At 43.3% G+C, this 71,475-nt stretch overlaps 2 protein-coding genes across 5 annotated transcripts in view; both read left to right on the top strand.

Moving 5' to 3' along the window:
• Positions 1–10,133, top strand: part of RAE1 (ribonucleic acid export 1) — a 13,126-nt gene extending 2,993 nt beyond the window's left edge. The window contains exons 4-12 of the mRNA XM_048820520.2: positions 205–297; positions 3,087–3,173; positions 3,991–4,077; positions 4,396–4,467; positions 4,996–5,103; positions 6,099–6,205; positions 6,288–6,363; positions 6,951–7,145; positions 8,856–10,133. Of these exons, the coding sequence (XP_048676477.2) occupies positions 205–297; positions 3,087–3,173; positions 3,991–4,077; positions 4,396–4,467; positions 4,996–5,103; positions 6,099–6,205; positions 6,288–6,363; positions 6,951–7,145; positions 8,856–8,942 (912 nt within the window). The 3' untranslated portion in view covers positions 8,943–10,133. The remainder of the gene's footprint in view (positions 1–204; positions 298–3,086; positions 3,174–3,990; positions 4,078–4,395; positions 4,468–4,995; positions 5,104–6,098; positions 6,206–6,287; positions 6,364–6,950; positions 7,146–8,855) is intronic.
• Positions 10,134–35,230: 25,097 nt separating this feature from the next.
• RBM38 (RNA binding motif protein 38) lies at positions 35,231–60,053 on the top strand. Of its 4 annotated transcripts, none has more exons than XR_007352726.2 (5): positions 35,231–35,761; positions 36,881–37,004; positions 37,530–37,584; positions 53,517–54,000; positions 58,674–60,053. XR_007352726.2 is itself a non-coding variant. In XM_048820521.2 (4 exons), the coding sequence occupies exons 1-4, from the start codon at positions 35,594–35,596 to the stop codon at positions 53,815–53,817; spliced, it is 648 nt and encodes a 215-aa protein (XP_048676478.2). In that variant the 5' UTR covers positions 35,231–35,593; the 3' UTR covers positions 53,818–55,641. The 4 variants fall into 4 exon arrangements, 1 of the variants encoding a protein (XP_048676478.2); XR_007352725.2 differs by lacking the exon at positions 58,674–60,053 and adding an exon at positions 54,920–55,641; XR_007352724.2 differs by lacking the exon at positions 58,674–60,053 and adding an exon at positions 54,920–55,641 and having other exon boundaries at positions 53,517–54,379.
• Positions 60,054–71,475: the final 11,422 nt, after the last annotated feature.

The following is a 71,475-nucleotide window of genomic DNA, read 5'->3' as shown; positions in this document are numbered from 1 at the left end:
AGGGTTATGATTGGCAATTGTATGATTGTAACTGTTGCCTTTCCTCTTCCCTTCTTCCCCTCCATCTAAATTCAGTGTGTTAAGTAAGGGTAAGTTCTTCAGGACAGAGGCATTGCCTTGTTTTTGAGAGACATCTAGCACATTCCTGGGTACGTAAACAATAGTACTATATTACTAAATTGATATGTGCATCTTTTCTCATAGGTTCGCTGTTGGGAAGTTCAAGATAATGGACAGACAATTCCGAAAGCTCAGCAGATGCACACAGGGCCTGTGCTAGATGTGTGTTGGAGTGATGTATGTTCCTTTGTTTCAAAAAGTATTTTCAAAGAAATTGATAACTTTATCCAGAAAACAAATATCTTTACTTCTAGTTTCAAAACACACACAGACTTAAAATGTAGATAATCCTAAAATTGTAGCATAGATTTTTGTCGTCTAAATTCATGGTTCGTTTGTTTTAATAAATTAGACTACTACTTGGGTGTGCAGATGCAATGGTAGGAGGTTGTTTTAAGCTGTTAATAGCTAGTACAGTTTTCAATAATTTGTGGTAGTACAAAAGGCCTTCCATAAGTCTTATGTACTGGAGTGAATTTCACCCTAGAATATTACTACTTTAAGCATAATGACAGGTTTCAGAGTAGCAGCCGTGTTAGTCTGTATCCGCAAAAAGAAAAGGAGGACTGGTGGCACCTTAGAGACTAACAAATTTATTTGAGCATAAGCTTTCGTGAGCTACATGAATGCATCCTATGAAGTGAGCTGTAGCTCACGAAAGCTTATGCTCAAATAAATTTGTTAGTCTCTAAGGTGCCACAAGTCCTCCTTTTCTTTTTACTATTTTAAGCATAATTGCAGAATGTTTTGTTTCATTCCCGTTCATAGTTTGAATTTTGTGCTCTTTCAGTTTTGATCAACACTTTTTTGTTCTTTGTTTTTTCTCTCACAGTTTGGTCTATGAATGTAAATTATTTTTAGGGTTTTGTTTAAATTAATATGTGAGACTTCCTTACATGAGTAGACTATTATGACAGTTTGAAACTGCATGGTTATGATTTGACCAATTAAAACACTTGTCAAAAGTTAGTAAATACTAGTATCAGTATATTCTTCTGTGCAGTATTTTGTAAGTATTGGAAAAAGGAAAACAGTGGAATATTGGCATGTTGTTCGCTATCCTCTTTTAAAAAAAATAAAATGCCATTCCTTTGAGATCTAAGATGCTTCTCAGTTTTTTGGGGCATCTTATCTTGTGTGTCCACTCTTTGATTAGAAAAAGCATTGCATATTTATAAGACTAGAAAACAATTAGGAGAAAGGTATGAAGTAGAATTTTGGACTGCTGTTAAGCAGTAGAACAGGACAGTATCAGTCTATTCAACTGGATAGCAATCTCAACGTGTTTGTCAATTCAGATAAATGTAGTGACAAACAGTACATAACGTTTGAGAGAGTGATTCAGATAATGAACATTAGGCAAAATGCTGTTTTGTATGATTGTTTTTTGGACAATTGGCCTGATTCTCCATTATCTTTACTCCTGAGGGCATTCTGCGCCAAATAATTCAAAATTGTGCACACAATATTTTAAAATTCTGCAATATTCTCCAAGTTTAATTTGTCAATAAATAAATGCAGAGTCTCCAGCATGGCAGTGGGGAGCACAGGCCACTGGCTGCACGAAGGTGAGAGATCACCCTGCAGCCTCCCCACCCCCCACCTTTGGGACATGGACTCAGTGGTGACGCTGCACCTGACTCTGACACAGCACAAGGCCTGGGCCTGCCCCAGAAACACTCTGGAGCCAGGTGCACCAGGTATGGGGCAGGCAGGTTTAACCAGGCAGGATCCAAATGTGGAGGGGCTCAGCGTGGGGGGGGATCCAGATGTGGGGTAAGAGGATTCTGTGTGAGACAATCTGGGTGCAGGCAGCTTGGGGGTCTAGTGTGTGTGGGGGGGGGAATCTGGATGCACAGAGGCTCGTTGGGTGGGGTGGGGCAGGTGCAGGGGCAATGGGACTCTGCAGGGTTTCCAGGTAAAAGTGGTTGGGGCTTAGCGGAGAGGTCTGGGTGTGGGAGTCTCAGCAGTGGGGTCTGGGGGAGTAGGGCATGGTGGGGTGGGGGTCTGGATGCAACTAGTTTGGGATCAATGGTATGGGGGTCTCGATGGGGGGGCGCAGGTGGTGCAGAGGGGTGGGGCTCACCAGGGTGGGGGTTTGAGTGCAAGGAGTTCAGTGGGGGTGGTCTGGGTGCATGGTTGGGGCTCCGGAGGTGGGGGGCCTTGGTGCAGGGGTTCCAGATGCAGGGTTTGAGGTTCAGTGGGGTGGGGTTCAGTTGTGGAGGGCTAGGGGGGTTCTCAGTGTACAGGGTGAAACTTGGTAGGGGTGTCTGGGTATGAGAGGTCCAGATACATGGGGATTGGGCAGATGGGGGAGCAGCTCCCTTTACGGTGACCCCTCCCCCCACTGCTGAGGAGCAATGGGGGCAGGAAATGGGGAGGATGCTGAGCTTCCTGCAGCTGGGGGAAGTTTCTGGGGGTGGGTCTGACATGGCTCCAGCCACTCCATGCAGGGAAAGAAGTCTCATCCTCTCCTGCCTCCAGCCCAGCCAGGACTATCAGCTGATCCCAACTCGGAGTAGTAGCCACTCGCTGGGGTGTCCCCAACCTGCGATCGTTTACCTCTCTGCCAGCTGCTCCAGGTGCCTGAAATGATGTATCTGTGCAGCTAGGGAGTGCTGCGTGACTGCTCTTGCAGCTTCCTTTTGCTTCCCTGTCAGAAAGTCATTTTTATGCGGGGGACATGAATTCTGTACACGCGCAGTGAGTGGCACAGAATTCCCCCAGGAGTAGGTCACCTTGCACCGAATATAGTCGCTTACTCCTATGCAAATACTCTCAGAATAGTATTATTATACATACCCATTTTATTAAATGACTACACAAGTACTAGGCAGTGAAGAATCAGGCCCAGCAATTCTTTAATGGGTATTGGATATTACAAACATAAAATTACATGTACTGTGGTGCAGTTAATATTTAATCTTTTAAAATTATGAAACTGAATTATTTTTCTCTCATTTTAGGATGGGAGTAAAGTATTTACTGCCTCTTGTGATAAAACCGCTAAAATGTGGGATCTCAACAGTAACCAGGCCATACAAATTGCACAGGTAAGTAACTCCCAAGTTCTTTCCCTCAAGAGAGATGCTAAAGCATCACTTCTTTTAAATAAATCTTTAAAAAAAGGAATCTTTACTAGTCAATTTAAAATAACACTCAACATTTTCCAATTAGATGAGGAAGGTGCCTGTCAAATTGCTAGCTAAATTTTAAGGTGGCCGTAACTGATGATTACTGGGATCCAGTTAAATCAAATCTTAGGCAAAAGTCCTGTGTGCCCCCAAGAGATTTCCCATCCCTTATGGCCTCACTGTAGCACCCAGCTGCAGACTGATTCCTCCTTTGATTACCCATTGTTGCTTCTCCACCTCATTTTGGCTCCACTTCGCTTTCTTTGTTTCAGTTACCCAGTCCTCTGTGCTGCTTTCTTGCTCTGTTTCACTGATAGTTTGTTCTGCTCTCCAGTCTTTTTTACATAGATTTTGGATGAACTCTAAGATTGTAGGAAAACAGAGCTTATATGTAATTGTTGAGTTCTCTTTCATGAGGGTATTGACTTCATAAGTGCACTGTTAATAGAATCTGATATCTACATTCAACTTCAGTGCATATTTTTACTCTAATATGAAACACTTATTTCTGTTAATGTAAAGTCTCTATGGTATGTGAAATTAAATAAGTGAAAATGTTCACTCTTTTCTTATAGTTTAGTTGTGGTGAAGCATACAAATTTTGGTTGTAGTGGTGATTTAATAAACATTTATATCCTGCCTTTGTACCATTCTTTTGCTGTACACAACCAAAAAGTGATACAGGCTGTTATTTTAAAAGAACGTATGTGCATTGTTCTTGGTTGTTTTCCTTCAGCATGAAGCCCCCGTTAAGACTGTCCATTGGATTAAAGCACCAAACTATAGCTGTGTGATGACAGGAAGTTGGGATAAAACTTTGAAGGTATGAAAATTGTACCTGATAAATGGGTTTTATACTATGCTAATATACATAAAACTGGAAGCGTTTACTATAAATTTTGCTGAAATATACTAATTTAAAAAATCAAGAGGTCACTTTTATTGGTGATAATTTCTAGCCCTAAGAAAATGTGTTTTATCCCCCTCTGGCCAGTTGTAAACAACTTAAAATGAAAATGTGGCCAGGCCCATTGTGCTAAAGTAATCAGTTCCAATATTTCTAACTGCTTATATGGTATATTTGATGGCAAAAGAAATTCTTCAAGTCTTTTAAATCCATTGATTTTCTTTTTTTCCTTAGTTCTGGGATACACGATCACCAACTCCTATGATGACATTACAGCTGCCTGAAAGATGCTACTGTGCTGATGTGGTAAGCCAATCAATAAACTCCTGTTTCATAAAAATGAAATTTGTGGGAACTAGTTTGCTCAGAGGATTAATGGCTTCAAAGTCCATGATATCTAGGTCATATGAAACCAGCCCAGGTTACTATTAAATAAAAGTTACTCTTTGACAGCTGTTTGGTCTCAGTCTAGTTCCAGGTGGATCGACATTCCCTTCCTATGAAGCACTAGTAGTGGCCTTCTTGGCATTAAGAGGAGAGGGGCCAAAAATAGAATTGACACTGAAACTGAACTGCCCTTGCTTCCTTGCCCATATCAGAATTTATGCTTCATGTTGGAAGAAGCCTGTGCTACTATTGCCCTTGCTGTACCTATTCTGCAGATAAAATTTTCAGCCTATGGGTCACCTTCTACCAGAACTAACAGTCTTGCTCCTTTGAGTTGACTTTTTGAGGGGTTTGGGTGAAATAAGTAACTTGAAGGAGATAAAATTCTCTGTTGTGAAATTAACGTAGCCTAGTCTCTTCCAACCAGTCCCTCTCCTCCTTGTTCAGGTGCATCCCATGGCAGTTGTCGCAACTGCAGAAAGGGGTTTGATAGTATACCAGTTGGAGAATCAGCCTTCTGAATTTAGAAGAATAGAATCTCCACTGAAACACCAGGTAAATCATTAATTATATTTATTACAAGTTTATTAATGCAGCATATAAAATGGTGGTTTAGATTCTTAAAAATAATAAAAAATTAAAACTACATTCTCTCCATTCCGTATAGTTTGTGCCCCTGAATACACTTAGACTTTCAATGTGGTGTATATTCTGCAACTCTGTTGTACATATCTCCTTCCAAGTGGATGACTTCAACTGAAAAAGGTTTCTTGAAAACACATGGCATTAAGAAATGTATTAAGATTTATTTCAAATGAAGTAATTTGACTGGCTTTCTTTATAGGAATAAGGAACAGTGAAAGACTATGCATTACAATATTTTAATGAAATATATCTGAATATTTACAACTAAAATCAGGAACTATTTTAGTTAAATACTAAAAACTTTACAGTTCAGCTTAATGGGACAGATCCTGCAAACCCATTGCAAGCACATTTTGGCACCTGTGGAGAGGAAGACTTGCAGGATCAGGCTCACAGTTCAATTTCATTATTGTTTTTAATTTTGGTCCAAAATGTCTGTCTCCCTTCTTCCTGTTTGTTCTTAACAAGACTAATACAGTGCTGTATTGTATAACAGGTAGTTCTTCCAGAGAAGCAGGATTGATGGTATCTTGCTAGAATATAGTAATTTTTCCTCACTATATTAATGTACAGTTTGGGACATGGAATTTTGAGAAATCTTTCAAATTCAGTCATGTCACCTAATATGCAAAAGATTTTTGTATGTGTAATTCCTTGGTGAAGGAGGAAAGCTGTTGTGTTCGTTTTGAGGGAATGTCTACTACTGATCCCCAAGTGAATTCAGAAATGTAGATATTCAGGTCCAAATTTTCAGAGGGGCTTTGACCCATTTTCTAATATTGTATGTGCTTTTCTCCGTGTGGTGTTAGTACATGCAGTGAGTTGTGCCCCCATAGAGAGGCAATGTTTAGAAAATCTGGCCTTAAGCTTCTGTCTAAAATGCTCTGTATCTTTCTCAAATTTAGCATCGCTGTGTTGCTATTTTTAAAGACAAAGTGAACAAACCTACTGGATTTGCCCTTGGAAGTATAGAAGGAAGGGTAGCGATTCACTATATCAACCCACCAAATCCGTAAGTGTGATTTTTAAAACACTCTGCATTATATTGTTCATTTTGAAATTAAGAAAATGTGAAGGAATATCTTTCTTTTCAGAGCCAAAGATAACTTCACTTTTAAATGTCATCGCTCCAATGGAACAAACACATCTGCACCTCAGGATATCTATGCTGTAAGTATTCAGCACATCATTGCATCATTTTTGTAGTGCAGTTAGAAGCTACATACACATAATAAACAATTTTGTATGAAATCTAGCATTAATGCTCTTTTCTTTGACCTTTTCTTGTACCTAAAGTGTTCTTTTGCTTATGCTTAGAGGAAAAATTATATGCAAATATTAAAATAGGAGTAGGCAAAGTATTCTGCCCTTTGTTATAAACAACCAAAAAACCCACAACTTGGCTGACTTTCTATTAAGACTTATTAGGACAACGCATTCAATATATTTTTCTGTACCCAAGTTTTTGTTTATGGGAAAACATAGTACTCATTAAGCCTCTGCTTAAGAATCTGTTCAACACCAAGGGAATTACTGTGTTCTCTAATGGGAATTTGTATTTAAAGTATACCTGGTCAGGAAGAACAAATGATTTTTGGCAAAAAATGCATTGTCAAGACTAAAATGCAACTAGTCTTAATTTAAATTAGGTAAATCTGCACATAATATATTTACACTCACTGACTACAGTATATGCAGTGTAAAACTCCATCTTGTCTATTGTTGGTTGTTTTATGTGATGGTTTGTATAACTGCAGGTAAATGGGATAGCATTTCATCCTGCCCATGGCACCCTTGCAACTGTAGGATCTGATGGTAGATTCAGCTTTTGGGATAAAGATGCACGAACAAAGCTAAAAACATCAGAACAGCTTGACCAGCCGATATCTGCTTGTTGTTTTAACCATAATGGGAATATTTTTGCATATGCTTCCAGTTACGACTGGTCCAAGGTAAGAAGGATTAATATTTAAAATTCGTATCAGTGGTTGTGAACTAAGAAGACAATATTTCAGTAGTCCTTTTCATCTGAGAGTCTCAAAGTTCTTTACAGGTATTAATAAAGTCTTCTAAATACACTCGGGAGATTAGGAATAGGTTGATATGGGATCACTTTAGCCACCTTTCAGATGAAACTTAGCACAGAATCAGTACATAGTTGTTTAAGCCAAGAAACAAAGAATACCTTACCCAACTGAATATAGGCTGAACATAGTTACCTGATTTAGGAATTTGTTCCAAATGTGAATGCTAATGGGAAGAATACCGTGGGATCATACCATAAGTAAAATTGATACTGCATCTTTTCCAAAGAGCACACCTAGAGCACTGCTAAAAAACATGCTGGGACATGGTTACTTTTATTAAACAAGTGGGTGAGTGTTATGTATTTAATTTCCAATACCTCTTTCTACAGCTCCTTTGTGATGGTTTAAGGTCGGTCTTCCCAGTATGCACTCGGTGCGAAGATATTGAGACCTGATAGAATCACAGAATGAGACAATACAATTAATAGTTTGAAAAAAGGAAGGTTGAAATCTAACCAATACTAATAGTTGTTTACAGTAGCATTATTCTTTCTATTATACCTTGTGTTGTACTTTAAATTTGATGAAGTATCTTTCATTTCCTGTTGTAAACTGTTGGAGATTTGCTGTTCATTCTTGAACAGTGGCATGTCACATCTCAGGAGTTCATTTGTAGATAAAGTGATATCTGTATGTAGTTAAATTTACTAATGTGCTTTATGGTCCTGCTGGATGAGAAACACTATAATTTTACTTTTATTGTTACAGTCAAAGACATAAGCCTTTTACTTGCATGAATGGGACACGTTGGCTTATATGAACTAACTGATCTTTCAGATCTGAAGATTATGAACTGATATTTAGTAGTGAAACTTGAGTTGGTAGGCAGTAAGTCTCCCTTCTAGATTCCATTTTTCTTTCAAGGAATGAAAGTCCATAACTTAACTATTACAACCCAATGCATAATTTTAATGTCAGTGTCTGAATAAAGAAAACCAAGGAAATCCAGATGCCAGAAAAGAGAGCCAGATTTTCAAAGAGACCTAAGATCTTACGTGCCTTTTAAGACATGAATTATTCATGATATTGCAATGGGTGTGTGCACTTTGCATTTGTATATGCAAATAAGTATTGACAGTTACTCATTTTCACATGCGGAATACTAGATTTATATTCACAATTGATAAATAAAAGTAATTGTATAATTGTGTGTGGACCCTGCGCTTCACTGTTTGAAAATTTGGCCCTCTTTTGTTTGGCTCAAAAGACAGAATGTACAGTAAGGCTGTAGTATCTTTATAATGTCCCCTCTTCATTCTTATCCCTGTCTAGAACAATCTTTTTACTTCTCTTGAATTTTGCATGTGAAGCAAAAGTTTAAGGAATGTTCCTTCACTCTAAGCTTAAAGACCTGTTTTGAAAGTTGCCTTGCTTAGTGAATTGTTTCTAATTATAGTGCACACCCACCAATATTTCCCCTGGGTTGCATAGTAAATCTGATCTTTAAAAGTCCATATTTTTAAATCATAAAGTCTCACTAAATCGAATTGACGGAATGTTCAGCTTCTTGTATTTCAAGATTAAGTTGATACTTTGAATAAGATAAATATAGCTAACTTTTTTTCTCTTTTTTAGGGCCACGAATTTTATAATCCACAAAAGAAAAACTACATTTTTCTGCGTAATGCAGCAGAAGAGTTAAAGCCCAGGAATAAGAAGTAATGTGTATAATTCTGACTGGTGTTACAGCAGTACTTTTCTGCCACTGGACTCCCTTGCAGTTGTCAATTTTGGATCGCTAACATTTAGCAGGAAAGCCTATAAATAATACCAAAGTGTATTCTGACTTGCTGGAGAACATCATTTGAATTATGTATTCTGATGTGTACAGGAGCGTCTGATATTTGCAGGATGACTTACCATACATCTGTTCCTCTGCAGTAATTGCTGTAAAATCTCTAAATTCAAGACTGGTATTACTCTACTGTTTAGAAATGCAAGTATGTCTATGCCAATATTTTACCGTTACTACAATAAAATATGTACATTTACAATAGTTCTGGAAAACTTGTACAGATACTGTTTCTTTTAACTATTTGGGGAATTATGAATAACTTGTCTCAAAGGGGGTTGGTCATTCTGATTTTAATATAGAAGCGTTAGCGACTGTATAGCAGAAAGAAAGGCATTGCAAATTTGGTTTTCCGCAGGGTTTGGATTAATTTGGTATTTATGTATGTGACCAATAATAGTGACGAAGATCCAACATAGAACAGAGGGGCCTTGTGCAAACTCTCCTTTTCTCTTTCCATGTACTCCAACAGTGTACTTCAGTCCTAACTTGCAGTGCCCTTCCTTATCCCAGTCCTAAGCAGAGACTGCCAGTTGCGTCAGGTGATATAGTTCAGTAACATGGACAGACAGCTAATGGTTAAGATGTGACCACCAAACTGATTTTTCACTTGTGGCCTAAACTGTTTGATCACCCAGATGTTTGTCTCCAGAGTTGAAAGGCTGTTCTTTTAACTCAGTGTGCCACCAATTTCCCCATAACATTTTTGTCAGGCTGAAATAAGGCTGATCACTTTAATACTGGATAGTTTATAGTGCAGGTGGGTTTCATCCCTGACTAAACAGTGCTGTGAAGTTAAGCAAAAATGATGTGGGTTTTTTCTGACTCAAATCTGCTACTGTTTATTTTTGTTAACTAAATGTTGTACACATGCCAAAGTTTTTTTCTTTTTGAAGCTGACTGCTTATTATTCCTTTTGAGTATTATTTTTGGGGAAAAAATGGGGCCCCCATGTATACAAAGACGTGTCTTATTGTAAAGATCTCTGTAAAAATATACATTGTAACACTTGTGATTACTGATTCATAGCTACATTTAAAATAAAATTTTTACTAAATGCTTTTGAGTATTCAGTAGTTCTAAATCTCCTTTAATAATATGAACAGAATGCAATGAAAGGCCAAGAAGCCACTTTTGGAAATGTAGCACAAACATGCTGGCCTGATGCAATTTCAGGTTTCTCTTCTAAAACTAAAGCAACAGCTAAATGTAGTTGCACAAAAAATGTCCTGAGTTGGAAATCTACCTCATTTGCCACTTGCCATTTCATTATAAATCATTCCTGTGGTTTTTGTCTCAACGCTACTCCTCTTAGTTCGTTAAATATAAAGGCCTTTTGTTTAATGGAATTAATCAAGTTCCTTGGTATCTCAACAGCCAACCACCTGGCAGCATGTTTTTGGTACAAATGAATCATGCTATCATCAAAATCTCTTGCTCAATGGTGCTCCTCTGTTTGCAGTGTTGATTTAACAGCTGTTAGCTGCATTTTTGAGGAATAATCATGCAATATGCCACTATTTCTCAGAGGTGCTCTTTATTATGTTTAATTATCCAAGATAGGTTTCTACCCTGTACTGCTATGTTTGTCTGGTTTTAGTTTTCAAGTGCACAGAATGGAGTAGTTTCCCATTCTTTTTGTAATAGAGATGAGAATTTCCAACTGTTTTAGCAGTGACTGGTTGTTTGCTTAAGCAGTTATTATTTTGTTGAATGTCATTTTTTAAGTTTGCATACGTTTTCTGAAAGAAAAATAGTATTGTAATCCGTGCTAAGCATATTTCTAGTTTCTACAGATGAATTAATGCTATGAATGCCAACAAGTACTGAGCAGGCTAAAGGTCAACTTAATCCAATGTTGAGAAAAAAGTTACATTAACTGTGTTGTGGAGGACTTTTGTCCCCCAAATGCATTCAGAAACTAACAACAACTCTTCAATGTTTTAGGCAAAAAAAAATTTAGCTATCAAATTGAAAGAACTAATAGGAGTCTTATTCAGTGTAAGCCTATATGCAGTTTTCACACATCAGCATCGATGTGGAGTGGTCAGCACATATAAATTAATTCCCCTCATTGCTTATGGCTCTTCTAGTCAGCTGACCTTGGACAAATGTGGCAGTGTCCACTGTCAAGTTTTCTAGGTGCTCCCGTGGTGGCTGTTTTTTTTTTGTGGGAGGCAAGGACGAGAGTGCTGCTTTGATGGGCATGGTGAGATGACAGGTATCAAGGATTCTTCTCTTTGTATCTACAAGTTGTTGTTCTCCTAGATTGACAAGAACAAGCACCTTTGTCTTGGGTAAGCGTGGTGCCTAGCAGGACTGTTGCAGACCCAAATGATGAAACTTGCAATATCAAGCATGTTAAAGAAAAGAACCATTGGCCACCTATTTATCTTGCACCTGAGGAGTACATTCTTGCAAGGTGATTCACGTTATCAACACCACTTTTAGTGTCATTGTAGTGGAGAATTAGATGGGGTTTCTTTTTGTCTCCTCCAACAGCCTTGTCTTGATACATTATTACTGACTTGCCCTTCTTTGGAGCTTCGGAAACCAGGGTGAGTAGCCCAGCAAACCCGAACACTGATGACAACGTTTCTCTGTTGCTATGTGGATACATCTCATTGGGTATATCTATCTTGTTTCATCGGATTGTTCCAGCATAGGTCAAATTTTTGTTAAGTAGATCTTCAGTAAGCTGAATACTGGTGAAGAAGGTATCCCACACTACATTTCATCCGATCTTGTACCAGGACTGAACACAAGATCCTAATTGGCTGAAGACTAACTTGATGAACAATCAACGGAAACATGGTCTTCCTTCTCAGAGCAACTGTCAACATAATCTCGCACAAAGGCACTATCACCTAATATGTTGTCATCTCATGACAACTTGCATTCAGAGTTGCAAATCATTTTTATATGGTCAGAATATTGTGCTTTTCATTTGCCATCTTGAATTGCGCAACACACACAAGTCCCCTCAAGAATCTCCTGAGTCTGCAGTATTTGGAGGGCCACGATACCTAGATAAAAACTCTCCGCAAGAATGTTAGGCAAAGAGAGCCAGCATCATTCTGCTTTGTGTTGGGGATACCCAACAAGCCTGAATTTGAAAGGACAAACCTCCCTGGAGTGCCTTCTGCTTTAGGGTAACTATATGCAGTACCGCTGTTAGCAAATGTTAATTATTATGCTGCAAGATACTCACTTGAAGCAAACATGTACATAAAACTACTAAAAAGACAGGATAACAGTGCAACACGTTTGGAGTACATTTGTACCCCACATTTTTAATATAGAAAAAATGTTTTTATGTTTTTTTTTTTTGCTCAGTTGTATACATGTGCGTAGGTGACAATGTCCTAAAACAGCATAGTTGGAGGGACACTTTATGAGTTATTGCAACATATGTGCTTCTGGGATACAACATTACTCCACGAATGTGGATGAAGGTTAAGTGTAATAATTGATGACAAAATATTTTATTCTGACCTGTGTGTGCAACTTCCGCTGGTACCATTGTGCAGGGGAAAAGGGAGAAGCTGAATGTACTGTCTTTTGTTAAGAGTTTAAAAATCTGATTCCTTGTTCAAATAGCCACATTTTAGTAAATATAGAAAAGAAATTAATTTGTCACTGGCTAAGCAGGTGCAACTCCACTAGCTTAAATGGAATTGTGACTGCTTATGTGAGTGGTGAATTTGGCCAAGTTATATTTTCATTATGGTGTGTGGAACCAACAGTGATACTCCCTTTGCTTGGCAGTTTAGCTGCATGTTAACGTGTCGAAAACTGATTCCTGTAGGAATTCATGTCTTCTGCCCATCAGCAAAGGTTCAAAAATATTTAGCCATCACACTTACAGTTGTTCAGGTTAAGTTTTAGGAAGAAATATTGTCAATTGCTTTCCTATGCACTTTGGTATATTGGATAGATCTAACTATGAGGACAAAGTCAGGATCCAAACTACCAAGGTTAGAAAAATGCCTTGGCAATATGTTACTACAGCTTGAGGTGCTGTGGGGTCGTCATCTAAAATACACACAGCTGGATCCGTACTCTATGCAAGTTCACACATGTAGGAAGACCTTATTCACATACAACTCAACATTACATATGGAAACTTACCCATTCACAGCATACTATGGTATTTATTTCTGGCCAATATATATGAGGGAAGTGGGCTGTATCTAAAGTTAAATAGATCAATACCTAATTTAAATTTCTGAGTTCACTTTTATATGACTATATTGTCTGTTTATATTGCTCAAATTCTAAGAACAGAAGAAATATATCTAGGAACATACAACAACCCTGTTAATCAGCAAGCAAAGGAAGTGATGAGTGTGTGGAGATTTCAGAGTAACAGCCATGTTAGTCTGTATTCGCAAAAAGAAAAGGAGTACTTGTGGCACCTTAGAGACTAACCAATTTATTTGAGCATGAGCTTTCGTGAGCTACAACTCACTTCATCGGATGCATACCGTGGAAACTGCAGCAGACTTTATATATACACAGAGAATATGAAACAATACCTCCTCCCACCCCACTGTCCTGCTGGTAATAGCTCACAAAAGCGACCGGACCAACTACCTAGGCTAGGGAATTGAACTTTTGCTATTTAAGGATGTTAATTAATAAAGTAGGTTTAGAAAACTAAAACAGTTGGCATAAGAACATGACCAGATTTGCTTACTGTTTTAATGGTGTGTTTATTTGTGTCTAATTACCATATGCAATGGCCATGTTTGTGCACACAAATCCGGTAATTAAGCACATGGAAGTTGAGAAGTTGCATATTTATATGTGAAATCATAGCATCTGTGTTCAAATTAGTCCATGTATTTTTCATGTGCAGTTGTGTGCCAAAAGTATTTTTAAAAAAAAAAATCTTACAAAGTTTGATTTTGGTGGGGGATGGCATGTACCCAATCCACTTGTAATAGTCTTGATATTTAAAGGACATCATGAGCCATCCTTAAAGATTAGACTTCAAGTATTGACACTCCTGTGTAATTATTGGGTCGAATCTTGCTTTTATAGTCTTGTTATACAGCATGCCCCTATGCAATCATGGGATTAGAATGGCAGGACTTAGAGTGGGAAAACAGAAGAAATATTCCTGTATGTCATACAGAGGCAAAGTTAATGGTAACAAACATGCAGACCTGATGCAACCAGACTGATATATTTATCTGACTCTCATTTGGATTTATGATTGTACTACATGACGACTCACTACCAGGAACAGTAACTGAAATAGTGTCTCTAAACTTTTTGCATTAGAGCTGATCTGAAAATGCTAATTAAATTTCTTATGAGAATTTCTGGTCTTTCAATCAAAAAAGGAAAACTTCACTGAGAACCAAACACTTCTAACAAGGAAAAAAAAAAATCTTCAAAATTTGTTACTGTTTTGACAACAAAACTGACTAGCTCTACTTTGCATAGAGTTGCCTGACAAGGAAAAATCACTAGGACTGAGCGATCTTGGGTCCCAAACCTGCCATTTCTTATGCTGAGTGTTCTTTTAAAAAGTTATCACTGTAAGACACTCTCTTGCGGAAATTTCACCCCATCGCCAGCATTGGTTCAGATCCAGGAGTGGCAGTGATGGGAAGAAACCGAGTGCAGACAATGTCCCAGGCAGTCACTGGCTTTTTTTTAAGGCTCTTTGTCAAACCCTGCTCAAAAGGTCTATGCTGTATGGTGCTTAAAATGACCACAGCCATTTGCACCTCATGTATTTTTGTTGTCCCAGTATTGGTATTGTTGGTAGAGCTGAATGAGTGCTAACGGTACGAAATCTTAGGGAAAATAGACTAGGGGGATAGAGAAGTTCTTTTTTTATTTTTATTTTATTTTATTTTTTTTGCTACTGACTTTGGTTGGATGTGAAGTAGAGCTGTAGATGTAAATGGCTACAAAGTCCATCTCCAATCACCCGTTTCCCCAGCTTTTTCTATTATAAGGTGTAAACATGAAATTTGCAAATTTCATAATTGTATTTGACTACACTATCATATTGAAAAAAGGTTAAGGTATTCTATAGCCTTACTATCAGTTTTGGAGAGTTGGCTAAGCAGTAAGTATTTTAGAATTTGCACCCCAGAGATCTGGTGCTTTGTGAAAGAGATTATCATTGTACTAATGATCCTAAATTGGGATATGGCATGCCCTTTTGAACTGCATCTAAATGATAACTAATTATCAAATGTAGTATTTTAGGTTGTTTGTTCTGAAAAGAAGCATAAAATACCTTAAATTAACTAGTAAAAATATCTTCCAAATTATAACAAATATACCTTGTTAATTATATGGTTAATTGTGTGATTATCATTAAGGTGATACTCTGTTTTTCTGTCTAATCTTTTTTTCTAAATGTGCTAGGATTGACACTAATCTTGACCTGGATTTATATTACATTCCTAGTAAAAATGATTGTTTTGCACTGATTTTTTGTATCACAAACGTAGTACTTTGAGGCTCTGATTCAGGAAACCATTTCAATTCAGGAAGAGCACTTAAGCATGTGCATTAGTCTCACTGAAGTTGATGAGACTTAAGCATATGTTTTTAAAGTTAATCATGTGCTCTCCTGAAGCCAGGTCTTAGATTGTGTTATTTTGAATTCATGGACTGAAAAGATGTAACCAGATGAAGATAACAAATCTGCTTGTTCTGTCTTCTAAGGCAATTTATATATTCTACTTGTCTGTTGTATTAGTCCTACTTCCAGATTATTCAAACGCAACATATTTGATACTTCCTTTGGATACATAACTGTTGGGATGGAAGGTGCTTGTAATGGCTGAGGATGAGGGAACCAATGGCTTTGTTTACTTAAGCCGTGGATGAAATTTCACTTGCATCATAAGATATACCTTCTCAAAACATACAAATTACAAATCCTTTCTTTTTTTATTTTAAAGGAGTGAACTGTTTTGGTGGAACTTCATTGTGCAATGTGTTTAACCAGGAAGCTAGCTAATCTTTCTATCCATTTGGGAACCCCCATTGTTAATGCTGCATCATAAAGTATTTACCCAATGGATATGAGCACATATTTTGCTAATTCTGCATGCTGGCTGACTGGTTATGTTGAATAAATGCTCTGCTCTTCAACTGAAGAGTTCCTTCAATTTAAACTTGCTGTTGTAAATCTCTGTTTATACCAGAAGATGGCACCATTGTTGGTGTCTTCCAGGAAATCTTTAAATAGAGTAATGGATGACTGTCATATACAAACCCCCACTGTACCTTAAAGCTTCTGTAGGAAATTAAAAATGTAAATATGTATCTGCTGTATTTCGAATGCAGAAGTGGATGAAGCTGAGGTCTTTGAAGAGTCCAGTTTTTTCTCTCTCAGATAAAGTAATCACTTAAATATTTAATAGGGTTTTTTGTCTGATCAACTCTATCCAATATGGAGCACCCAAAACTGCATTTGAGGCCTTCAAGATTTTTATTGTGTGTGAGGAGCTGAAGCAACCAAGCCAATATGCTTTTAAGTACTATATATGAACACTAAAAGTTTGACAACTCTTAGTAGCTATTGTACAAAGATCATTCTTGGTCTTTGCAAACTTATATGCTACATTCCATAAAAGCAGATATATTAATTCATAAACAACTAATTACAGTCTGCTGCTATACCACTTTAGGCTGGGAACTAACACATTTAAGCAGGAGAAGGAAAAGTCGGCTTTGCTAGGTTTGTAAGATAACTTGTGGGCCTGGTTGATGGTCTTGAAAATGTTCTTAAACCAGACTCCTGCAGCAAGTGGTGAATGTGAATCACCAAGTGATAAGTCATCCTTTTCAGTCCAAACAGAATCAGATCTGCAGCACAGTGTGACGGGACAGGGTGCTTTCCTTTCAAATGAAACATAAAGCTTATGTTTTTGGTCATTCAAGATCTGGAGGCAAGAAGAGAATGGGGGCATTGGTCCTGCAGTCTTGCCCAGATTTCAATTTGAGTAACTACATTCTTGCTGCTGTTTTAATTGGCTACAGTATTTATTGCCTGTCCCAGGCTTTTATGTAGTGTTTTACCCCAGAAATTAGGATCGCGTGGATATAGTTCCTTAAAATGTTGTGGGATTCTTCACTCTAAATAGCGCTTTGAGAGTACATTGATAACCCATGCTTTTTTAAAACCCAGGCCAAACTTGGTATATTTGGACTTAATATCGGGGGGGAAAGGGTTATTCAGGGGGATGTGATAGTGAATAGCCTCTGGAAGGTCACTTGCATCATAAAATTGGCCAGGACAAAGCACTGGAGAATATGCAATAAGGAACAATCCTCATAAAAAGGATTCTCAAGATTGGGTCTGGGGCACTTCCTATATATATTCCCCCAGTTGGGCTTTGTATGTGACTTTCCTGCTTTTGGGTTCTATATCTGTCTCCAACTACTGTTAAACCATCCCTGTCAGGGTTGGCTTTTAGCTCTTGATCTTGAATACATTTCTGGAGTGTAACTGAATTTTTATGCTTTTGGAGTGCACTAGGTTGCACCAGAGGAGAAGGTATATTTGTTTTAAATGCCCAGGGGAGGATGCCTTCTATTTTCTGTACAAAAGATTTATTTTCCCCTGTTGCAAATTAGTCAGTATCTTGGAGTGGAATGAGCTTAGTTGGGCTACTTCATGGCTGCTCAAAAAAGGCATTAGAGCCTGAATCCCTATATCCAGAAGAGCAAAACTGTGACTGTAATTAATTAGCAGATAAGAAAGGGCTCACAAAGCTTGGAGGGGGAAAATGATCCCTTGCCTTTAAGGAGTTTGACAAACACTGGACTAGATGAGAGCATCTTCTAACCCTACCAGAAAACTGATGTTCAATTAAAAGTGAAGGGTGTTTGAATTTTGAACAAAGCTGGTTTTCTCCCAAGTGTTTCTCAACTGGTTGTGTTAAATACGAATTTAAAATATTGTTCATGAAACCACTCTTTATTATCATGTTTCACTTATATGGCATCTCTGATGTCACTGTCCTACCATTTCCTCTCTCAATCACTCTCTTCCAATTAAAAATCTAATGCAAAAAAAAAAAAAGGCAGAATTTAAGAAGGAATTTCCAAGGTGTAAAACAAAACCCAAACACACACCCTTGCCAGGCTTTTGCATCATAAAGATGTAAAAAGAGAAACTCAAAAAATCCCCCCAACCCGATTATTTCTTCCTCTGCAGGCAACCTTCAGCATTTTCCTATTACTATAACTAGCAGAATCGTGGACCTTTACTCATATGTATACAAAGCAGCTGTAATCTCTCCCTATTTAGAGGTAACTCTAGTGATACCTTTTATCTGTTCTTCAGTGGTGTTTGATACAGGAGCTACACCAAAGCACTTCCTTGCATACACAAACCAGAGATTAGGTTTCACCTGATTTAAGAGACTGTCAGCCAGACAAAAGCTCCTAGGTTACCTGGCCCACTCCTACTAAATTATAGAAGTGTCTCTTCTAGCTGAATGTATACACTGAGTAATTAGTCAGTAGAAAGCTGACACTGATGAATATTGCATCTCTTTTCTGTTTTAAAGAAATCTGTTTGTACAACCAATACAGAGTAAACATTTGGAATTACTAAGGCCATCACCTAGGAAATATTCCAGGCTTATTTTGAATATGATCATATTTAGCATACTTTGCACTCATAGTGCTTTATAAGCAAGTCCAAACCCCCTTCGGTAGATAGCATTATCTCCAATTTACAGATGGGTAAACTGAAGCACAGAAATAGTGGCTTACTTGAAGGTGCTGGGAGTCAGTGACAAAGCTGGAAGTAGAACTTTGGAATCTTGTATTCCAGTTTTATGCTCTAATTCAGTGATACTCAGACTGAGGCTCGGGAGCCATGAATAGCTCTTTAATGTGTCTCATATGGCTCTTTGCAGCACATTATCTTAAAGTTAGTAACCCATCAGGATGCTTTTATTATTTTATTACCAATTCAGTTATCAACTTGCACCAAGTTATTAACTTCTTTGCTGTGAGAATAATATGTATATATAAAAACTAAATATTTCCCCAGTCATACTGTTTAAATAAGAATAGTACTATTGTTTTATTTACTATGAATTCACACTACTGTGGCTCTTGGGTAACATTGGTTGCTAATTTGGTTCCTGAACCACTGAGGTCTGAGTGTTACTGCTTTAATTATTGGTCTCCACTGCCTACTGGAGCTGGGCCTACTCTATCAGTGAAGCTGCTTTGGTGCACTATAACCTGTAACACTTGTAGCCATATATTAGATAACTTGCATGATGTGCTGCAATGCTTAACTCTAAATGTGGCTATTTTATACTGATCCTGTTTTCCAAGTGCCTTGGCTCCATCCCCCAGGAGCTTAGAACCTTTGCTTTGCTTATCCGTATATGGAAGGTGACCCACATTAATGCCAAGAAGCTATTTAGCAACTGATCGTCAAAACCATTAAAACCAACTGACCTTAAAGTGTGGCCAACATCACTTCATTTTTTTGATCTTGGCAGGGGAAGGGCAGTAGCAGCTTCCATTATTGTAATGGCTGCCAAGGTCCCCTTTGCTGGAGCGAACAGCAATAGCATTGCCCTGGATTGGATTATGCTCAAATGGGGCTTATCTAGAAATGAGACTGCATGCTTCTTCAGCTCCTGTTTTGCTCTGCGGTAGGACAGAGGGATACACTCCACTCTGCTAACCTCTCTCACATTTGGCATGTGCAAAGATGATATTCTGTCATCTTGGATATCGCTATGGGCTCAGTTTAAAAGCCTACATAATAAAAAAAATGGGTGTAAACAAGTATTTATTTGCCTGTTATGTAATAATTATTAAATGCGAGCTTTTAAAATCTAAAATTATGTCACAATTATTTCTGCCTTTCTTTATTCAATTTTTTCCTATTCATATTTCCCAGCTCACACAATGTAAATCAATGGATGTAGAATTTCTAGCACTGGAAGAAAATGTTAACTTGTCTTCAAATAACTGTTTCCACTGGTTTTTTGTTTGTGTTGGGGTTGATTTTATTTTGTTTTTGGCTTTTTATTTTAAGGTGGAAACATTTGTTATTTTCAGTGTTTTATAAAAGTTTGGGTTACAAAATCTAAATCTTTGGCTGTTAGTTTACAGCCTCCTGTAAGATACTAGGAAAGATACTAGGGAGCAGAGCAAGGCAGTTTGAGTAAAATAAGATGTGGCTTGGAGAGGTAAATTCACCAGTTACACCTGCAGAGAAGTCAGTGGAATTACACTAGTAGAGAATCTGGCCCTAAATCTGAACCCTCAAATGCCAGATAACCCCCTCAACTCCCCATCCCAAACTTATTTTCAAATCCTTAAACTTCTGGCAACTTTCTGTGTACACATAAGGTCCCATAATTTTATTACCAAAACTTGAACCAAACCATTATCTTTTCACTCCAACATAAATTCCAGAAGGTCAAGATAGAATTCAGACCCCAAAAACTGAACCAGACCTACAAATACAGATCTTTCTTGGGGCAGGTAAAGCAGTTTAGCTCATTCAAAAGAGGGACTTGATATACATGAGTTATATATGCACAGTGCTTCATAATATAATGTACATCTCTGTCTATCTAATTCTTGAACTATAAAAGAGAGACAGCAGATAAGAAAGACAAAGATTATATAGAGGGATGGGGTGGAAGAGATCAATAGAGAGAATTGCTGAAGAAAATCTGTTTCATTGGAGCCTTTTACTAAGCCCTGGTTGGCCTTGGGTCCTTGAGAGGCTATTAAGATATTTGGTCCATATGACAGTCTGAGTCACATTCAAGACTGACATAGGTCCATCATCACAATGGTCTGGCCTAGCTTATCCACCTCACTAGCTTTCTTTGGTGATGCTGTTGCCATGACCAGCACCATTGGGAAGACAAGAGTAAAGATGGTGTACTAACCCCTGCCAACTCCTTTTCTAACTATGGCTCTGCTAGGAGAGAAGATTCCCAATAGCTGCCTCTCCATGAGTGAGTCCTACCAGAATGTACTAGCTATCATCCTACTCTTGTTGGGGCTCCTTGCCTTACTGGATAATGCCATCAAAATTGCTCTCCTGGTAAGCAAGCAATGTTGTGGGTGAGGAGGGTTACTTCTTCTATTAGGCCAATGACACTTTTCTTTGAGTCATTACTAACCACAGGGCCCTAGCTCGGTGCTCCTCTCCTAAATCAGTACTGACCCCTGTGTCCAAGCATTTTATTTATTTACTGGAAGTAAGAAAAATATTTTTAGGGGTTCATCCCCTGCCCTGGGTGTTTATCTCATAACTTAAAAACAAAGTGGTAAGCAGTGCTGTGTTGGAGGGAGAGGTGTGAGTTACTAATTAGGGGGCATTCTCTCCTCTGAGTCAGTATTGATGCCACGGCCACAGTGTGATGTTAGGGGGCACTGTATTGCACTGGGTGATTCACTGGGCATTTTTGCCATTCCATAGTGATAGCTTGGTGCTAGGGGGAGCTGTGCTCCATGGAACGTGGTGAGTGACTCAGTATGGGCATTCTGCCCTAAGTTACAACGAATCTACTGCCCTGATATGGCACTAGGTGGTGCTGTGCTGATTGAACCTTCTGGAAAGACAGAAAAGGTCTTCTGAGCATTTATGATCATCTAAGATCATCTGGCAATTTATGTAAAAGACAAGAGTTTAATCATGGTGTCTTGCTCAAATTCCAGTCTCAGTGACTGGTGATTCTCTCCTCTCTCAGTTCCAATTGCATATAGTCTTTATTTCCTATCCTAAAGTGGTTATCCCTGGTCAGCTGCCACAATCCACCCCACAGCTGGCTGCCCCTCTGCAGTGAATGATCCCTGTTCATTTGTTGTATTTGAAAAAGGAGGCTAGATAACTTTATGGCTAATAACATTTGTAGTTATGCCCCTGAGAGAGAAGGGTAATTAGCTGTTATGCTGATCTCCTGCAGCAGAGAGCTAAAGGGCATTTCCTCCCCCCGAATGGCATTCCACAGTTGGCTAGCTGCATTAGTGATTTTAATACTTTCTTCTAGAAGCATTGGTCACCCGGGAGGAGAGATATCAGATCATTAGCTGGACTAGTGATCTGATCTGATCTGTCAGGAACTGGGATTCTAGACCAAATGGACCTGTGACCTGATTTAATATAGCAGGTTGGGGGAGAGGGAAGTATCAGATTAAGTGAAGCAATGGTGTGGGATACAGGATAGATATGGCAGGATGTGGGTGTCTGATCCGCTATTACAGATATATTCCTATTCTGAATACAGTTCTGTTCTATTGCTGTTAATAAGGTTCATACAGATATGACTGCCTAAATATCCCCCATATGATACTAGGGCCAAGGCATCTTGAAGATTGTGGGGGTTTTGTTTTTTTTGTTTTGCAAAAAGAATGGGTGGGCAATTCCTAGAAAGTTTGCCCTGCAATTTCAGGTGCAATCACATTACAAGTTTGCTCAGTGGATACTGAATTTTTTGAAGGCTCTTACACTTGCCGTTCAGGTACAACCAGGTCAAGAATTTTTTAACTAATGTTTTTTCATCAAAAATGCCAATTCATTGGAACTGAAGCTGTTTGTAGGAAAGGGTTGATTACAACGAATTGACATTTTTGAAATGGAAAGTTGTATTTTTGTTTCCAAATATAAGTCAGATTATAGCTTAAAAAAAGCCAAAACCAAAATTAAAACTTTTGATTGACCTGAACCAAATTTTTTTCAGATTTTCGGTTTGTGAAAAACTTTGAGATTGACTTTTTGTCCTTGTTCAAAATGGGAAAATTCTTCAAAATCTTGAAAATTCTCATGGAATGGGAAAACCATTTGCTGCTCCACTCTAGGATCAGAGGTCATATCCTGATCCTATTGAGGTCAATGATGAAACTCCCATTGACTTGAAAAGGGACAGGAATTCAGGGAGGCAAAAGTATCTGTACTAGAGAAAAGCTGCTAACCACAATGGCCACTGGTTTTCTCTCCTTCTTCCCTTCTTTCAGGTCTGGATTTACCTGTGTCAGTTTCTGAAGAGAATCTTCCACTATTTCATCACCAAAGGTAAATTGAGGAAGATGAGGAAATGTTCAATTTGGTTCGTTTGTTCTAAACTGTTTTGGGCCAGTTCTTATTAGATAACACAGTGCTCTAAATGCTGATGTCTGCAGGAGCCCTGTCTATGCTAGCCCTCATACTCACCATTACTACCACCAGCAGAACTGCACCAGGATTAGCAGCAGTGGGAAATTTGAGAACAAAATCTTCAGTGTAGATGTAGCCTGTTTGTGTCTCTTTCACTCTCCTTTCCTTTCTCTCTTTCTGTTTCTGTCCTTTACCTTTCCCCTCCATCTCTTCCATGGTCACTGTGCAGGCAGGTCGGGGAAGAGGGAAGAAAGGAACCAGACATTGTCTGGCCAGAGATTACATGAACTTACTACAATAGGTTAGCCACCACATGGACACTGTACTTCTGTTAATTCATTTCTTCATTTTTTATTCTTCCTCTTCATTCCCCTGAAGCCTCCGGATGGATCAAGGCACTAACAGCCATTTCCTGCAGCAAGAAATCCAGCAGTTGGAAGGAGCTGGTTCTGAGCAAAGGCCACAGGAATATCTCCATTTTGCGCTTCCACTGCACTCTGGATCCTCTGAGGCTAACCGTGAACATGAACAACCTAAATGGGCCGAAAAGCCACTGTCCCCAGGGTCATAGGAAGGGCAAGGGTTACCATGGTTCCTGGCCAACCCATCAAGATACTGATGATGAGAAAGCCAGTTGGTATGGGCACCAGCAGCAACACCGTCGGGTGAACAACCGGCTTAACCCAGGTCAACGTTACCATGACTGGGAGAGTCAGTTCAGCTCCCGTCACTCAGACAGTGACAGTCCGCAACCAGTGTGCCCGGCCGGATCCACTGTGTCATCAGTGCGTTTTCACATCAGCACCCCAGAGCAGGTTGCCAAGGCCAGAGGCAGCTTGGTTGACTGGGGCATTTACATACACAACCCACAGAGGGTCAGTGGGGATAAAGAGCTTGGCCCGGACAGTGCAGGAGAAGCTACGCAACGGCAGAGTTCCCTGCATCAATCTGCTGTTCCAAACACAGAGGGACCCATCAGCCTCCATTCAGAGTGCTCTGCTGTGCACATTCACCCCCAAGTCAGTGAGGCACACTTCATACCCAGCCCAATCTTCCCAGGCCCTAAGCGGGTAGTGTACTCTGCCCTGGCTCCCACCCCAGAGTCCAGAACCTGTCTCAACAATGATTACCACCACCCATTGTCCCAGGCATATCATCAGAGGAGTCCTGAGCACCATCCTGGGACTGAATTTCACCAGAGCTTGCCACTTGTCCAGCGAGCCGAAGTCTACATCTATCTTGTCAACCCACCGCCTCCCAGCCCAGAGTGCACCGCTGAACGGTCCACCCACCCCTTTTCAGCATCTCACACCATCTTGGTCAAGGACACATTGGCAAACCGGGTATCTGTTGGCCACACCTGGGAAAGTTCCAACCAAGGCCCAACAGGGCAGATTATCTGTGACACCCACACACAACGCAAGAGTATCTGGGAGAGAAAACACCAAGCTAGCACTCTGCAGTTGAGCCCAGACTATGAGAAGCTGGCAAGAAGCAGTGATGGTGCCAACCTGATCCACAATCCACCTCTCCTGGCAGACATGACAAGAAGAGGTTCTGAAACAGCACCACCCAACATTAGCAATTGAAGGTACCATACAACTGGATTTACCACCCAGCTGACTTCAATTCCTGGCATGGATAAGATTCTGATGCCTGGTGAACGCTGGGGGACCTGAACTAAGTGGGTGGGAATAGTACAAATGGCATTCTCTGCTATTTTGTGGTACTCTCAGGACGTGCTGGGTTCAATAAACAGCAAATCACAAAGCTCCTAGTTACGCAGATTCTCTGTAGTGACAGCTGTGGGTGTGGGAAGAGCCCAGGTGGCATGGCTTCTTCATATAAGAAGCCGCAATTCACTTGTACATTTTGACCCCACCCAGGTGTCCTAGGTATGCATTGCAATTCAGTCTCTGTGGCAGGAATGCTCAAATGAGTTTGAGCTCTGTGATTTCTCTTCTAGGTATTAATTTTGGGCACATAACTGTCGTCTCCCCCCCCGCCACCGATTTAAAAACACTTTTTATAGTTTGTTATTTTTATTAAGTGGTTTACACCAGAAGGTGTGGTTACAAATACAGTTGGTGAGTAAATATACATGGAAACCTGCCTACAAACCCAATTCAAGACTTACCTAAGTGCTCAGAGGTAAAAACACCTAAGCGTAGATAAAAGACCAGAGGAGGAATGTTTACAGGCATAAAGCACAATATATGTTTAGTAGGTATAATAAAATGTGTCTCTGGTCTTGGCACAAATGAGAAACTTCCTGCAGACCATCTTGGGATCAAGAACAGAAATAGCCATTCTGATGAAGACTCCAGTTCTCATCCCTATCCCATACCATTCTGGGAAACCGGTGTAAAGCATGCTCATGGGGTATCAGAGTTTGAGAAGCGTGCCTTACACGTGCCCTTCCTATCTAGGGATGTCACTCCTGTCAGTCTCTCAGTTACCTACATTCCGCACAAATTTCATGTCCTCTTACTTTTTATTGATGAAATTATTTACATCATTAAAAATAAGCAATCATGGAACTCAGATGAAAAGCTGTTTACACTGCACTGAATCCTGCAGCATGTATGTATAATTTAAGTTTCATGTATGTATAATTTTTGTGCTCCTCTTCGAAGGTCTTTATTATCTATTGCATCCAATATATGGACCTTGGCAGGCTGAGAGCTTTGGTGAGAGGAGCCTGGCTTGCTGTGGAAGCATTTTGTATGACCTGCCATTGCAGTGTGAACTGAGGGGATCCTTTGCAATACCTGCTCTAAATAGGCTGCAAGCAGAGTACTTCTGTGGTCTAACAAGTGCTCACAGGAGCTGGGCTTGGCACATCTTAATGAGTTTGCAACAGAGGGCATGCCTCCCAGCCCAGGTAGCCAAATACACACTAGCTCCGCTTGAGCTAGCATGCTAAAAACAGCAGTGCGGATGTTGCAGCACCAGTGGCATCACAGGGTAGCCATCTGAGTACAAGCCCACCTGAACCCCTGGGTCTGTACTCGGGTTGATAGCCCATGCTGCAACATAGAATCATAGGACTATAAGGGACCTTGAGAGGTCATCTAGTCTAGTCCCTGGCACTCAGAGCAGGACTAAATATTATCTAGACCACCCCTGACAGGTGTTTGTCCAACCTGCTCTTAAAAATCTCCAATGATGGAGATTCCACAACCTCCCTAGGCAATTTATTCCAGTGCTTAACCACCCTGACAGGAAGTTTTTCCTAATGTCCAACCTAAACCTCCCTTGCTGCAATTTAAGTCCATTGCTTCTTGTCCTATCATCAGAGCTTAAGATCAATATTTCTCCCTCTTTCTTGTAACAACCTTTTATGTACTTGAAAACTGTTATGTCGCCTCTTAGTCTTCTCTTTTCCAAACTAAACAAACCCAATTTTTTCAATCTTCCCTCACAGGTCATGGTTTCAAGACTTTTAATCATTTTTGTTGCGCTTCTCTGGACTTTCTCCAATTTATCCACATCTTTTCTGAAATGTGGTGCCCAGAACTGGACACAATACTCCAGTTGAGGCCTAATCAGCGCAGAGTAGAACAGAAGAATTACTTCTCGTGTCTTGCTTAAAACACTCCTGCTAATACATCCCAGAATGTTCGCTTTTTTTGCAACAGTGTTACAAAAATATTTAGCTTGTGGTCCACTATGACCCCAACTATGACCCATCAACACTGCTAGCTGGAGCGGAGCTAGCTCATGTCTGGCTAACCAAGCTGGGAGGCATGCTCCCAATAGGAGTGTAGACAAAAACCTGTTAGGCCTTAGCTACGCTAGGACAAGAGATTGTGATTGGCGCTATACAGCCTAGCACATCAACTACCAAGACTTTGTCCGTAGTGTAGACAGCTATTAAACTATAAGCTCATTGTTCTGTGTTTTTGTACAGCCACTAGTACAACAGGCCCAGGACATTAAGTAACCATTGGAACAAGTTACCAAGGACCGTGGTGGATTCTCCATCACTAACCATTTTAAAATCAAGATTGGATGTTTTTCTAAAAGATATGCTCTAAGAATTATTTTGGGGAAGTTCCCTGGCCTGTGTTATCATCTAGTCTGACCTGTATCAGAATGGTCCCTTCTGGCTCTGGAATTTAAGACTGGGGAGCCTACTTTTTACCACTGTGGAAATAAGAATAATTAATAATTTAAATAAATAAATAGCTGGTCATGATAGACTCTGGCGGGGAGCTTACCGAAGAGCATCAACCATGGCCTCTTTTCCTAGTGTTATCAACGGCATAAGGGTCACATTCTGCTGCCAACTGACATTCCATTGAAGGTAAAAGTAAGCTGTAACAAATTAAGTCTGGAGATGTGAGAGTGTTGGAGAATACCGAATCCGGGCTAATACCTATTTTCAAAGCACTGTGCAATGTCTGTTGTGAATCCCCAATTCTGAAATAACTCAGAAGATTAAGCTGTTCCCATCAAAAGACTCCAACCGAAGCAACACACCTGGGCAAGGGAGAGGTCCTCTGTTTGAATGTTTTATTAAAAGTGACCCACAAAGGATTATAAAAGCAGGTCTGTTGGAGCAGCAGCAGCACAGAGATGAGCAAAGGTCACCATGCATTCAGGCCACCAAAGCTGAAAAGCTAAGAGAAAGAGAAAGGGCTGGAGAGTGTATTTCCTCCTACAAAGCAAACCACATATGACTCAGTGCAACTTCCCCCCAGGATGTCTCAACCCTTCTGCCACTCTCAGCCTGGATAATGGCCAGCATCCAGATTAAGCATTAGTAAAACTGATAAGCCAAACAATTCCCACAGTATATTTCTTGTTCTTCGAATAACTAACTTAACCACAGAGCGTCCAAAAGGGATGTCCCATCCAAGGTTGCTGCAGTAACCAACAAGCAAGGTCTCCATAGCAAATCCAAGTGCAAAGCCCTTAGAGCCCAGCAAAAAACAGCAACATTAACTGAAATAGGTCAAAGCTCCACAGTAGCTCTGCTCAGTTTTAAAAATAGTAATCATCAGTTCCGTGTGATGAGGCCTGATCCAAAGCCCACCGATGAGGGCATTCAATGGCCATTGGATCAGACCCATGATAGACACATACTTCACAGGCCTCTCCCCAGGAGAAACCAGAGAGAGATGGGGAATTGCTTGGAAAAGCTCACAGGGGGGTCCTTCCTCAGCAGCCCTAGAATTGTCTGGGACAGGCCTGTGTCCCCAAACCTGTGGCCCCAAAGCCGCATGCGGCTCTTCAGAGGTTAATATGCAGCTCCTTACCTAGGCACTGATTCCGGAGCTGGAGCTATAGATGCTAACTTTCCAGTGTGCTGGGAGGTGCTCAGTGCTCAACTCCCTGTTCTGCCCTAAGCCCTGTCCCCACTCTACCCCTTCCCCCCAGACCCCTGCCCCTTCCCCTGAGCCTGCCATGCCCTCGCTCCTCCCTGCTCCCCCCCATAGCCTCCTGCGCATGTGAAACAGCTGATTGCGGGGGGAAGGCGGGACGGGGGAGTAGGCGCTGATTGGTGGAGGCTGCCGGCAAGCAGGAGGTGCTGGGGGTGGAGGAGCAGATGGGGGGCTGCTGACGTTTTACTGTGGCTCTTTGGCAATGTACATTGGTAAATTCTGGCTTCTTCTCAGGCTCATGTTGGCCACCCCTGGTCTGGGAGGAAGTCCACTCACCCTAATGGGCTCTGACTAGTCTTTCTCCCTCATTCTCACCTCCCATAAAGGTAGCCTTGCCAACTTTATTTTCACCATATTTACTCTTTCCCTCTCTGGTATGATCGCTGGTAGTCAGGGCTCTTTTGGCTACGGTCGTAACACCTACATTATGGGGCAACACAGTTCTTTTACTACAGTCCTGTGTTCTGGGATGTGGCTCAGCCAAGTCACACCAGCAGCTGAGCCCGCTTTTGCGAAGTAACTGGGAAGTCAAAGTAAATAGAGGCTGACCATAATTTTTCTCCAGTTCTGGAAGTACTCTACTGATGCAGCCTGCCTGCATGCGAGGAGAAAGAGGAACTGGAGCTCAGACATGTCACAGAGGTGCTGTGTGTGCGCTCATGGAGAAAGCGGGTGATATTGTTCTCTACACACATTTCCTGCTGGCTGACATGGGGGTAAGCATTTGTTTAGCTCTCAAAAGAGGGTGGAAGTATTAGCCTTCTGTTCTTGTGCAGGAGCAGGGAATCTGTTAAGAGCCTGATCCTGCACAACTTAGATCAAGTGGAGATTTGCTATTGCCATCAATTGGAGCAGGATGAAGAACTAGGGAAGGAGGGTACATGAAATCAATGAGTTTTGTAATTATACGTTTGTAATCCAAGAAGGAGCCCACACACTTCTAATGGCAGAAATAAGGTAGGCATAAGCGGTATGAATCAATGATCATGAAGACTCTAGGCCTAGGAACACTAAGAATTGGTCATATGGCAGGGAAAATGTGTGACGGTCCAGAGGCTCTCTGCACTATCCATTGTGGAAGGGCAGCAATGGCTCATGACTCCACCAACACGTGTATGTCACAAAACAAAACATAAGATTACATCAGGCATACCATTTTTCAAACATTGACTCTTTTTATTGCAAAGTGGCACGACCTTCTCATTCATGCAGTTAGGCTGGGAGATACTCAGCCAGCACTATTAACATGGGGCCTGATCCTGCCTCACTGTAGTCAATGTGGCCTTGAAGGGGAACGTGACACTTTGAGAAACAGGAAGGTGGACTGCTCCCTCCTTAATCATTCATGAAGTCTAGTGAAGCAATAGAATCAATGCAACAAAATATATAAATGGACGACTGTGGAGTTCAGATTTCAAAATATTTTTTTGCCTTAAAATAATTGGCTTTTTGTTTGGGGGCTTTTATAATAGAAAAATATCTTTAGACAACTCTAGTCCAAATTTGTTTTTCCCAAATGTTCATCCTACAAAGGCAAGACAGACCAAGAAGAGCTTTTTATTGTGGACAGACTTCTACCTCTGGTAATGGGCCCTGGTACAGAACCCTCTCCTTCCCAGCCATACACACAGAAGGTAAAATCTGTTTGCTTGGTTTACTTCCACAAACTCTTAGCAATATGATCAAGTAAGCAGCAGGTCAGATTCCCAAAAGAGGATAGCGGAAGAACTATCATACCAGTGTCAAGAACATGTTTGGGAAGATTTGTGGGTATGAAACACTAAATAAAAGTAAAATGGCCACATGACTTGTCATATGTTGCCAGTGCTTCTACTTTTATGTGTTTCACCATGATAATGGGAAAAAATCAGATTTAGATTTTTCTTGTCAAATTACTTTAACTTTTAAGTACTATGTAGAACAAGACCAGTTACTCTTCTATGTGCACTGGAGGAAAGTAACATTTGGAAAAGAATCTAATTGATTAAACAGTATTACAGATTTGCAACAATAGCTATGTTTAATGCCCACCTTCTTGGTCTTTCAATTCTTTGTTAAAAGCAGGGCTGGGGTTCAGCTGGTATGCAATAGCATGGCGTACTGACAGCTCTCTGAAATTACTGTCTTGTTTTCCCACACAGTCAGTTTTCATTTCAAAATAGCAGCAGCAACAACAGCAACAAAGTCTCTGGTTGTCATGGTTGTGATGAGAACCTCAGAACTGGGACCCGAGTCTACAGGATGCAGCGATGGCTATGGGCATGTCTCCATAGCAGCTGGGAGGCATAAAGTCCAACGTAGGCAGACATATATGTGCTCGCGGGGCTTGAGTTAGCAACCTAAAAATAGCAGCATGGCCAGGGCAACACAGGCAGCGGCTTGGGCTAGCCAGCCAAGTACATACCTGCAGGGTTGGGCAGGGCAGCTAGGCTGAGCTGTTAGGCCACACTGCTATTTTTCGGTGCCAGACTGAGCAGAACTAGCTGGTGTATGGGGAATTACACATCTTATCTGCTGGGTAGACATCCTCTCTGTGAGTCTGCAGAGAGTCTGGAACATTATCTCTGAGAGGTTTGAACTGCCCCATTCATCTATGTGAAGTGTCAACTCTGATGCCTAGTGATGATAATGTAAATATTGTTTGTGACTGGTTCGGTCACAGAGACCCCCTTGGGACTGTCACCTGATGTGCTGAGTTTACCTCTGGGCCCATTTTGCCTGCCAGCTTGGGACTCCAGAACCTTGTCTTGTTGAGCCAGACACACTAGCTTGCTGCAACACTGACCCAGGTTTGGGCCATGCCTCCAAAGCTGCAGACTTTAACCAAAAACTGCTCAGCAGGTCACCTATCTCCAACACCCAGACACCCAGCTCCCAGTGGGATCCAAACCCTAAATAAATCCGTTTTACTCTGTATAAAGGTTATACAGGGTAAACTCATAAATTGTCCGTCCTCTATAACACTGATAGAGAGATATGCACAGCTGTTTGCTCCCCTAGGTATTAATCACTTACTCTGGGTTTATCAATAAACAAAAGTGATTTTATTAAGTATAAAAAGTAGGATTTAAGCGGTTCCAAGTAATAACAGACAGAACAAAGTAAGTTACCAAGCAAAATAAAACAAAACACGCTAGTCTAAGCCTAATACATTAAGAAAGTGATTACAGGTAAATTGCACCCGCAGAGACGTTCCAATAAGCTTCTTTCACAGACTAGACTCCTTCCTAGTCTGGGCCCAATCCTTTCCCCTGTTAGTCCTTGTTAGTTCTGGCAGGCATTTTAGGTGAAAAGGAGGGGCTTTCTCATGACTGGGATCCCCCTTGTTCTGCTCCACCCCCTTTTATAGCTTTGGCACAAGGCGGGATCCTTTGTCTCTCTGGGTCCCCATCCCTCCTAAATGGAAAGGCACCAGGTTTAAGATGGATTCCAGTATCAGGTGACATGGTCACATGTCACTGTAAGAACTCATTTTTCATTACCCACGTGACTTGTCTACACAGGCAGACTTGCAGGCAAACAGAGCCATTTACAGTCAATTGTCCTAGTCAATGGGAGCCATCAAGATTGTAAACCACCATTAATGGCCCACACTTTGCATAATTACAATAGGACCTCAGAGTTATACTTCATATTTCTAGTTTCAGATACAAGAATGATACATTCATGCAAATAGGATGAATATATTCAGTAGGTTATAACCTTTGTAATGATACCTTACAAGAGACCTTTTGCATAAAGCATATTCCAGTTACATCATATTCACATTCATAAAGCATATGGAGTGCAAAGCACACTGTTAACTATTTAATTGCTGGTGTAAGAAAGCAGAGGGAGATTCACAGCAATGTACAATTCACTGAGTCATGTCTCCTTTTGGTGCCACAAGTGGCTAGTGTTTGGGAGATACCATCACTTACTGTTCTCCCATCATGAAGAAGCCAAGCTGAAGGAGACTAGCAAAGCCCAGGGGCATATCCAATGTCCCACGCAAGGAGAGCCAAGCTCAAGGAGCCCAATGGAGCCCAGAGAACTCATATTATCATATTTTAAACATCTGTACAATCTACTGTGAACACTCTCATTTTGGCAACTCATGTGGGTGGAGCTTATTTTGTGGGCAGAGCTTGGAAGAGTAGAACTAGTATCATTTTCCCTTCAAGTCAACCCCTGTTTAAAACACACTTTTCCGACAAAGCCTTTTAACAATAACTCACCAGCGAAAGAAAATTGTCTGTCTGTCCTGCTTTGAGAGAGAGCTAATGTAGATTGTGTACTGTTTGTTTAAGTCAGACTGTACATGCCTGACCTTGTCTACTCTGGCTTTTCTTTTAAAACCTCCCACCTTTGCAGCTCCGTTTGTGGTAGCAGAGGTGGAAATGCTGGTGTAGATCAGCTGCCAGTGTTTTAACTGCTGTGTCATCTGCAGGGCTGCACAGGGGGAATTATAGCTGTGGGAGGTTTTAAGAAAAATGGCAGCGTAACCACAGTCCTTGGGGCAGTGCAGCACCCATGTATTCCTCTGTGTCCATGTACATTGAAGGTGCTCCTTAAAAATAGCAATACATTAAAAGAGACATGTCACATAGCTTGTTTGAAAAACAAAAGACTGAGGGCATAACCAGAAGTGTGTGAGCTGAGGGGGAACTGCAGCAGCTCATTTAGTGCATCCCTGAGGAGGGAGGCAGAACAGATTTCCTCACCATCTAATCCATCTCTGGATAGGCCTTGAATCTGAGCAGAGGAGTGGGCTCTCACACTCTCTTAGTTATAGGGTACACAAAAATGGGCCAACCGAAAGAATCCCTTTGTCATGCAGTACTCAGAGAGGGAAAACTTATGGGATTTAAGAACATAGGAGACAGGCAAAGAACCACCCAGGATAGACAGGGATGGTGGAGCCTTATTTGTGCCCTAGGTAACAGCTGGTGGTACAGGAAGCATTCAGACTCAGATACAGGGTGCCTAAGCTGCACCCAGAAAACACGTGTATGTGCCTAATGTGCACGCTTTGTGTTTGCACACTCAAATGGCTGCTTTGCACATGCAAACACCTGCTCATACATGCACCAGTTGTACAGGTGAAATGTAAAAGGGCCAGTTTAGAAATGAGGTTAATAAAGGCACCCAGTGCCTCATCTCTATATTCATTTTTTCCAGTGCTTGAGCTAAAATTGTAGGCCTGTCCCCTGTACTACGTGATAAAAGAGAACAAGTTGTCCCTGCCTTCTCCATTCTAGCACCCCTTTGTGGTCTAGTGCAGCCCCAAACCACAAAGTGAGCCAGCCAGGCAAGCCACGCAAGCCCTTTGATGAATTTATCTGAGTGGCTGAAAATGTGCCAGTGATTAAATATTTGCAGTCACGATTGCTGCAAAGTTTAAAAAAAAAACACTTCGTTTTAAGCGGCTTTTACTGGCGGGCTCCTGGGCACAAACATTTGCTTTGCAAACGTATGTTTCCTATTCAAATTCAGTGCTGCCCGCTCCCCCTTTCACTCTACCCTATTCAGCTTGCCTCTGTCCTCCTGCTGCTGATTTGCATGTAGCTTTCACCCGGCAGAAGGCTCCCGCTGAGGCTGCTGGGACTTGTAGTCTACATCAAAACTACGCAGGCGTTTGGGAGATTTTCGTGGGAATTTTAAAGACTCTTCCAGGAGGCGCCTCCAGACTCAAGTACTGAGGTACATACAAAGAGTACTAGACCCCTAACCATGCGTGCATTAGATTCCCGGGGAAATCTCAATCTAGAAGTAGATTAGAAAAATTAAGAGATGCAGAGAACTGCCCATTTATTTGGCTTTTTCAGTGCATGAAAATATAGCCTTTGCATTTACACAGGCAGTTCTAGCTATGAAAGTGGAGGAATGGAGACATCCCTAGCTACAGAGATATTGCGAGATATAGAGCCCCAGCATCGCATTAACCAGGAAAGAAGCTAGATTTAGCAACTGGAAAGCCAGAAAGGGTTTATTTGCTTTTATATTGTATCTCATCCCTTATCCCTTGTCTGGTTAGACTGTAAACCCTTCAAAGCAGGGATTGTTTCCTTTCTGTATTTGTACAACACCCAGCACAGTGGGGCCTCAAACCCAAATGGGGCATTTGGGTACCACCATAATATAAATATTTAACAATACTAATGACGGGGTTGCCCTTTTTTATTTGCCTTTTTCGGATGTGTCACACCTAAACAAGCAAATTTAGCTATAATCCGAAGACGTGGGGGGGAAAAATCGGCATTTCCCAGTGTCTGCACATCTCTCTCGCTCCAGTCCCAGCGATAGACGATCAATTATGAGCTAAGCTTTCGCAAAGCACGTGGAGACCAAACGACGCATCATCCCACGCGCGTCTCAGATGGAGAAGAGGGAGACCGATGTGTCCCTCCCTCTCCACCTATGTTTGTGGATTTGAGTCGCAGCGTGGTTTGCAGCCCTCTGCGCCGCCTTTGGCGAACGAGCGCCCGCCTCGCGTTCTTATTTCAGCGGCGGCTGCTTCATGGCAGCCCTTGCGCCTCGCCCCGCCCCGCCGCGGGTGGGAACTACAAGCCCCGTGGGCCTTTGCGCCCCCGGGGCTTGTCTCCCGTGGGGAGGCGGGGCCGGAGCCCGGCTGGGGGGCGGAGGGAGAGGATGGTACAAAGCTCGGCGCGGCGGCTGGCAGGCAGCGGCCGCCTCTGTTCCCCGGCGCCCTGCGGGAGGTCATTGCACAAGAGGGGCTGGAGCCAGGGCTCTTCGCAGGCTGCGGTTCCCGGTGCATGGGGGACAAAGCGACAGCTGCCGCCTGCTGCTGCCGCCGCCGCGTGGGGGCGGCCCCGCCTACCTCTGCCCCCAGCTGCCTGTGGTGGTGAGGAGGAGGAGGAGGAGGAGGAGGATGACTCTGGCCGAGGGTGTCTCACGCCTCTTCTGAGCCCCTGAGACGTTTGCTCCCGGCCGCCCGTGGCCTTTGGATGCTCTTTGCAGCGGCCGCCGCCCCCTGGCCGCGCCCCGCGCCCGCAGCGCCATGCACACCGTGCAGAAGGACACTACCTTCACCAAGATCTTCGTCGGGGGGCTGCCCTACCACACCACCGACTCCTCCCTGAGGAAGTACTTCGAGGTGTTCGGGGACATCGAGGAAGCGGTGGTGATCACCGACCGGCAGACGGGCAAATCCCGGGGATATGGCTTCGTAAGTGCGGCGTGCGCCCCTCCCCCAGCCCGGGCAGGTGCCGCGGTGATGGGCGCGGAGAGGAAGGCGGGCGTCAGCCGGGACTGGTGGCCAGTTCGCTTCCTCGTGTTGGCCCTGGTAGCCCGGCTCAGGCATGTCCCAGAGGAGCCCGGTCTCCGAAGCGGGGGTAGTTGTGATAGTAACTTGCTTTGTGTCGGTTAAACAGCCTGGGATCCCCCCCGCTCCCAGGGAAGAAAGCCCTTACCCCAGTGAAACACTGTCCTCCCCTCCCCCCGTATCCCATTAGCCGCCTCTGGTTGTCAGGTGTGGCTCCTTACAGCCCTTTCTTCCCCTGGCTTCTCTCTAACGCAGGGGAGAATCCCCCTGTATGCCCCCCACGCTCTCCCTTGGGCAAGACCTGCCCTGCTCTTGCACCAGCTAGCTCGCTTGGGGATTACACAGGGCTGGGTGGTTTGGAGGTCTCTTCTGTACAGAGCCATCCTCTGCTAGAAAGTTGTTTCCCACTTCTTCAGCATCGCTCAGATCTGTTTTCCTTCCTGTAGGACAGACTGCTGGACGCAGGAGAGCTTGGGCCGAGGGCGTGAGGCAGAAAGTAATTCCCCCCCCCCCCCCCCCCAAGACAAAGGCCTTTGATTGAGAGCATTGGGATGAGAGCCTCCAGTGCTGGCTGCTCTGTAGTTCATTTCAACACCCCTTCCCCCACGCGTTGCTGGCTTGTTTCTTTAGAGCGCTTCAGTGAAGCACATTCTGTGCAGCCCTCAATTTCTGCATCTTCTGTATGATTCATGAGTGTGTCCTTTGCTTCAAGTTTCCCTGAGCAGCCTCTGCTTTAGGGAGTGTGTGGGGGAGAGGGATTAAGTTACTCTAACAACTTGTGCCTGCTAGAGTGGAGAAAAAAATTGCTGTCCGATTCCCCAGGAGAGAAACTTGTTGGTGCTTTCTGTTTTCAACCCAGTGCACAGGACCCATTCTTGTCCCTCTTCCCCCTCCCCCCACGAACTGAGATTTCAAGAAAGCAAATTTAAGCCCTCACCCAAAAGAAGCAAACTTCATCAAGCCCCAATCAGTGCAGGTTTTGTGGAGCACCATTGCTACAAAACAGGTTGTGTTTAACTCCAGGTGACCATGGTAGACAGAGCTGCAGCTGAGAGAGCATGCAAAGATCCCAACCCCATCATTGATGGCAGAAAAGCAAATGTGAACCTGGCATATCTGGGAGCAAAACCAAGGAGTATTCAAACTGGTGAGTTCTCTGCTCTCTCTGTTCGAATAAGCCTTAGTTGTAAAATGGGAAATGTGTTGGTAATTGATCTTAAGGCACTGGCCCCTCTATTTAGTGCATTATGTAATTCAGCTTTCTCTGCTCCCTGTTTCCTTACTTGAACCTTCTATGCCAAAAATACACATAGTTGGGGTAAAGACATTGTTCCCAGAATCTAATGCATTTATAGTCGTCTTCTTAAAACTGCTATAGTATATTGTTTCTACCACTCCACCTTCTTGATTCTATGGGTTTATTGCACGTTGTAGAAAATGAGTGCTCATCTCTTTGTATGACTGAGTTTTCTGTGTTCCTAATTCAGAATTCCTGTCTGATCTGCATGCATGTTACAATCATTTTAATATACTCATGTATCTCTAAAAAATATTCTGTTAGGGAGTTTAAAATGTTTTCTCTCTCTCTCTCACACTTGTAGTTGTGCATGTTTGCATTATAATACCTACACGCTACAGTGAATGCTTTTGTTTAATACTAATGCTTTTTCAGGTTTCACTATAGGTGTGCAGCAGCTACATCCAGCCTTTATTCAGCGACCATATGGGTAAGTGGAAGTATTTTTTACTTAGTTAACTTCAGTCAGTTTGAAGTCAAATGCTTGAATCAACTTCCTCATTTTTAAAATGTGTGAGAAAACTCTAAGTCATAAAGAGGAATACAGCTTCAGCAGCAGTAATTCAGCTTCATAATACTTTTTGTTTAGGTGAGTCTTGGAAAAGTTGTGTCGCATGTCTTTTTGTTTTTTTTTGTTTTTTTTTTTTAATTTGTCAGTTTTCATATGACTCCGAAAGATCCTCTTTTCAGCATCAGCAAATCAGTCCTCATAAATCACGAGAGATTTGTTTTGTAATACATTGCTTGCTGCTTTAGCAATTCAAAGAATGCAGAAGAATCCAAATAAATGGCATATATTTTTCTTGTCATAATATTTAAGGTGTCAACAGTCAAGGAAATAACAACATGTTCCATAGCATGTTTTTCACATAAAAATCTGCTCTCTCCATCTTATTTCCCATGGAATCACACTTGGGGTACAATTTTAGTCAGGGAAACCAACTGAATTGGAAACAAAGTCTAATACTTAATGAAAGTAACATTAGGTCAAAAACTGATTCTGGACAGATGTTATACAGGGCTTGAATAGTCTGCAAAAGTGGGCTTTTGTCTGCTGCTTTCAATAGCTTATACCATCCTGACTCAGTCCGAGAAGTCCTCTTTTTATACATCTAATAGGATCTGGCAGCTGCTCTGGAAAATACAAGTGTGCTTCAAGAGAACAATAGCTACTGTCATACTGCCTTCATTTAACTGTTTAATGATTGATGCCATTCTTTTTCACATCGTTTCAAAAAGTGACTATTGATAGTGGGTTTTTTGTTTAGAGCATCAAAACAGTGCACCCATTTTCTTAAAGTTCTTGAGCACTGCCATTTTGTAACTTTATATGACAATTTTTTTTTTTCTTTTTTGGTTTAACTAAACAATATTCCATTCCTTCCCTGTCCTTAATTCATAGTCTCCTTCTTTCATTCCTGTTCCCTCACACCTATAGGCCCACAACTGTCTTGGTATTCTCATTCCAGCCAGTGTGTGGATGTAAGAGGCAATGTTGCCATAATAGTGCTCACACCATATGCTGGAGGTGTATTGTTGAAACCTGCTAGGTTTCATAAACAGTTAAGTCTGTGCTCGAAGGACTGGAGTATCCTCTATTGTGAAAAGAGTCTTTCCTCTGAGGTGCGAAGAGCAGAAGTGTTTCAGGTAGACAGTATTTTTTTGGTCTTGTCTTTTTAAAGCTTTGTTTGCATGTGAAATACAACAGCTTTCTCAGCCGATGAGACAACCAGTAACCTTGGTATTTCTGGCACACGAACGCGAGAGGCTTTTCTAAAGGGTGCACAAGCATATAATTAATGTAGATCTTAAAAACTGCCCTCAACAAGACTCTCCCCATGTGAAGTGTAAAAAGAAGAAGAATACAGTGAAACAAACTAAGCTTCCACTGTCTTCAGTCGGCTTTGGATCAAGCCCTAACTCATGCAAACATACTCTTGTCATTCCTGTCTCTGACTCTCTGCTCAGCCATATAGGCAGGGCAAACAAATAGGTTCTTTTTTGCAGGGGTTTTTATAACTTCCTTTTAGCTTCACATATTGAGAAGTGTGAGACTGAATAAGTGTTCATTTTGATCTACAGTTAGTGTTCCATTTGTTAGGCCTCAGTTTCATCATTAAAACCAACGGTGGAGTACATTTAGTACATATGACAATGAGCACTACAAATTTATTTATCAGTTGCCAAGAGACCGGGAGGAAGAGGGAGGGGATTATAGATCTCATTTGCAAGCGTCAGGAAACAAGAATTTCATGGCATTCCTCTCTGGCAATGATTTCATCACAGGAAACGTGCGTTGGCAAAAAAGTCATACAGTTTACCTTGGTGCCATGAATTGTACAGTGTTTCCAAAGCAGAGCGTCGGGTGTTCATTTGAGCAACAAAGTCTGACTGTTGGTTTTTTGTCTTTTCAAAGCAATCAGCAAAGTAAAAGCCAGTGTAGGGTCTAATCCTGCATTCATTGATCATCTAAAACTTCACCGGACACCAGTGGGATTTGTGGATCTATTACGCTTGTACAATCAGGCCCCCGTTTTTCACTTTAAGTTTAATTTAGTCATCTCCCACCCTCTTTGGTAGTGACTTGTCTAATGTTTGTAAGTCACTCAACAGTACCTAAATAAGCAACCTGCTTCTAAGCTACCTTCATACTTGGTACAGGGGGCAAAACACTTCCAATGCTGTGCCACCCATGAACATCCCTATTAAAGTGCGAATGTTCCAGTAATGGAATGCTGGCATTTAGAGACAGCTGCCATGGTCCTCTGCATCTCAGATGCTGCTGCAGAACACAGCAATGAAGTGGTTAATAATTTATTAAATGCTACACAATGAACTTTTTTATTTAAAAAAAAAAAACAAAAACCCTCAATCATGCTGAAGAGAATGCTGAGTAGCAAAGGCCCAAAATGCAGACTGATGAGGACAGGAGCTTATTGAACTTAAAATGAATAGGAATGTTTTCATGCTGGTTTAAAACCCCAAATGTCTGTAAAAGGTACTTTTTTTTTTTTTTTTTTTTTTTTTTTTTGGTAGCTTTACATTTAAACCTTTCCCGGCACTGCTGGGGACCAAATGCAGCTGCAGCATTGGGCTAAGGTATAAAGAAAAGAAAGTGAAACTAAATCAGCTTCTCTGCTCTTCACTCTGTTGAAGCAAAGCTAATCAATAAACAGCACAAAGGAGAAAAGCAAACTTTTAGATTTGAATCTTCAGATTCAAAAAGTCTAAGTTGTTAATAACACAAGCACAGTAGTATTTTCCTAATTTTTGAGAAAGACGCTCTAAATTTTATGGGCACCATTTTGCACCCACCGATTGTTCCTGCAGCTAACAGGCTTGGTTTGTAGAATTGACACCATTAGCTACCTTGTTTGTGGAAAGTCGGGAAGCTAGATGTCTGAGCACCATGAATTGCGTCTGCAGTTATCTGTGGGCATGATTACTTGAAGACACAAAATTGCACCCATATGATCAGAACATGTGGCGAGGCAACAATCGGAGCTTTTTTGTTGCTACAGTGTCCCTTTAAAATGTTTCCCAAGAACATCTGAGACTTTATAAAAAGCAATGAGGGGCAACCACGTAGATTGTTTGACAAGGAACATTTTGGTGCCGCTGCAGTGTGGTGTGCACAAAGCAACTTTAAGTCCTCTTTTGTGTTCCTCTGATCTAGGGACGGCTGTGCCTCAGCCTGTCATTTGGCATACCCTAGAATGGTACAGGGAATCCCTGGCTACATCCTAACCCCAGCCATGCCTCATGCTCTGGTCATCAGCAGTGTATGGCATAGGCACTGCTACAGATGCTCTACCCCCACATATGAAGCCCTCTATTAGGAGGAATCTTCCTTTGGCTGAGTAAGCTGGTTTTAGGGCTGCTTTCTGCACTGCTGGAATAGTACAAAGGTGGCTTAATGCAGCAGGATGTGGCCCACTGGGTAAAATACCTGTCATAAGTGGGTCTGGTGCCAGCTATTGAGCCTGGATCTCCATTGCCCTGCACCTCGTGTAGTCACTTATATCAGTGCAAAGTGGAGGTAAAATGCTACCACACCAGATTGGGTTGCACTCCTGTAAGTGACTACACAAGTGAGAGGCTAATGGAAAATGAGGCACACAGAGTCCAGTTGTGTTGGGCCTGCTTGCCCCAGATCAGCGTGTGGCCCAGTTGTTACTTATGCCTTGAAATGGTTAAATCTTTTTTTGGGTTTCTTTCACAATCTGCTGCTACAACCAGAAAGTGAAGAAAGTCTTTTGGTAGCTGTTATCCTTAATGTTGTTCAGTTGGGGTGCAAATAAAAGGAAACTTTCTTCTCTTCTCCGTGGCTTTGCTGTTTACAAAGTCACATGTATTCCTTATTGTGGTGTCTCCCCACACTCTGGCTTCCTGTTGTACCACTTATCAAAAAAACACCCTGTTGCAAGACCCCAGGCCGCTCTGTCAGTCACAAGCGGCTCCTCTGAGCTGGCTCTCACAGCACCTGTTGTCTGTCTGTGCCAATAACATGAAAGCTTTTTTTTGGGATTTCCAAAGAAATAGTCAAATCCAAGTGGCTTCAGCTGTTAATTCCCAAGCATGGCTGTTGACACAGGCCAAACTACTGCCAGTGAAAGGTTCCTCTTGAACTGAATGCCTGTAAATACACACCTAGGCTGTACTGCTTTACCGCTTTGTCTGATCCTTGTGTATGAAAGGAGCAAAGATTCAGAGTGCACTCAAGAGCACCATTCTGTTCTGTTTGGGCCCAATTCATCATTGCCCTGCATCTTGTGTGGTCACTTTCACTAGTGCAAAGTGAATGCATGAACACTGCCCTTCTGATCTGATAGCATCTTGTGCTTATTTTTGCACGGGGTAAATGATTGCTCAAAGCACAAGGCCCTGTCTGGCCTGTTTCATGAGCCAAATACTTTATTCCACTACACTCTGAGCTACTCCACTAAGTCAATGGAAGAGTCTTTCTAATCTAGAATATAAATTCTGCCCCCACTCTTAAAAATGTGAGTAGGGGCTAGTCTCCTTTCTCATACTGACGTAATGGCTTCAGTGGAATTACTCTTGATTCTCACCACTGTGAGTGAGAGCAGTCTCTTTAGCAGTGGAGAACTGAGCCCTCTCACCTTATGTAGACACTTACATCTGGGCTAAGTGGGTACAAACTGCAACCATTCTGATCTGGTACCTAATAGGGTATCTGCACTTGGTGCAAGGCACACAGGTGTCTTCAGTATTGTGCCCTGAAAACTTTCTCAGAGCAGGCACTGAAGGTGTGATGAATGCAGCCCTAATAAATTCACACTGAGGATACCAATAAGGGTATCTAATTAGCAGCCCTGGTAGTGATTTTTTTTTTTTTTTGCAGCAAGGACAGCTTCTCACTCCTGAATTGTACTCAGACCAAGAACTTGTTTTCCAGAGGCCGTCAGACTTGGCAATGACTTTTTTGATCACTACATAGTTGGGCTGGATTTACTCTCTTAAACTAGAGATGAAAGGCTCAGAACTGCAAGGTTAACCCTTGAGCCCCATCCATTCTGCACCCCTCAAATCTGACAGCTGGATCCTGGCTGACCCTAGTAAGCCCTCTGGAGCTGCCTTCACACGTTCCAGCTCTCCTGAAACAGAAATGTATTGAACCTCCACCTGTTCTATGTCTTGCACAGTGTTTGCATGGAAGCTGTTTGTGCCAGACTCACTACACGCATAAAGCCAGGGGGCTTTGGAATAGGTGAAAACATGGTGCAAAGGGAGGCATTCCCCCACCTGGTCCTTAACAGTAGGTTTTGGAAGAAGGAAATGTCTTGGATACTTGAGGTCAAAGAGGTTTGGAAGTAGAGCTGACAAATCTTTTGAATGTAAACTTTTTTTCTCTAAAAAGTTACATTTTGACAGAAAGGGTAACTCTTTTTTTTTTTTTTGTCCCAACGAAACTTTTTTATTCCCCCCCCCACCCCCCAAATCTAAAACAGTTTCAGTGGTTACTATCTTTAATTTACCAAAAATGTTTTTGGTAAACTAAATAGTTTGCATTTTTCCACCTTTCATTAACATTTTTTGAAGTATTGTTTTGGAAGGGATCAAAGTGGACTTAAATTTTGCAACATTTTCCCCCTGACCAGTGCTACCTGGAGGCCTTAGAAGGATTTAAAGAGACTTCTTCAGTCTCTGTCCTTCTTTCAGTTGCAGTGAAGGGTTGGAAGTGTTCCACAAAAGGCAGCATTCCTGTGAACTTCTTTATGCTTCTGTTTTCTTGTCTGTAATTTGAAAATATTTACCTCAGAGGGGTGTTCTAAGACTTAATTAGTGTTTCTAGCACTACAAGCTCTTCTGGTGTATATAGGTATCCAAAGTAGTACATTACTTCTTTACCATCAGTATATTTTTGTTGTATCTGTATTATGTGGGAGAGTGCTGTATAACTGAGCTCTGATGAGACTTCCAAGTTTGAGAGGGTTTTTTTTCTTCACCGCGATGTGATTCTTGTTTTGTCCAGATCTTCCCTTCAGCTCTGTTGCCTGAGTATTTTTCAGTCTGCTTGTCCAGAACTATTTCTGGTCCCAATAGAGCGTCTCTTTGGAGGAGCTTCTTGTGTGTGGAGGAAGCAAGATTTAGAGGATAAAGCTGTGGTCATGTTCAGCATGGCACAACAGGGTGTGTGTTCTCACATCGTGGGTTGAGCTGAGAAAGGAGGATGAGATCTTTGTTAAGGGATGTGCTCTGTTCTCCATCCCCACGTTTGGTTGTGGTTTGTCACCTCTTTCATACCTCTCCACTAGCTGTACATCCTGGGAGCACGTGTGGGTGGCGTCTTCTGTCTTTTTCCACCTGTTGCATTCTGTTTTCCTGGACCTTACTGAGTTTTCTCCTCTACTAATCATTTTCTCGAGGGTGTGGTTTTTGTTTTTTGGCATCATAACATCAAGATGCAACAGCTTCATTATCTTGTCAGTATAATAAAGTAATGATGTATTGCTGAGCCATAATGGGTTTAATGTTCCCCCCCACCCCTAAATTGCCTAGCCTTCCAAACTTAGATTGAGTGGGAAATCCTTGACCTCTTTGATTTAACCCAGCTCTGACACTTCTCATTCTCTCCAGTGGGTTTGGTAGCCTTTGTGCCAATTCTGTGGCCAATAGTAATAGCCTCAGGTCCTACTGTGTGCATGTTTTCCACTCCTCTCCCAATCCCAATCAGTGACACTGGCATATAGCCCTTTCCTAGTTTTCTCCCAGAGTGTTGATTGCATAATCCCAACAAGGAAGCGGTAAACACAATTACTGAAATTCTGAGCGTGCTCAGACTGCTGAGTAAATCTTCTTGCTGAACCAGAGGAGTAAGAGCGTAAGATAGAGGAGGAGCCAGAGTTTTCCTAAGATGCTCCACTTTTTTTTTTTTTTTTTAAAAAAAGGCAAATGAGTTACAATAAAACGCCTGCTAATTTAAGGTCACCTGGAGGGCACATAAGGCAAATCATATACATGTAAGGAGAGAATTATTGTTGAAGCATTTGTAGAATATCTGTTTGGATCTCACTTGGAAAGGGCAAAAATATCCAGTTAGTGGCACAGAAGACACTGAAGTAAGAGAGCAGTCTTAGACTTCCTTTCTCAGTGCTAACTTTAACAAGCTTTGAGGAGACTGGAGGGTTCAGAAGTTGGTGTCCGGTCACTGATTCCAATCCAACCCACAACAGTAGAGTAATTGTTGTTACCATCTGATTGTTCTGGCAGCCTATGTGGAATGAGATTGCTGGTCAGTCGAATTCCTGGTGGACAGATGCCGACAAAATCTCCACCAAAGTTGGGAATCCTTCTTGGCAGTCGCAGCAGAGAAACCAGAGTCTAAAGTATGATATCTGAACTGTGCTTCACCCCGAAGATTGTTTTATTCCAGCTCAGCATCAGAGAGGGAGGGACTATTTTGTCCAACTGAACTGGGACTCCTGATATGCGAGTTCAATTCCTAACTCCAACAGTCTTCCTGTGTGGCCTTGAGTGAGGTACATAGGCCCCTATCCTGCAAATGCTTGCACTCATGCTTTACTTTAACCCTGGGAGTAGTTCCATTTACCTGAGTGCTTGATGGTCCAGGGCCTATATGTCAGTCTTCCATTTCTCATTTGTCCAGTAGGAATTATACGTTCTTTAAAAGCTATAAACTTTTAAAGCACGGACTGTCCCTTGCTAGGTATCCATCCAGCACCTAGTGCAGTGTGGCGATCTCAGTGAAGGTGTCTAGGTGCTGCTGTAATACTATTGCTACTAAAAGTATGAGGCCTATTGGCATCCGAGAGCCAGGGGATGGCACAGGGGTATGGGATGGCAGGGAGGCCTTCAGTACTGTTTAGAACAACGACTTCCGTCTGCAGGGCGCTCATACTAGCCACCTTTCAGCACACTGAACCCAAAGGAATTATCCTTTAAACATGTCCCTTAGCTGCTGAACAGTCAGCTGGAATGAAAATAGAGACACCCAGTTCCAGTGGCCAGATGTCTTACGCCTGCACTTGTTGGCAAACACAAAGGGCTTTTTTTTTTTCTTCCTTTCTTCAAGAAATAAGGAGGCTGTTTAGCCAATAGCACTCGTGTGCTGATCGTGCAGCTGCCAGGCGCCCTGTACGTTGTGTACTCAAGCAATAGGCAACTTGGCATTTCTGTGCTAACCCTCCAAAGCAGGCTCATGCCTCTGACGTGACCTTAGCACATACTGCTGATTCTTTGAATGCTTCGACAGCACTTTTGTCTACCCCATAGGATGGGGCTTGTCTTATTTATAGGGATGTTGTCTAGGTCAAACGGGAGGCCCACTGTGTCTCCTACCTTTTTATTTCTGGTCTGTTTACAAAAGGCTGTGTAGCAAGTCTGTTCCTAGAGAAGGGGGAGGATGGTGGGAAGAACAGCAGTCGGGCTACCCTCTCTCTCTAAAGCAACCAAGCAAAGCCCAAACTCATGGCTGCTTTGGGAGCTAGAGCTGAGCAAGCTGTGGGAGCGAATGAGCCACCCACCTTCCTCGCTGCTTCCCCCTCAGCCTGTCTCCTCTACTCTTCAATCTGTGCAGCACACCGGCATTACAAATGGCCTCGTAGCAATCCTGCCGCGTGGCTGGTGGCAGCGGGACTGCGAGGGTTTAGAATAGTCCTGCCCACGTGCTATTGTGGAGAGCTGTTGGGAAGGGGGAGAGTCCTGGGCAGTATGCAACATAGTTGGCACTCTTCCCTCGCAGCATGAGAGGCTAGTCCTCTAGGTGTCTTGCATCCTTCCTGGGTGACCCTCAGAATACCACTGTCAACTAGCTGCCTAAAACAAACCCAACCTACAGTATTCTGAACACCGCATCCTACAGTAACGATGCTAACAGGGTGTGTGGGTGTGACTATAAATGCTCTCAGGGAGAATCCAACAACTGGAGTAGTTAAAAGTAAGCCTCGTAAAGGCCAAATTACCCAGTCAGCACATTCTGTGTAGGGTGGTGGTTGGGTTTTTTGGTTGTTTTTAAAGCCTGTTTTGAATGTATTGGGAGCTGCATCTTTACTCTGTTCAATTGAATGTATTTTACATTTAAGCCCTCCCTAAAATGTTCAAATATGTGAAGTGTGTTTCCAGCATGAACTGAATTACAAACAAGCTATATTCATCCTATTATTTTTAACTTGCAGAATAAAATCAAAAGCGAAGTCTGTGTCCTCCTCCGATGGCTCTGTAACCATGTCTCTCATTGTCTTTTAATTTTGGCTGTTGGGGCAGGTGTGGCGTCGTGCCACATAGTTAGGAATGTTGGGTTAACGCCCCGATCCTGATCGCCAGCCATCTTACGCTGCCTTTGGCCAAAGGCACAAAGCAAAGCCCTTGAGTCTCTCCAGCAAGCACCCATGATTCTAATTTTAGGTTTGACCATGTTGTTCATTGTGTTCTCAAAGTGTATGTGGCCTCTACCAGTGATTGATCATAATACCCTGTAGCATCTTGTATTGTTGCTATTCACAGGATGACTTTGTGTGATGACAATTGCTGATCACTTGACATTTTATAATCACATGGTGTATTTTGGATGAAGTTCTTTTCTGGCTTTCAGAACTTTTGGGGAGGCCCTAAAGTCTCATTGACCTTTTTTTTTTTTTTTTTTTTTCCTTCAAAACTAATTGACATACCCAGATGACAGAATTCCGCAGCAGGAGAATGAGAATCTTAAAATATCACTTTAAAATGTAATTAAATTATCCAGAAAGGCTTTTGATAAACTACACAGCTTGTTTTATTTTTACCTTGATCGCAGATGATTCCTACTTGTAGAAAAGATGGACATCCAACACAAATGTTGTGTGAGGCAAAGCTTTAAGAGGCCTATGAACAGCCTTTCTTAATCTGAAAATACAGCTTAAGACCACTTGTGACTAGTAAACCCAGCCAGCAGATAACTTCATCGTGCTGCACCTTGTTGTGTTTTCTTTGTAGTTGCTAGTAATCAAAGTTGACCTATACCTTGGTTTGTAAGTTGAGTTTTGTTTTTGTTATCAATAAATGAGTTGCTATCTGCTCATCCAGTTAAAGTCCAATCGGCATCATACCCTGATTGAAATGTCTAGCTGCAACTAAAAACTGCCAGTGGTCCCTTTAAATAGAAATGGATTCTGGAGTTGCTGTGTGTGATTTTTTTGAACATAATAAAAGAAGGTGTTTAGCATGCATTAGTACATGTGCTGGGCTGGGGCTTGGCTTTGGACAGGAACTACAGAAGTACATGCTACTCTGGTCTTAATACTGTTTGTTATACAGTGTCCTATTTTGAGAGAAGCAAATACTAAGAGGAAGAAAATAGTCAAAAAGTTAGTGTCCTAGATCTGTTTGACCAGTTTATCTTGTCAGCTACAATTTAAAGAAACATGCATTTTTAAAAAACTTTGTAGTGTTCTGTAGTTAAGTGATCAGAGAAAATAAAGATGTTTGAGGTTTTTGGGCAAGTTAAGTCCAGTCCTGCCAGATATTGAACACCTTCAGCTCCCACCAAAGTTATTGGGAGTTGTAGGCTCAGTGCCTTGCAGGATTGGGTCCTTTTTTCTCTTAAAGTGCACATGCATCCAGCCAAATGGCCAGGAAATAGATGTGGAGGTTGTGCGCACGCACACATGGAGAACATGCAATGCTGCTGCAGTAAGGTTTTCTCATGCACCTCTGTTGGTTCTGAATGTTTCCTGGTCTGTTTCTGTCCAGGGATACATTCCACGTGCAACGCTGGCATCTACTCTTGTAAATTTGGCCTGAAATGCAGCAAAGAGAATTGATGTGTCTGGTGACAAACTTTCATGTCACCCATGGACATCATTAGGCATTTCAAAGACTTCTATCCTACTTAGCATCTTTATGCTTTTAGCGTGCTCACATGTTGGAGTGTGGACAGTTAGGTCTGAGTGGGAGATGTCAGCAGCTTGGCCCAGAGTTCTGCATGGGAGTTACTAGGTACTTGGGATAGCTGTTTTTAACGAGACTATTTAGAGCCAAATGCTCAAAAGGGCCTCAACCCACAGCCTCTAGGTGAGCACTTGTAAATTTGCATGTGTGGGCAAAAATGATTGTGGACAGAATTGTGAGTGCAAACACAAGGCATACAGGGGTTTGGGTTTGGTGTGGGGCTTTTTGTTGAACTTAGGCATTCACTTTAAAAATCATACCAAGCCCTTTCCCTAGAGTTGCTGGGAATGCATTATTAGAAGGACCAAAACTTGGATGGGTAGGGAAGAGGGTTGGTTACAGGTCACCCTCTCGTCTGGAAGGAGCGCTTCTTCAAAAACAAACTTTTAAAAAGAGGACTCCTTGATAGAAGAATGTTAGATTTAGGGAGACGATCTGACCCGCTCTTCTCTAACTTTGTCACATAGGCTAGTACAAGTGAGAGCAACTGTTTAATCCTTTACGTGGATTGGGGAAGATTAACACTGATGCAGAAATATATTTTAAAAAAATATTTGAAACAAGAGATGGGCCAGCACCAGAATCCTGCATCTGGATTAGATTCAAATCTTCCAATCTGAACCCACCTTTATGGTTCTAAGTTAGGTTCAGATCTGTAAAGGGCCTGCTTCTGAGCTGGGTACGGCTGAAACCTTGCAAGAGCTTGTGAGATTTTGACACCGTTGGATATGAATTTGCACTTTAGCCCTGATTTAGCCTCAAACTCCATCCTAACCCTAATTCAGATCAGAATTAAAACCAACAAAAAGACACGAATTTCTAGCAGGTTCTTGTTTCATTCTACTCCATTAGATGAGTGCCAATGGATAGAGACATTCATGGACCTAAAGGCCATGAGGTTATTGATTCATGCAGTAGATCTAGGAGTGGGTTGACTGCTGGATTTGTGACTGCTCCTAGCCCTCCAGAGATTTGAGGTAATAGTCTCAAGTCTGCCCCTTCAAGGGATAGTGCTGTTTCTGAATTGCTTTGCTGATGAGAGCTATAGCTCCTAAGGCAGCTGTTGCTGCGGGGCAACTGCAGTGGCTGTGCGAGCTGTTCACATTCTGAGCCAGGGATCTAGCTAGGAAAAAATGAAGTGTTGGCTTGAGAACCCTGCTTAGATGAGCCCTTGCTTAGAGGAGATTCCTGAACTGGGACTCGGATGTGGAAAAGGCTATGCCATGTTCTGATGGTCAGAATGACCAACAGGAGCATGCACTGAATAATTAGAGAGGAGGAGAGTTTACAGCAACCACAGGTTGTTCTGTAACTCACTATACTGGAATCTATATAGAACTGTCTAGTAGGTACTGAACAATGCCCAATACAAGCAAGGTCAGAGGAACTGACACAAACCAATTTAATTTTTGTTCACAAATCATGATAAAACCTCTTCTTGCAGGGGACTATGTCCTGTCCTCACAGCGGAATAGATTAGATTGCTTGGGTCTTTTCCACCTCTAATTGGCAATCCAATGATTTATTGGCCAGGGTAACATTTTTGAAAGTCCCATTTTTACAAGTGGTTTAGGTACTTGGGCTCCTACGTTTAATTGACTCAATGGGAGACTTTGGAAGATAGGACTTGTGCTCCTAAAACATGTAAGCACTTGTGAAAATGTTTACCCCAGATCTATTTGGCAGGATTTAAACACTGCATTTTTTTGAATTGCTTCTTAGTTTTTTTTATGCTTATTTAAATATGTTGGTGCAACAGAGGAGGGTATTTCTATGTAACAAGTTTAGTGTAATGCCAACTTTTTGGTGCAACAGAAGCTCATCTCGGTTTTTATTTTTGAAGAATGATTGTTTCTGCAGACCCAGTTTTGGGCGTGTGGCGAAATGCACTGGGGCAACAATTTCTCAAGCAGCCTCTGAAACTGCAGCCATCTTGTGCACCGAAGTGTTTTTACATGTAAAATCGGGAATTGTCCAGACTAACGACACTTGTACCTGCAGATTCTTGGACATCCCCTTGCATCCCTTGTGTGGGCCAGTTCAGTTTGTTTGAGCAGATTTCTGTTTTCAGGTTTGCGCGATCTTGCCCACAGTTTGAGGCCTGGCGTTTTTTGGCTTTTTTTGGCTCTTTTTGGTTCTTCATAGTCAGCAGCTTTTAGCTCATTAATAGAAGCTCTTTGTATGAATAATCTCAGATTATTTTCATCCCAAACGCTCTTACAAGAGTATCACTAAAATTTGCTTAGCAATACAGCCACGTCCAGGATGTGACCTATCAGCTGTTTAACAGTGTACAGCAACACAATAATTTAGGACAGAAAGTGAAGACTACAGTATCCAGTTTAAAGTGCAGAGTGAATACCTAGGGACTGAGCTGGTCAAGTAGGGAGCTAGATGGTGATACAAGGTTCACTCTGAAGTTTGGATTCCCATTCACAGTAAAAGACCATAGCTCTCATGTAAGTGGGGCCCAGCACTGATAATGAAAATGGTGCCTTAAGTCTAGTCCAGTGAATGGTTTTCACCACAGGCAGGGAGTCTGTTTTTCCAAGAGAGGATAGCACTGTGTAAAGCTAGGCAGCTCCTCTTTATCATCTGTGCTCTTTTATCTGATGTTCCGGTTAGGTACCCCATGAGTTGAAAGAGAAGTGGCATAAAGGTCACAAATACTGAAAATAATGCAAGTCACAGCTTGGTTTTTGGGGGGCAGCAGATTGTTGACATGGCACTGCTGGGAAGCAAAGGAAAGCAAACCAAACTAACGGTTCATGTTTTACAACAATCGCCATGTAGCTGTTTCCTCCAAGCAGCCTGGCATTGGGGAAACACTAGTGTAAATATATTGTAGATGATAAGCTGGCATGATAAGCCCTTTACTCTGATTATATCCTGGAGCTACCAGTCCATACCTAGTAAAAGCATCCTGATAAGGGCTTAGGGGTGAATAGCCTCACATCTGTTTACAGAGGAATTCCCAAGGGAGAGGAGATCATGCCATTTTAATGGTGCCTTGGGAAGTGCAGAGGCCATGGGACTGGCCCACTGAGCTAGAGTCAGGAGGAAACAAGGAGCTGAGCCTAGGGGGGGAAGGCAGCTGTGGGATGCCAGCCCAAGATGGACACCCCTCCCTTCCCCCTTGCTACTATTTAAACACCACCATTGTGCCTGGTGCTGTGCAAGACACAGATCAGGAGTCCTTACTCCTTAGAGCTTGCAGCCGGGCCAGAGAAGGCAGTTAGCTTTGTTTTTTACCTCCCTTTGTTAATCTAACACACTCTTATTTCTATGTCTGGCCCTTGTGGAAGGAGCAAGCCTCTGGGAGGGTTTAACTAATGGAAGGGCAGAGGGTCTGGTGTCCCAGGGGCAGGTGGCCATTCCAGGCACAAAGGACAGTGTAGAAGGAAACAAAAGATAGTGAGGCTGGTATTGTTGAAGGAAGCACAATAGACATATGCCAGATCAGGGTTATTTGGGACTGCAAAGGTGCAGAGACATGGTTGGTATGTAAGGTTCAATGGACCGGTTAGACACAGGTGATGCTGGGACTGAGGGTCCTGGAGGTAATTTTGGCTGTGGTGGTGTGGAAAGACTGGGAGGGGGACTGGTGGGCATGATGCAGGCAGCTGGGAGGCAAGTGAGGTAGTTGCAGTAGTCAGAGCAGGAGATGAGAGTTCCTAGGCAAGTGTTTTAGTGCCTGGGACAAATTGGGCTAGTCAGATTATTAAAAGGAGGCGAAAGAAGTAACATACAGGAAGGAGTCTAGGTGACACAAGGGAAGTGTGAGGAGGAGGCGGGTGGTGCTGTTAAGCTGCACTGGGGAAAGCACACAGGGATTAGGAAGCCAGCAGGCTGAAGCTGGGCTGTAGCGTTTTGTTTTGTTTTTTAACTTGAGTTGGCAACAAGCCAGCATGCTGTCTTGGAATCAGATCTACTCACTGGGTAGAGGAGGAGGTCTGAGTGTCCCCAGCATAAAGGGGAGAGTAGAGGCCATGAGTAGATGAGATCACCCTGGGAGAGGAGGCGGTGACCAAGAATACAGCTCTGAGGACACCAGCAGGAGGAGCTGCCAAAGGAGACAGCAACACAGTGGAGGGGAAGGTCAGAGAAGCGAGAGAGAGGAAGGTGATGGGGCAGATGGAAGACAGAGGCCCCAAGACTTCAGGGAGAAGCCGGTGAGAACCATTTCAGTGGAGCCGGAGAGGTTTTTTCCCTCAAAACATCCCAGCCAGGTTTCTTTCCCCTGTCATTGCAATTCAGTGGAGGGTACTGTAGTGGAAGGGGCATGAGAACCAAGATTAGAGGAACAGAGATAAGGGAGGATAAGGATCCGCTAAGTACCCACAGTATGAGCTTCTCCTTGTGCTACTTCTAACCTTCAGGATTTTCAAAAAAAAAAGGAGTACTTGTAGCACCTTAGAGACTAACCAATTTATTTGAGCATGAGCTTTCGTGAGCTACAGCTCACTTCATCAGATGTATACCGTGGAAACTGCAGCAGACTTTATATATACACAGAGAATATGAAACAATACCTCCTCCCACCCCACTGTCCTGCTGGTAATAGCTTATCTAAAGTGATCATCAGGTGGGCCATTTCCAGCACAAATCCAGGTTTTCATATTCTCTGTGTATATATAAAGTCTGCTGCAGTTTCCACGGTATAAATCTGATGAAGTGAGCTGTACCTCACGAAAGCTCATGCTCAAATAAATTGGTTAGTCTCTAAGGTGCTACAAGTACTCCTTTTCTTTTTGCGAATACAGACTAACACGGCTGTTACTCTGAAACCTTCAGGATTTTGCCTTTCTTTAATTGTGCCCACCTTTTTAATTAAGCTGGCACCCCTAGCACCTGGATAGTGTTGGCAGGCCTCACTGTCTCTGTTTTCAGTGCACTTAAGGGTTTTTTTGGGGTGGAAACCTGACTGACTTTCTGTCTGTTTTGACTCCACAGGCTCACCCCTCACTATATTTACCCTCAAGCTATTGTTCAGCCTAGCGTGGTCATCCCAACCCCTGTGCAGTCTATCACATCTCCCTACATAGACTACACCTCTGCGAGCCAAGCCTACACCCAGTACACCACAGCTGCCTACGACCAGTACCCCTACGCCGCCTCTCCTGCTGCTGGGTTTGTGGGATACGGCTACACGAGCGCAGTTCAGCAGCCCATCACTGCTAGCAATCCAGCAGCACACACCACAGCTTTTGTTCAGTATCAGCCCCAGCAGCTGCAGCCTGACCGTATGCAGTAAGGGCCCTGCCCGTGCGTTCACCATGTAGGACAATCTCTTTTACAGTGGAAGGATACAAACAAAAAAGCAGAAAACAAAACCACCCAAACTTACTAGGTGTATACGAATACCTAAGCTATTTATAGTGTTAAGGACAAGCCTAAACCCTTGCTGTCTGACTGTGCTCATGGAAAAGGACTTCCGGTAAGTTTCTTTCAATCAGGGCAAATATTGTCTTGAAGATGGACTTAAATTGACTGAAATGTTAAAAGGAAAACTACAGTTTCTTGCACACTTAGTGATCTGCTTCCATTGCCTGTCATCTTCACTCCCACTCCTTCCCCATCCGTCAGTTGTTTCCTACTCCCCTCCCCTTCCCCAAATCAAATCTGCAATCCTCTCATTTACTGTCGAGGTACACAAGGTACTCGGAGAACATGGATAAAAAGCAATCGTATTTTTTGGTTGTACAAAAACTTTGTAATACTCAGATGCCTTACAGAAAAAAGAAAAAGAAACTATTTTTTAATATTTATTGCGATTTTATTCGCATGAGCTGTGAATTGCAGACAGAAGAATAGTAGTAAGTATCTGCCTTGTTTAATTCTCATTTTACTAAATTATTGTATGTCAGTAAAAGTTCCTAAGTAATTGCTGAATCACTTCAACATGCAAAAGGGAATATTGGCTTTAAGGAAAGCAGAATATTCCTTTAGTCAACGCACTGTAATATTTTTCTTGTAATTGTTACTCTTAAGATTATCTCAGACTTAGGTATATTTTTAAAATGCAAAAAATCAAACAAACCCCCCCCCCCTGGAATAATGAACATATTGTCTACTTTGATGGATCTTTTGTTATGCTGCAACTAATGGAGAAATTGACAGTATTTATGTAAAAGTTAGACAGTTTTTTCAGGCTGTTGGCTGGCAAAGTTTAGGAGAATGTCAGGAATGGATTAAAACTTTTTTTACATATTTGAACAAATGGGTAAATGTAACATTTTTATGCCTATGGTACAACAGCCAAATAAAGAGACAATAGACTACCTAGGGTAAGTGCATGTTTTTACAAGGAGCAGCAATCAGCTTATTTTTTTTAACCACTCAATACTATTTTGTAGGCTCCAGCCAAATAAATATGGTATTAAAGAGACAAATGAAATTGACTTGAATTGGATACACTGGGCCTTACCCTGCAGCTGTTGTGGACTTGATCCTGAGAGGTTCTGAGCCACCTTCAAGTCTCCTGGACCCCTCTCTGCATTCAAACTACAGTTTCCAGCATCTCCCATTGGAGTCACATGCCTTTTAAGGCACCTGGCCCTTAGTTGCCCCGTACGTTGTGTTGTCATTGAGTCCAGTGTCAAGTGGGTCTTCAGTGCTCCCTTTCTAAGCTGGTAGCGTTTTGCACCCACCGTTTGCTGATGATGTAAATGATCACCCAAGGTGCTGGGCAATGGAGACTAGCAAGGAGAGCAGTATCAGTATTGTCCTGAGGGGGTTGTCATGGTATCACAAAGAAACCACATGCTTCTTCTAACGGAAGTTGTCTAAAGAGAACTGTTTTGCGCGACTGATTCCATCCAAAAGTCTGATCCGCCAAAATTCTGTCTCGTGTAAGGGCTGGGTTTCCGAGGGCCTCTTCAATCAGGCAGGCCAGAGACATGCTAGGATTGGCACTTGCCCTCAGGCAAGGTGGCTCCAGGGCCCTGAGCCTTCCTTGAGTTGGCCACATGGTTCTATTTTATTTTCCACTTGAATTTCCTTTTAGTAATTTGGTTTTCAACTTTTGACACTCAAACAGCTGTTTTTAAAGTAAATAAAATGAATCTATTTAAACATGTTTAATTTTCCTTTTTATTTCATATCTATAAACACCTACAAACCCCCCTCCCTCCAGTGCTGGTCACTGAAAAAGTGAGACTAAGCTAGCCCTATGTTTTTTAGCACCACCCTATGCTGCTGCTAATAAGATTCTGACTCACAAAATCATTGGGGGGGGTCAGATTAGGGGCAAAAGTGGTGATACTCTATCCACAATCCCAGCTCCCACCCATTATCCTAGACTAGCTGGGTGGTTTTGCTACATCTCAGCAGTTAAATAGGTAACAATATTGACCTCTACAGTGTCATGGTTATGTTTCAGCCTGAATGCCCCATTTAGACTAGTGGACATTGTTTACTCCTGTCACTGCTGCTGTTTCAGGCTGCAGATACATTTCATACACTGTTGATCCAGGTCACGGTGGGGTGGGGCAGGGGGGGGAGGAGTATAAGCCTAGAACTTTTCTGTGTGTGTAAGTAATTAGGTTCTTTTGCTGCCCCAGGACTCTTAAGTGGTAGTGGCCGCCCACCTTTGAATGCTGTCTCAATAGGATTCTACACTTAGGAGGAGGTTCCTGGTCTGAAGTCACTAGCTTAGGGCTGGGCTACACTGGGGGGGGAGGGGGGGGTTTCAAACTAAGATTCGCAACTTCCGCTACGCTATTCGTGTAGCTGAAGTTGAAGTATCTTAATTAGAGTTACCTAGCTGTCCTCACGGCAGCGAATCAAACGCGGCGGCTCCCCCCTCAACTCCACTTACTCTTCCTGCTGAGGTGGAGTACAGGCGTCGATTCAGGGATCGATTTATAGTGTCTAGATGAGACACGATGATCAATCCCCACCTGCCGAGCTGGTGGGTAGTGAAGACGTACCCTTAGAAATACTGTAAGGGCAGCAGATTATTTGGCTATATATATATATATATCTCAAGCCTTTTGATCAATGGTTTTGGTGGTCCTAAAACCCAAATCTGTTGATGTGCAAGTGACACTTTTTTTCTCTCTGCACCTCCTGTCAGCATTCCTTGTTCTTCACTCAAGCAAAGCTCCTTTGAATTCAATATTAGGAGGGCTAAATGGAGTCTTCCATCTTCCTCCAGGATCTTCACCTAGCTCCCCCTGCAGCCAATGGAGAGACTGAGGCCCCTAAAGATTAATTTGGGAATGAAAAAACTGTATGACAGTCTACCTTTTTGATTAATAAGAGGAGATTTTCCTGTTAGAGCTAACTTTCTAACAGGTGCCCAAAACAGGAAGCAATAGTTACAAGGAAAAACTGACCCTGATGTCTCCCTTTCAATGGATATTCAGCCTGTTATTATAGAAATAGATTCCTGGCTCCAGATCAGTTTTGCCCCAAGCGTATTTCTAGAAAAAGCCACATCAAAGCAATAGTCTAAGCTGCCAGCTCCCTGTTTGTGAAAACCCAGGGGGGGCTTGGTGGAATAACAATGAACCACCCTGTAGAGCTTTCCAGGGGAAATGGAGTGGTGACCCACACAATGGAAAGTGAAACGTTTAGCCTTTTGCAAGAGAACAAAACATTCCCCTCACCCCCCAACAGGCTAGAACCCCAAAAGCCCCCTTAGATCCCTTTCTTAGAGGGAGGGGCCGGTTCAAAATGCAATCTGCTAATGCTGATGTAGGAATAAGAGGTTTCAGCTTCTTGATTGTTAGAGTCCTTCATAGGAAAAGTCTACACACCTGCCAAGGTCCTAGAACAGAGGTGGGCGAACTATGGCCTCTGGGACCCTTCTGCCCAACCCCTGAGCTCCTGGCCTGGGAGGCTGGCCCCTCAGCCTCGGCTCACGACGCTGCCGGTGCAATGCTCTGGGCGGCGGGGCTGCAAGCTCCTGGGGCAGTGCAGCTGCAGAGCCTGGCCTGACCCGGTGCTCTGTGCTGCGGGGCGCATGGCTGGCTCCAGCTAGGCGGCACGGCTGTAGCGCCTCCAGGCAGCGTGGTGAGGGAGCGGGGGAGTTCGGGGGCTGGTCAGGGGGTGTGGATGGGGGCGGGGCAGTCAGAGGGTGGGGAACAGGGGGCTAGAATGGGGGCAGGGGTTCCAGGGACGGTCAGGGAGAAGGGGTGGTTGGATGGTGCAGGGGTCCCGGTGGGGGGGGAGTCAGGAAGGAGGGGAAGGGTTGGATGGGCCAGCGGGGGGCAGTTGAAGCAGGGGTTGCGGGGGTGGTCAGGGAGCAGGGGTCTTGGGGGGGGGCAGTGAGGAAGGAGGAGGGGGTTGGATGGGGTAGCGGGGGGCAGTTAGTGGCGGGCAGTCAGGGGACAGAGAGTGGGGGGGTGGATGAGGCAGGGGTCGGGGGGGGGGGGTCGGATAGAGGGTGGGGACCAGACCACACTTGGCTGTTTGGGGAGGGACAGAGAGTGGGAGGGTGGATGAGGCAGGGGTCTGGGGGTGGGTCGGATAGAGGGTGGGGACCAGACCACACTTGGCTGTTTGGGGAGGCACAGCCTCCCCTAACCGGCCCTCCATACAATTTTTGAAATCTGACATGGTCCTCAGGCAAAAAAATTTGCTCAAATCCCACTGGAGTTTCTCCTTTACTAAAGAAAGATGCACCTTTTCCCCTCCCCTCCCCTCCAGATTTAACATGTGAGGTCAAAGGGGTGACCCAACAACTGAGTCTCATTTTAAAACACTTGCTGCTCTTGATAAACTGCCTGGTGAAGGTAGTGGCCTGAAGTCACTGCAGTCGCATGTTTTATCGGGCTCAGACACTTGTGGAGTCTAAATGTTTCCTGCTGGAGGCCTGGGGTTTGCATATCAGCCTAGCAACAGTTAGAGTGACTGCTGCAACTAAATGAATAGCTTTCCTCACTCCCTGGTATATTAGCAATCCCTAGAGAAAGGGGCCAAGTCACAGCCATCCTGCATTAACCCATTCCCTGGTCTCTTGTGAACGCGGGAGACCAAGAAAACCAGGCTGGGGTTTGGGAGAAGCCCTGATGTGCTGGGGAGACGTGTCAACGCTGGTGGTGGTTAGTTAAATGTGAAATCAGCCAGCAGCCACAACAGCTAATTTGTTCAATTTGCTTGCAGTGTTCCAGTTGCTAGGGGCTTGATGTGGCGAAGTACTGAGCAGGTCCTTGAGCTGCTAAGTGCCCTTTACTCCCATGGTGACACCCCAAGAGAAATAGATGCAATTTCTTTTAGAAGACCAGAGCCTAGACAAACGGACTGAAGAGGTGTGGAATAGCAGTTGGTGCAAGGCAGTGTAACACTATCACTAGAACAGGCAACTGGGAGTCAGATCTCTTGAGTTCACCTAACCTTTCTGGGACTGCGTTAACTTCTCTGTAGATAAAGTATACCAGCACCTACATCCGAAAGTGGAGGCATCCCTTTTGCCTGCAGCCACCCATATTTGCAAATCCGGATGGATACATGCATCACAAACTGAATGACTGCACAAGCAGGTGGTAGGGTTTGTGTCTCTTTCTAAAGATGCTTTGCCCACAGCTCAAGCAGAGCCTGTTGAGAAGTGTAACACCATCGCATTTTAACTTTACATAGTTTAGGGCAGGAAGTGAATCAGAGTATCGGGGCCAGATGGAATGAATGGGGGTGGGATGCTAGCCTTAAGTACCATGGGATCCTTGATAAGTGCAAAGAGCCAAGGACCTGGGTTATCAATTTCATTGAAAAACACAGGCCTGTGCCTGTTCTCATCTGGCTGGAACCAGGGTCCAGGATTGATTCCATGGGAAGAGGAGTGACCCCTACTGTATCTCCACCTCATTTTCCACAGCTCAGTGAATCTTCCTCAGATGTCTCCCAGGCAAGCATTGAGATCAGCCAGCCTCGCTTAGCTTATGAGACCAGTGCCCAAAGGGGTGAGGCCTAGCGGGGAAAAGGATGAGCATTTATTTGCACATTAACCGAGGTAACTGCGCTTTTGCTGCAGTTTACCCATTAGGCTCGAGTGCATGGTAATGATTTCACCCCCATGACACGTACAAAGAATGCTAACACCATCTGTTTCATTTTCTGGCTGGAACGAGCTTTCCCTTCCTTTCTGCCACCCTCAATCCTGCCAACGTAGAGATTCCCTTGTTTAAAAAAAAAAACAAAGTCTGGATTAAAAACCATCCCTACAATAGGTTGAATAACAAAGTCAACTGACTCTGTTGCATCGTGCCCAGTGAATGGCTGCCACATATCAGGATATTGTCAAGGGGGGTAGAGGGGGGCAGTCATGTGTTTTACTAGATGGTTCCTGGAAAAGTTTCTGTTCAGCCTGATAGAATGCCTGGCTGCTGTTATCTCTGCACTTGCACTTAAATGGATGTGCTGCGTCTGCTTGCCAGCTATGGTGGTGGTGGAAAATTTCTTAAACTTAATAAAAAAAAAAATCCTCCTGTGATACAATAGAAATTGGTTCTTCCTGTGACCTGAATAATAAACAACTATAAATGGTAATCCAGGCTGTGCATGTTTTCAAACCCTTGTAGTACACACGTTTAGAATGATGATATGAGCACTACGTGGGATGGGAGGGGGGAAGCTGGCCTTGTTGTTGAAAACCGAGCTGAAGGGCTGAGCCGTCGTCCTCTCTGGGAAACGCTGCCGGCAAGGATTCCATCTTTCTTCTCATGCCAGCTTCCCCCACCATTTGTTTATTTATTTATTTATTGACATGGAATTGTTCCAGCCTTTCTTAGAGTGGTTGCAATGCTAATCAACGAGGATGGGCGCAAATGATATAGTTGGCCGTGGGGAGAGGGAGCATGTGGGGGCAGGAATTGGAAATCTGAATTTCACAAACAACCCTTCTTATTACTGAGAGCTGACTCCACACAGCAGATCTCAAACCTGGGGTGTTTGACATTTGCATCTGGCTCAAGATCTGAGTTTTGCAGCTTGAGTCTATTGGTGACAACACCACCACCAATAATAATATCAGAATAGATCTATGCACTCAAAGGAGCTAGAGCAGAGTAGCTCTGGCAAAGGGAAGAGTCTGTCTCAGATAAGGATAAAGAGTGTGGGAAGGAGATTGAGGCCCATGCTTGTTAGAAATGCGCATCCAATTGTGTGCCTAATTTTCTCGCAGTTGCACTTGCTGTTATGATGATTGTGCACACAGCTGCAAATGCAGGAGCCTGACCAGTCGGATGGTTAAATTCCTGTGTTCGCTCGAGCTCCTTCCATTGTGCTCATTGGGAGTCACACCTGAGATAACGCACGGAGGGGGGAATTTCCAGAAGAAAAGTCCAAGTGAGGCCAGAGCTATGCTAGGAGCCAGCAGTGAACAACTGAGCAGCTTATTTAGCTATGAATGGTTGGTTGAGTTGTGGTTTCTCATGGCAGCAGAGTGAAGGAAAAGCTCCACACCCCTGTTTCTATGGGGAGCCCTGACACGTCACAATGGAGTCCCGGATGTGGTTTATATGAAGTGTGTGTGGCGCTCTCTTTGCATTGCTGCACAGGAAAGGTTTTTGACAGCCCGGTGATGATTAAAATAAAGGGGATGGTAAATATGAAACTAGGATGTGCCCTGGGGCAATAAAGCCATAGCAAGCCCTTCTTAACCTAAACTCCCACTGCAGTCAATAGAAATGTGGACTGAGCAAGGCTCCCAGGATGTGGCCCAATTAGTTTTCTTTCCACTATTCCCCTGAAAAGTAACTTGCCTTTAAATTGCTGCAACCAATTCACAGGATGGATAAAAGAAAAAGCCAAAGCAGAGGGGTTGGTTCAAAGAGATTAGTATTATACCTTCAGCCAAAGATTTAATGAATGCAGGGACTTCCCAGGAGCATGTCTCTTATTCCGCACTCCCCCTCACACCCTTTGCTCCACTCCTTTTGCTATTCAGATGCAGAACGATGCCAGTTCAAATGCAGAAGACAGTCTCAAGGCATGGGGAGCAAGTAATCATTTTTTGGACAAAGGCGCTAAGCAAGCCGTGGCAAGCAAACATCCTTCTCGCTTCCTACGGCCCCGAGAGCAAAAGCTCGTCTGAAACTGCCGAGCACAGAGGGACAGTGCTGGTGTGTGCAGTGGGGGTGGGGGTCTTCCAGGCGACTGGCAAGCAGTCCAATTCATTCTGTGCCTTGCAGGCTGAAACCAAACTTAGGGCAGAGTGACAAACAAATCAATGGTAACAAAAAGGCTTTGAGCCCCGAATAAATGAGACTCCCAGTGTTCAGGTTTCACGTGCACTCTCATTTTGCTGACACATGGCACAGGCATTTGGTCGGATTGTCACCCGGGTCCTAACTTCAGCCAACAATACAAACCCCATATAGGAACCAGCTCTGCATTAACCCTGAAGCTCCACACCTCACACTAAAGGACATCAGATACGTATTCACAAGTGGCATCCGCCCATTCTTGTGCTGTGCTGGGGTAGCATGTGGATGTCGGCCTGGGCCTCGCTGAGGGATCACTGTCTTTCCGAATGCTCTGGTTTGTGCTGGTGCCACATTAAACCATCATTATCAGCCATTTACAAACTACTGTTTGGCCTCTGCTTTCAAGCTCTTTTACACATCATGCCTTTAACTTAACATTTCAATAATAAGGGAAAGAGACTTAGGTAAAATTTTCCCCAACCCCTAAATGACACAGGTGCCTTTCAGTGAGACAGTGCTTGTGCGTATGAACAATTAGTGCTCCACAAGCTGGGATATAAATCTACCCTGAGGTACCACGCTGTGCACTCATATAGACCATGCTGCTGCATGCTAAAACATCCCTCGTGGGTATTTCTCAACCCCACTTGGACATGGGAGTGGGTCAACATGCCCTAGGGCACTTTCAGCGTGGCATAGCAGGGCTTGGCCAGCCCTGGGTGCCAATGGGGAGGGGGACCTCAGGCTGGCCCCCTGTGCAGGCAGGAGGGCTTGGGCGTCCCCGCAAGTGGTGGTGGGGGAGAAAGCGGGGGAGGGGGCTGGGGCCTGCCCCAGTGGGAGGGGGACCTCAGCCCAGCCCTGCGCCAGCAGGAGGCAGGGAGGTCTTGGGCCAGCCCCACGTTGGAGGGTGGGGTGCTAAGGCCGCCCTGGGGGTGTCCTGTTTTGGTCACCCTAAGCAGGGGCAATATGGACAGTTAATGTGAGGTAGATTTACACCCGTCCTGCTGCATACTAACTGTTCATGTTAAAAGAAAAGGAGGACTAGTGGCACCTTAGAGACTAACCAATTTATTTGAGCATAAGCTTTCGTGAGCTACAGCTCACTTCATCGGATCCGAGGGGGGTAAAACCTAGATGCCCCAAACAGGGATTAGGGTTCCACTGTGCCAGGCACTGCATACACCTCTGATGCAAAGACGCAGCCCTGAAATGCAGCCACTTCTGGTGTGGCACACAGCAAATGATGAACACTCATTGTAAGACTAAATAACAGTTTAAGACAAGCAGCAAAGAGGGAATAAACAACCCACATACTTCCAGGAGGTTTTACACAATGCTTCCAACTTTCTAACCTCAGCAGTGAGGTGTTCTGTGACAGCCCATAGCACAGCACGCTCATTGGGTGGAAAAAGGGTGGGGGAGTGGGGTAAAAATAGGAAACCACTTTTTAATGAAAAAAATGTTTATTTTTTAAGACATAGGTAAAAATTTCAAGCGCCTGAGTTCCATTTTCAAAAGTGACTTTGGCACTTCGGTGCGTCCGTGAGATTTGACTCTAAAGCGCTTTTGTAACTGATGCTTAGGCACATTTCCCCAATCCCTTTCAAAGCAGTTAATTCTCAGTGACGTAAACTGGTCACCTCTGATCTGCGACTAAAAGTCACCATTCTGGATGTGAGAAACAGGGCAGCTTTTAAAGCTGCTCTCTGGACTCAGTTTGGTCTACTGATATAATATATATTTAGGCAATTCTTTGGCTATGTATATTGCCATGTCCCGTGAACCATATAGTCCTAGAGTTCTAAATGTTCTATTTACCCAATAGACCATGCAGACGTCTTTAGTTTCAGCCTGGCCTGTCAATAAACAGCGATCTGCATTGTGCCTGAAGGTACTAATCCTGCTGAGAACTCGGTAGAGGCACGGTGTTAGCACATGTGGAAAAAGCCCATATGAAAATTGTTTAAATACGGTGGCTGTCTTTGCAGGGTCCATTGAGTGCCTGCCAAACTGGGCCTGACCTATGGATCATGTAGCCTGACAGCCTGGCTCCAACAGTGGCCAATGTCAGCGGCTTCATTGGACAATGTAAATACCCAAAAATGCTCCTAAAAGGGGCAACAGGCTCCTGTTTCCTAACCCTCAGTATTATGGGCTTTTCCCTTTTATACACACAAAACAGGGTTTAAGAATCATAGTTTGTAATCAGCATAATTGTTTTTCCCCTTCCACAAAAGGGTTTAAGACTTTTTCACATGCATTGTCTAAGGCAGCGGTTCTCAAACTGTGGGTCGGGACCCCAAAGTGGGTCGCGACCCGATTTTAATGTGGTCGCCAGGGCTAGCATTAGAGTTGCTGGGACCCAGCCAGGGCTGAAGCTGAAGCTCTAGTCCAGCCCCACCTGGGGCGGCATGGCTCAGGCTGTGACCCTCTCTCCACCCCACCCAGCGTGGCGAGGCTCGGGCCCAACCCCCCTCCCAGGGTTGTGTTGTAATGCTGTTGTCCGAAGGGGGGTCACAGTGCAATGAAGTTTGAGAACCCCGGGCCAAGGTTTCTTGCAGACATCTCTTTTTTATGAACCTGGTTCAGTCATTTGAAGGAGAGAAACCTCCTATATAAATCATGTTGGTGAATTTAGGTTTGCCGTACTTGGCCAAGATGTAGACACGTGTTGCATAGTGAAGCAACTTGTGGTTAAACCAGATGTTATCAGTCCTGGGTACCTAACAACAGCTGCAATATACTGCAGGGTTAGCGAGCCATAGAGCCAGATCCTTTAAAAGCGCACAGCCAGATTTTCAAGTGCGCAGTACCCACCCTTGGTGCAGGTTCCTAGACCTGCTGCAAATTCTAGCCATAGCTTTTATGACAACTGATGAGCTAATAAATGCCAAATTCTGACTGAACAAACGTGTTGTTCTCACTGGCTTTCAAATTGCCAGAGAATGATTATGTGACTTTAAAGCCATGTGATGACGACACACTTCTGTAACGCTTCCTATACAGGCTGTTGCCAGAGTCAGCATTTCTGCGGGCAACATACCAGGCAAAAGCAAGGCACTAAGCCCAGGTTTTGTGGAAGAATGGAAGGAGCAGCAGGTGAGTGAGCAGGATGCTTTTTCAAAGCCTTCTGCAAATAAGCAGGAGTCCGGCAACGCCTGCCTGGAAAGACCTACAGCGCGAACATGGACTGCATTGTTCTACAAGGGCCCAAATAATTAACAGCCACTCTCTATGCTGCAAGGAGGCCCCTGCCTGCTCTGAAATCAAAGAAGCTGCAAACTCCCTGACAGGCTCTGCCTACCTTGGAGGTTTGGTTGCACGCAGGGTAGTTACACTGATAGGGCTGTTCGAGCACAACTGATCGTGATGACGTGCTGCACTGCTGTAAAAAGTGACTTCACCAATGTAGATGCGGGCACAACCAGCCTACAGCCTCCCTGAGGCTTTCTAAGCATCCTGGTTTCCAAGAGCCAAACGAGCATCCGAACAAGTGTGCAAGCAGCTCAGGACAAAAGGTGTTGTCTGCTCTCTCCTTTGTTTTAGACAACTTTGCACAACGAATATAGGAGGGTTGGAGACCCACCACACTATGCTCAGTGAGGAGGAGTCTGGTCTGACTCCTGAGGCTGGGTACTGGGCGTCACGGTTCCTGTGTTCTCAGTCTTGCTTTGCTCCTGACTCACCAGATCAGTGTTTCCCAAACTAGGGCCGCCACTGGTTCAGGGAAAGCCCCTGGCTGGCAGGGCCGGTTTGGGCAACACTGATCTAGTTTCATCACTGCACTAGGTGAACATAGGCAATGCACTCCCAGCTCTTCGAAGACCTCAATTTTTTCACCTGTTGAATGGGTCTATTGATAAGGTGGACTATAAACAGTCCCTAAATCACAAAGTTAGTTTGGGGGTTAATTATATTTTGCAAAGTGCTTTGAATGAAAGCAAAAAAAAAAAAAGGACCAAGTTCTGGCTGGACTTAATACTATAATACAATAAAAATACTGGCAGCGGAGTCGAGAGGCCTGGAACTTAGGGGCCCTGGCGTGTATTCTGGGTTCTGCCACAGATTAGCTGTGTGACCCTGGGCAGGCCACAGCACCTGAGTTTCCTCTGTCTCCTCATTTGTTTACCTCTCTGTGACAGGGACTGTTTCTTATTATGTGTTCAGACAGGACCCAGCCCAATGGCTGGAGACCTCCAGGTGGTACCCGAGGACAAATAATAAAGAAGATCAAACGATTCGTTTTGTAATTTGCATCCTACGAACATACAGTTTTAAGGTTTTACGATTTCTTTGTTTAAGTCAATGCAGCTCCCCGCAGACTGTTGAAAATTTGTACCCTCGATTCACACATACACCATCCGCCTTCCAGCCATAACTGCTATCAGTAGGGATATGTAATAGATGAAATGCCAGAGAGAAATGCTTTCACACTGCCTAGCGCCTGCATCGCCCTCCAGGCGTTGTTACAGGGCAGAGTCCTGGCTTGGTACATGGTAAGGGTTGCATGCTAAGCTGATTTTAAAAAATTAAAACATTCTTCATTCACCATCTGGTTACAAAAAGAGAACTGACACTTACTCATTTCTGCAGTGAGTAAAAGTGAGATACAGCACCCTACTGCCATTTATTCATGGTGCAACTTTAAAGACCACAAACCTATTCGCTTGTAGGCTCTTCTAACTGCAAAGTGGAAGGCTGCTGGGTCTGAGCTGTAGAGCTGCCAGGATGATAAGAACCAGCTTCCTAATCTCGACTCCAGCAGCTGACAGGGTGACTCTGATAATAAACATTACCCTCTGCTTCCATACAGGGATGGCATGTTTTTAGATACTTTCAGACTGGCCTGTTTGTAAACTTGCCCACACGTCAGCAGGAGTCTTAGGCAGGAGAAGGAGAAAAAGAAAAATCTCAGTGGAACCGGGGTGGGAACACAATACAGTCAAACAGTGAGGCTGCCCCAGCAGCTAGCTGGCTATAAGCAGCCTAACCCTTCGGGAAAGGAGTGACTTAAGTAATATTGGGCAGAGCAGTGGTGCCTACCTGGCCAAATTAGAGGTGACATAGGAAGGCTTTGGAGAGTCAGGGGGAGTTGGATGGGTTGCACATCCTTACAGATCAATTCTTAGGACAGCCCTGAGAACGATCCCAGAAAAGACCTTAAGTGGTGTCCCTACTGAGAGTCAACAATGGCAGAACGGGCTGCAGGGAGGGCTGGGGGTAGGGAGGGGCAGATGGCAGGGGATATGAAAGACAGGAAAGCTAAAAGCCCAGGGATTCATGCGTCCCAGTATATACCAGGGTCAAGGGCGGTGAGGTGAAGTCAGGCTCCACTATCTAGGGACTGGGTTGAACAAGGAAACCACAAACAAGGCAGAGCATGTAACCAGATTAACGTATTGGGAAATAAAGCCATGGCAGTCGTGATCGGACTTCCCCCAAATCTCCTATCAACCATATGCTGGAGCAACGCTGAACCTCAAGGGTGGGAGAAATGAATTAGGGGTTTCCACAGGGTGACACTGCTAAGGACTCAGACACCCCATCTGTCACCACAGCCTTGGTGACATCGCAGGAGCAGAACACACAATTCATAGGTGAGAAACCTAAGCAGCATGTATTCAATATTAGTGGGGCTTGGGGGCTGGGTGGTTCCAAGTGCTGGATGTCAGGACTGCTGGGTTCCTTCCTGCTGTCAGTGGCTTCCCAGGTGACTTGGGCAATTCACCTCTCAGAGACACTGCAAAGCGTAATGTGTTGTGCTCTGCAGATTGTGAAGGTAACGAATGAGGAAATATTTATTTTATATTATTAAACTGCAGTGTTAAAATGCACCAAACTGAAGCTTCCTAAACATGTTACATTAGAAAAGGCTCCAGTAGTGTTGGGCAGAGACCAAGAGCATTCCCTACCTCCATGATCAGATACTGATAATCCCTAGAAGCCCCCATGAAAATGATCAAGTGGATTTAAGCAAATTCTGCTGGAGGACGAACCTTGGGAGTATGAAATCATAGAATCATACAAGATTTGGGTTGGAAGAGACCTCAGGAGGTCATCTAGTCCAATCCCCTGCTCAAAGCAGGACCACCCCCAACTAAATCATCCCAGCCAGGGCTTTGTCAAGCCAGACCTTAAAAACCTCTAAGGATGGAGATTCCACCACCTCCCTAGGTAACCCATGCCAGTGCTTCACCAACCTCCTAGTGAAATAGTTTTTCCTAATATCCAGCCTAGATCGCCCCCACTGCAACTTGAGACCATTACTCCTCGTTCTGTCATCTGCCACCGCTGAGAACAGCCTAGCTCCATCCTCTTTGGTAGCCTTCAGGTAGTTGAAGGCTGAATGGTTGGTCAGAGCTCCTGGAAAAATATCACACCAGGGCTTTCCTTTGCTGAAATGAGGAATAAGCCACGCTTTAGGGGTTGAGGACTTTTCTTCTAGTTGGCTTGTCTCTTCCATGCAATCTGAGCAAAGGAGGAGCTTGAAATCTATGGGAAGGAATGTGCCAAAATTATTACTATGAATGTTTTCCTATGTGGCGGTGAGGCTCTTCTCTGGTTAACAAAGTGCTTTACAAGCATTTTACAGAGAGGGCAGCTGAAGCACAGAAAGGAAACATGACTTGCAGCAATCCAGAGAGGTGAAGGTCATGCAGCAAACCAGTCATATAGCTCAGGGCTCCTGTCTCCTGCTCAATCCACTAGATCACAGCTGAGTTTGGAAGTCATTTATGTTCTGATGTACCATGCAGTCGAGTGGGTGAAGATTAAATGGAAGTAGTACAACGGGGTGGAGATGGGGAGAACAAGGTGAAGGGACTATTTGACAATTAAAAAAAAGTTGTATTAATTTTTCTAAAAGAGAAAATATACATTACATTTTAGTGACTACAATCATACCTCAGTGTATGTTTACATTGCAACTAAAAAGGTATGTGCTTAACTTGGGTGCTAACCTGTGTTAGCAAACTCACGTTAAAATACCAGTGAAGACACATCATCTCTGCTTCTAACTTGGGTTAGCAGCTTAAATTCAACCTCAGGCTGCCTTACAGCCTTTTTATTCAAGCCACTAACCTGAGTTAAAAGTCAAATTGCTGTGTCATCACTGCTATTTTACCCTGAATTATCTAATCCAAGTCAAGAACTTTTTTTTGCAATGTAGACAAGGTAGGTACAATGCAAAAAGAGAGACAGTGTTCAGGAAATGTGAACAACTAAATCATGCAACAAATATGAGGAAAAAGAGGAAGTCAAGAACAGTGGAAAATACAGATCAGCTGGTGGGAAGAAACAAAGAACAGGTGTTGAAGTGAGTAAAATGACATACTTTTTCAGTGTAAGACAAGAAAGATGTATAATCAAGATATCTTCATGATTTAGTAATCTAGATGCATTACTCTCTCATATTGCATGTGTGTACACCACAAGAATTAGCTAAAGAAGTAGACAGCTCTTTAAATTAGCAGAAATTTTTTTAAGATCACCCAATGTTTGGAAGCTGAAGCTAGATAAATTCAGACTAGAAATAAGGGGCAATTTTTAACAGTGAGGATAATTAACCATTGGACTAATTTAACCAAAAGTTCAAGTGATGGAGAATCCCTTACAAATCATAGAATCATAGAATCATAGAATATCAGGGTTGGAAGGGACCCCAGAAGGTCATCTAGTCCAACCCCCTGCTCAAAGCAGGACCAATTCCCAGTTAAATCATCCCAGCCAGGGCTTTGTCAAGCCTGACCTTAAAAACCTCTAAGGAAGGAGATTCTACCACCTCCCTAGGTAACGCATTCCAGTGTTTCACCACCCTCTTAGTGAAAAAGTTTTTCCTAATATCCAATCTAAACCTCCCCCACTGCAACTTGAGACCATTACTCCTCGTTCTGTCATCTGCTACCATTGAGAACAGTCTAGAGCCATCCTCTTTGGAACCCCCTTTCAGGTAGTTGAAAGCAGCTATCAAATCCCCCCTCATTCTTCTCTTCTGCAGGCTAAACAATCCCAGCTCCCTCAGCCTCTCCTCATAACTCATGTGTTCCAGTCCCCAATCATTTTTGTGTCTTTGTGTCAAGACTGGAATATCTTTCTAAAAGATATGCCCTAGCTCACCCAGAAAACATGGGTTTGATGCAGAAATTACCCAGTGAGGTTATGTGGGGTGTGTTATGCAGGGATTGAGACTAGATGATCATAATGGTCCCTTCTGGCCATAACATTATGTCTCTGAAGAATGACTAATAGATACTATTATAGAGAGCATGTCTGCAAAAAAAATAACCAAAGGATATTGGAAATCAGACTCAAAGTTTAGCAAGAGACCAGATTATCTCCTTCACTGAAACATTTGTGAAAACATGCCCATGATGCCTGGACAGACACCATCAACAAGAGAATTGCCATACAGTCTTTGGCTTCTCTGATGAGACTACCAGTCAGGATGCCAGTTAGTACAAAACGGCTTTGTGTTTCGTTGTGATGTGGACATCTTCCCGCTAGGATGAAACTCATTTCGCAAGGACACCAGTCAGTCAGGTGATTAAATCACCACTGAGTGGAACTAGAGCGGGATTTTTGGAGCACTGAAGGACTGCAAGGCTCTCTTTGGGACTGAGTACTCAGGTCAGTCAGTCCCATGGGAAAACGTCAGCTGTGATTTTGGCTGAGATGTGGTTTCACCTACTGCTTGTGAGACTCTGCCAGCCTTGGCTTACGTCAATACGTTGAGATGGCCATAATGGTTTATTTAGCCTAGAATCCAGACTCCAGCAGGGGCCAGTACCAGATGCTTCAGAGGAAGGTATAACCTCCCTACCCCTGAAGAATTATAATTATGGACTAGCATACCCAAAGGAGAAGTGTCTTCCTAGCCCCAGCAGCTCAGAGACAAAAAGTCATGGTTACAAAATCCCCCTCCCCCATCGTCAGACTTCCATGGATAAACCTCAATGGACTTCACAGGGCCTGCTCTGAAGTGTAGCTTGTTTCCAGTGTGGCGAGATAAGGCTTAAAAGAGCTCTTACTGCTTGTGGTGTTTGCTAGTGTCCATGTTGTTACATTTTCCACATGCTGCCATGGTCCCAGCACTACTTTGGGCATAACAGGACTCATCCTAGCGAGATCACATTTTATTTTTACAAATTTTAAAAAAAAAGAGTATTATTCCATGTGCCAAGCCAGGTCTGTCACAGCGCGTCCCCTATGCCGAGCGGCACAGCATTGAATGATGCCTGAAATGCAACTGCAGCTTCTGAAAGACAAAAACCCTGCCTCTATTTGGTGGATGGCTTTTTTCCCCACATTCCCCCTCTCCTCCTCACACTGGCCCCCTGCCTCCTCCAGACCCGAGCTCACCAGGCTTGGCCAAAGGGGTGTTATCATGCCGCTGAAGATGGCAGAGCACAGAATGTGTTTGTACCTGGGAGCCTCAGGCAGAGCAGAGTGGGCATGTGCCAAGGAGAACACTGGATTCTGTTTTCCGTGTCTGTTTTGGCTACTGCATAATGTCATTTGGCCAATTCCACTGAAACAGAACAAAAGCAGAGAATACCAGATGAGAGAGAGCCAATGGCAGGGAGCCGTGGGGGCCGGAGGAGGGAAGGAGGGGGCCTGTTGTTTAAAGAGCTTTTCAGCAATGGTAAAAAGCTCCATTACAGAAAAGTTAAAATTGCAGCTCTCCACAAACACACACATGCCCTTTCTTAGTGGTGGAGTTTCTTTATGTTAGCGTGAATGGTGCCTGATTTGCTGGTCCCATCAGT

This window comes from Caretta caretta, chromosome 13 (assembly GCF_965140235.1).
Source record: "Caretta caretta isolate rCarCar2 chromosome 13, rCarCar1.hap1, whole genome shotgun sequence".
NCBI classification, from domain to species: domain Eukaryota; kingdom Metazoa; phylum Chordata; order Testudines; family Cheloniidae; genus Caretta; species Caretta caretta.
This window is presented reverse-complemented; position numbering and strand designations above follow the sequence as displayed.

What these genes read in the sequence shown, in the direction of transcription:
- RBM38 (XM_048820521.2), top strand. Translation starts at nt 35,594, where the DNA reads ATGCACACCGTGCAGAAGGACACTACCTTCACCAAGATCTTCGTCGGG. An exon ending in ACCAAGGAGTATTCAAACTG is followed by an intron (nt 37,005 to 37,529) that starts GTGAGTTCTCTG and finishes ATGCTTTTTCAG; the next exon opens with GTTTCACTATAGGTGTGCAG. An exon ending in TTTATTCAGCGACCATATGG is followed by an intron (nt 37,585 to 53,516) that starts GTAAGTGGAAGT and finishes TTGACTCCACAG; the next exon opens with GCTCACCCCTCACTATATTT.